This window comes from Somniosus microcephalus, chromosome 8, assembly GCF_052327205.1.
Source record: "Somniosus microcephalus isolate GS21.2 chromosome 8, FLI_Smic_1.0, whole genome shotgun sequence".
NCBI classification, from domain to species: domain Eukaryota; kingdom Metazoa; phylum Chordata; class Chondrichthyes; order Squaliformes; family Somniosidae; genus Somniosus; species Somniosus microcephalus.
This window is the reverse complement of record NC_140994.1, coordinates 143,730,803-143,802,891: the sequence shown is the minus strand read 5'-3', so window position 1 is coordinate 143,802,891 and position 72,089 is coordinate 143,730,803. Positions and strand designations below refer to the sequence as shown.

General features: G+C 44.9%; 1 protein-coding gene across 1 annotated transcript; it reads left to right on the top strand.

The window, feature by feature from the left end:
* Window positions 1–16,216: 16,216 nt before the first annotated feature.
* Window positions 16,217–69,285, top strand: LOC147113846 (cysteine-rich transmembrane module-containing protein 1). The gene is made up of 3 exons (XM_085995206.1): window positions 16,217–16,325; window positions 17,876–18,128; window positions 68,677–69,285. The coding sequence occupies exons 2-3, from the start codon at window positions 17,906–17,908 to the stop codon at window positions 68,778–68,780; spliced, it is 327 nt and encodes a 108-aa protein (XP_085851332.1). The 5' UTR covers window positions 16,217–16,325; window positions 17,876–17,905; the 3' UTR covers window positions 68,781–69,285.
* Window positions 69,286–72,089: the final 2,804 nt, after the last annotated feature.

Below are 72,089 nucleotides of genomic sequence, written 5' to 3'. Positions count from 1 at the left end.
CTGCCTTTTAACAAACAGTTAAGTGCCTATAATCCGCTTCCCGCCGCTAGGTGTCGGGTCATTGCGCAAATCGGGGACCCGACACCTGGGAAGATTGATTGGAGGTGGGTTGACAGCGGGTTTCTGACCCTCTGTTAATCTTTGTGATTTTGCCGGATGTCCCACCTCCAAACCTACCCCCTGAGCGCTGGCAAAATTCCGGCCAATGTCTGGCATGTTCTTGGGGGCACAATATGTGCGTTTTCATAGCAAAAACAAAGTTGGTCAGTGGCAGCATGTGTTGGGGGTAAAAATTCTGCAGCATGCAGCAGACAGTGATCTTGGAATGTTTGCCTGAACAATAGAGTAACACCCCACCTAGCAATCCAAGCAACAGAATTATTGCTTTAGCATCCCTATGGTGCGTTTAACAGTAATTTGGGTGGTGGCATATGCTGCATCATATTTTAATTCAGCTGCTGTCTGGGGAGGGGGAGTGGGGATTTGAATAAGGGTCATCAGCCATGGCTGCAAAGCGTCTCCCAACATTCATCCATTCATTCACTTGGGACCTTCAAATAATGTAAGCACTGTGGGCTGATCCATAACAAAAGCATCATGGCTGCTCCATGGATAATAAGCATTGGTGTACAGGTTTAAGAAAAGGTCAAAAGCAAGCTGAATAATTATGGCATGGCATCCCATCCTGTTCAGATATGCATTAGTGTTGACATGTGAAACCCTGATGGCCATATGCTTTACATCTATTACATCTAGTATTGTTGGCAGAAATGGGAGCGTGCAGAATTGGAGGTAGCCTTTTGACTTGGATTGGAAATTGGTTGGGAGATTGGAGACAGAGAGTGAGGATAAAGGGTATGTATTCAGATTGACAGGATGTGGCATATGCTGTTCCCCAGGGATCTGTTCTGGGGCCTCAACTTTTCACCATATTTATTAATGACTTGAATGAATAGAGAGTTGTATATCTAAGTTTGCAGATGACACTAAATTAAGGGGGATGGTAAATACTGCAGATAGGAGCAGGAAGTTGCAAAGGAGCATACAGATTAAATGTGCGGTTATCCACTTTGGACCTAAGAAAGATAAATTGGAGTATTTTCTAAACGATGAGAAACCAGGAACTGTAGAGGAGCAAAGAGGTTTGGGAGTCCAAGTACACAAACCACTTAAATCTAGCAGACAGGTACAAAAAGCAATCAGAAAGGCGAATGGAATGCTGGCCTTTATCTCAAGGGGGGCTGGATTACAAAGGGGAGGAAGTGATGCTTCAGGTCTATAGACCCTTGGTCAGACCCCACCTGGAGCACTGAATTCAGTTTTGGGCACCACACCTCAGGAAGGATATATTGGCCTTGGAAGGGATGCTGTGCAGATTCACCAGAATAGCATAGGGAGGGCAGAATTCCTGAGGATTAAGCCATTTTTAGTTTGGTACAAAGCAGATGTGAAAATGACAGTATCACTGTAAAAGTGACAGGATAACTCTGGTGTCACGTCCTACTCTGCCTCTGGAATGCAGCTGTTTATGATCTCCCTTGAGGACACCATCTCATACCACATGGTACATCATACCATGTAGAGTATAACTCTGGTGTATGCTTGAAAAGTGCTCAAGCAGCCCACTAGATCTCTTGGGCACCTTAAAAATATTATTCAGAAAATGTTTTGAAAAAGCAGACGCTCCTGTCCATTGCTGTCAAAACATTAAAATTTTACTGGTCAGGTACATGGCTCTGTGCACACATGTAAGCACAACACTAGTGTCATTATTTAAAGACCAGGCAGACTGTGATTCACAACTAGGCATTACAATACAGGTCTTGCAGGCTGTGCTTCATCTTCTGCAGCTGCCAGTCTTAGACCAGTAATATAATATAACCACAGCCTTATTTAGTGACAAACAGTTCTGACCAGCTAAAAACAAGTCAGCAGTATTTTGGCTACAAAAAACATTCCTTTGTCACATTTCCCCAAGAAAGTCTTATTATAAATAAATATATACCATGAAAACCTGTGTATAACATTCCCCCAATCTCATTTTTGAAAAAGAAATTGCTGACAGTGCAACAATAAGTATTTAAGCATTAATAAGAGTGAGGAGTCATAGCTATAATGCCCATTCAATGGCTTTGAGTGAAGGAGAACAGAGCTCTGCACATGCATGTTTGAAGGCATGCATGGTGCACTGTTTACCAGCCTTCTACTTTTCTAATGAATGTGAAGACATAATTTACCATCAACTCTTCAATTAAAAGAACTACACCAATATGTAAACCAGTATGTATTCTTTATCCTTCAAGAGATTTCAGAAACTATGCTTATACCTTGACTGTTAATTGTTAAATTTTGATTATTGGCTTGAAGACATTAATTTATATTTAAAAAAAATAGAACAGCAAAACATCTTCATTTCAATTTATTTAAGTTTACAGCAGTGAAGTGAAAATGATGCATGACCACATCTTGGAAACCATTCTATTTGTCCCAGTAAGCCCTTACACTGGCAGTTTAATACATGACTTCAAATTCAGTATCAAAAAGTGCATGTATAACAACGACATAAACTATTTGTCATAAATCAACTGGCTGTATATGTTCTTTGAAACATAAAAAACTAAAAGTTCATAATTTGTTTAGCTTGTCATCAATACAAAAGACAAGAACTAATTCACCCCTAATATGTCAATGTTTCTATAACACAAATACTGTTATCTATTTGCATTTATAAAATTATTTTCCCAAGGTTTTTTTTTTACATACAACTTCACTGGTATTTTTCAATGCAGAATTATATTGTTTTGTAATTGAGAACCAGAGGTTTACAGCACAGAAGGCGGCCATTTAGTCCATTATGTTTGTGTTGGCTCTATGCTAGAGCAATCCAAAACTAATCTCACTGCCCTGCTCTCTCCCCAGAGCCCTGTGTCTTCCTCTGCTACAAATACTTACCCAATTGTTCCTGGAAAGGTACAATGGTGTCTGCCTCAACCATTCCCTTGGCAAAGCATTTCAACTCTAACAATCATTTGCGTAAAGAAATGTATCCTAAGCACTCTCTTAATGACAATTTTAAATTGATGACCCTTTGTTACTGACTCCCCAACCAGAAAAAATATGTTTTCCCTATTAACTCAATCAAAACCCTTCACCATTTAAAAAACCTCTATTAAATCTCCTCTTAGCCTTTTCTGCTACAACATATCTCAAGAGTCTCATTATAACTATAGTTTCCCATCCCTGGCATAATTCTGATAAACCTACATTTTCTTTCTGTGGCTATAATGTATTTTCTATAATGGAGCACCCAAAACTGTGACTTAGCCTATGTTTTGTACAAAGTTATCATGACTTCTTTACTCTATGCCCCAATTATAAAACCTAAACTGCTGTTAATCATTTTATGGCTTCATCTGCTTTCATCCACAACCTTCAGTGTCTTTCCAGTGAATCTATACTCTCAATGTTTTTACTCCCAAATGTATTCTCACATATAAAAACAGAAAATGCTGGAAATACTCAGCATGTCAGGCAGCATCTGTGGAGAGAGAAACAGATTTAACGTTTCAGATCGATGACCTTTTGTCAGAACCCCAATTATCACATACTTAACCACGTTAAATTGCATCTCTATTTGTCCATGTCTTCCTCACTGTTTGCTAGAACTTCTAGTTTTCTGTTATCAGCAAACTTCAAGATTCTGTTCTCTATACCCAAGTCCAAATCATCTATATATACCAAGAACAAAAGTGGACCCAGCACTGACCCTTGAGGTACACCACTTCCAACTCTCCTCCAATCCAAACACCAAAGCCTAGAAATTCGGTGGTTTAACGCTGGCCGTTAAAACCTGTTTTAAAGGAAAAATGGCAGCTGCCTCGCTTCCGCCCGCTTCTGGCGGGTCCTGCGGCGGCTGCCATTTTGGGAGGTCAGCAGCTGCTGATGCCTGCACTTGCTGCAGATTAGGCAAATCGTGATGTCAGTGAGTGTGCAATGCTCACCTGATGCCCAATCTGCCATTTTTGTGTTTGTTGCTCCACCTACCAGCCTGTGTTAACCATAACCAGCTGACCAAGTGTTCACTAGCAGGAAGGAGCCTCCAGCAGTGCTATTTAAAGGGATCATCATCAACAACTTGCAGCTGACATGGGTTTCAGTTTGACTGGCTCTGTGTAACATTCTGCAACTCTTACAGCTTTCTAAACTTGTTTCAAGTTCCTAAAGTGACAGGGAGTGTTGCTGCATGTGGAGAATGCCTACATTCTCATTTAAAGACTTCTGCTCACAACACTTGCTCAGTCATGGAGCTGTACTTGTAGTTATCCTCGCGGTCGAGTATCTTTGGGAGAGGGTGCGGAGGCAGTGAAGAGGTGAAGATGCACGCAGAGAGAGGAGGAGGAGGAGGGCCAGAAGGGTTCTCAACTGGAGGCCTTACCCACCTAGGGTCTTCCAAGAGCATTTCTCTTACCTCCACTTAAACAAGGAGCAGTGTATTAAAAGGTTCCACTTCACCAAGGAAGTGGTCACAGAACTCTGCCACCTCCTGCAACCAGACCTGCAGCCTCAGAGCATGGCGAACATGGCTCTCCCAGTAGCCCTCAAGGTCACCATGGCCCTCAATTTCTTCGCCAGCGGATCCTTCCAGTCTGCAGCAGGAGACATAGCTAACATTTCCTAGTATGCTGTCCATCACTGCATCAGGGAGGTCAAAGAGGCTCTCTTCACCAGGAGAAGGGACTACGTTATCTTCTCTCTGAACAGAGAGAAGCAGGAGGAGCATGCATGTGGCTTTACCAGGATAGTGGGCTTCCCTATGGTGCAGGGTGCCATCGACTGCACCCATGTGGCTTTGCGGGCACCACATACCAATCCTGAGATGTTCTGTAACCGCAAAGGCTACCACTCACCTAATGAGCAGTTGTTGTGCTACCATGCCCAGCACATCATGATGGCCAGCAGTCATGATACCTTCATCCTGCGTCAGTCTGATGTGCCACAATCTTCCAGTCACCATGTCAAACCCGAGGCTGGCTGCTCAAAGACAAGGGCCATCTGCTCTAAATCTGACTAATGACTCCCCTCCGCAATCCCACCACTCCTGCCCAACACTCATATAATGACAGCCATGCTGTCACTAGGAACATCATCGAGCAGACCATCGGGCTGCTGAAACAATGGTTCTGCTGCCTTAACCACTCAGAAGGCCTCCAGTACTTGCCGGAGCGGGTGTCCCATTTCGTTGTGGTCGGCTGCATGCTTCACAACTTGGCCATCATGAGGGCGAAGCCCTTGCCACCAGGGATTGTGGGACCACCTCAGGAGGAGGAGGAAGAAGAAGAAGAGGACAAGGAGGAAGTGAGGAGGAAGGCAGCAGATGCCCATTCCAGGTGGGCTGTCCATGAAGGCCTCATCAGAGTCCAATTTCAATGAATGAAACCCCAGATTCCCATTGCTCACCACATCCCCATCATACCATCCCTTTGTCACGGAACATCATAGCATCCTCCTGGGCATAAAGCTGAAATGAGAGCAACCACAAAACAAACATTCTAAACAAAATTAATAAATTTATCACTATTCAATCAATGTTACAATGTGAACTAATCACCCTTGTGTAATCCCTTAATGCCTGTCGTTCGTGTGCCTTTTCCTACTCTAGTGCTCCTACAGAGTGTTCCCCCAATGGCTGCAGCATGTCTGGTGGAAGGCTGCTGAGTTTCCGTGTGGGAGACTTCAGGATGACCTCGACCAGCTGTGGATCTAGAAGGCCCGGCTGTAGACTGCACCACCTCGGCATGGGTGGTAGTAGTCTGGACTGGCTAGTTGACAGGCAGCCCGGGACTGGCTTTTCTAATGTTAAATTTCGCGCACACGTGAAACTGTGAATGGGCCACGCGGCCCCTTAAAGGGGCCGTGCACCCAAAAGTCTTCACTCACCTTGACCTGCCCTGTGAAGTCATTAAACTTCTTTCGGCACTGGATCCATGTCCTTCACACGACACTGGCGGCCGTGATGTGGGTAGCTATCTCCTGCTAGAGCCTTCTACTGGTAACCATGGATGGCTTTCTGCCACCCTGGGGAACAGTACATCCCACCTTCTTTCAACAGCCACTACCAAGGCCTCAAGTGCAGCATCCGAAAACCTTCTTGCTCTCTCTCTGGGTTGTTGTGCCATGGCTTCGTTTAGACTGACAATGACGTGCTGCTGCAACAAAGCACCTCCCCTATAAGCAGTGGAGAGAGCCTAGGCCAAACATTACTGGCCATTAGACTGCACCTGATATTGGCCCACCTGTTGAGCGCAAAGCCAATCAGCAGCGTGTTTACTGTTGAGATCAGTGCTCCAATCATTATAATGAGCAGGCAGCATGAATTTTGCATGGCAAATAGCGCTTGCAATTGACATCACTCGTTTTCGGGCCTTTTCCAATTTTTAGGCCCACGCATATTTACCCTAACTCTTTCTTTCGTGTCCATCAACCAATTATCTACCTGTGCTACTATATTTCCTCATACCATATTTCTGAATTTTTCTAATAAGCCTGTTGTGAGATACTTTATCGAGTACCTTCTGAAAATCCATATAAACAATATTTGCTGCAATCCTTTTTATCAGAACCTCTTCCCCCATTTTTTCAGACGGCAACTGTTGATGATTCTGCTATTCTCATTTACACCTCTTCAAGTCCCATCTTTTTGTTTCTTTACTTGTCCCATTACCACCCCCTTTTGCCTCACACCATCAGCCCTTTTGTCATTCAATCTCTCCTGACTTCACCCTATCATAGACCTTCCCTTTTGTTTTTTCTTCCCATCCTCCCTTTCCCTGCCTCTGTGCTTGCTTAAAACCTGTTGCATCTGTAACATTTTCCAGTTCTGATAAACGGTCATCGACCTGAAACATTAACTCTGTTTCTCTCTCCACAGATGCTGTCTGACCTACTGAGTTTTTCCAGCATTTTCTGTTTTTATTGTCCAACATCCAGTCTGGATGAGTCATAATTTCCTCCAGCTCAACACTGGAAAGACCAAAGTCAGTCTTCAACTCACTCCACAATTCTCATCACTAATTCTATCTCTTTCCCTGGCCACAGTTTGAACCATACTGTTCACAACCTTGGAATCTCGTTCAACTCTGAGCTGAGCTTCAGACCTTTCATCCCATCCGCTCCATCCTAAATACCATGGGGGAAAAATTGAGTCGAGCCCCCTTTGGGGCACTAACTTCGCCAGGGCGCTACTTTTAGCGCCCCGAAAAAATTAGCACCCCCATGGCTGAAGTTTAGCGGTAGTGCCCCAAGATGGAAGTGGGGTGCTACTGGAAGCGCCCCGCCTCCCTCTTGGGGCGCTGCGAGGAAATATCGTGGCACTATGTGCCGCAGTACTGCAGGCCTTCCTCCCCTTCTTAAAGGGGAGGAGCCTTGCGCAGCGTGATCCGGGGCCCAGCTGGGCCACCAGGGATCAGAGTGCCGGCAAAAGAGCCCAGCACTCAAGAGAAGTGCCAGGCTTACTGAACGCAGCCGGCACTCCGCGGGGGGCTGGTCAGGAGGCCGGGGACGGCAACGGGGACAGGTACTGGCAGGCGGCCAGCAACAAAAATGACCACCCGGCACCTCGCCTTTAATTAGTGCCACCCCGGCCGCAGGTAGTCCCCCCTGACCCCGTCGGACATAGCATCTAGCGGTAAGCCAGGGGGCGCTACCGAAGATCATGGCCAGGGCACAAGCAGGGCGCTGCGCATGGCGATATCATTGCTGGTGGCGCAGCGCCACGGGGCGCTAACGGTTACCGCCGCCGCTAACCTCCTGCTGAATTTCGCGGGAGGCGTAGGTGGCACCGCGCCCGGGTGCTAGTTGCTTTGCGCCCCGTTAGCACCCTCTTAGGGCGCTAACGGGAGGTGCAAATCAACCGGATTTTTAGGCCCATATTACTTTCACCTCTGTATATTGCCCACTTCTGCCTCTCCACCTCTGAACTCCTTAGACATGCTTCCAGACACAACTACTCCAATGCTTTCTTTGCTGGTTTCCTTTCATTCACCCTCTATAAACTCCAACTTGCCCAAAATTCTGCAGCATATATTCTGTCCCACACTTAATTCCATCTACCCATCACCCTCGCCCTCACTGACCTGCATTAGCTTCCCTCCCCAGTGGCTTAAATTTAAAATCCTTATCCTCATCTTTAAATTCTTCCATTTTCTCACCTCACCCTACCTCCGCAAACTCCTCTAACCCTATAATCCTTCACTCACGGACATTCCATTCCTCTGACATCTCTCACTCCCTTTGCCCTATCTTTGATGGCACATCCCTCAAGTGACTGGATCCTACCCTCTGGAATTCCCTCCCTAAACCTCTCCAATTCTTTTGCTTCCTTTAAAAACCTCCTTGTATCTCTTTGACCAAGCTTTTAGTCAACCCTCCTGTATCTCTCCTTTCATGTCTTAGTATCTGTTTTCTCTAAGCCCATCTGTGAAATGCCTTAAGACATCTTTTACATTAAAGGCGCTATCCAAATATCAATTGCTGCTGTTGACTGCTGTGAATACTAGTTCTGTACAGAAATAAAAATGCATCTCAAACAGATTTACGCACTATCGGAGCATGTGAGCTGTTATGGATTAGGATTAACTAGTGAGCTTCTACATCTAGTATTAGAGTATATTTAATAAAAAGACTTGCATTTATGTCGCGCTTTTCACGACCACCGAACGTCCCAAAGCGCTTTACAGTCAATAAAGTACTTTTTGAAGTGTAGTCACTGTTGTAATGTAGGAAACGCAGCAGCCAATCTGCGCTCGGCAAGCTCCCACAAACAGCAATGTGATAATGACCATATAACCTGTTTTAGTGATGTTGATTGAGGGATAAATATTGGCCAGGACACCGGGGATAACTCCCCTGCTCTTCTTCGAAATAGCGTCACGGGATATTTTATGTCCACCTGAGAGAGCAGAAGGGGCCTCAGTTTAACGTCTCATCTGAAAGACAGCACCTCAGATAGTGCAGCATCCCCTCAGTAGTGCACTGGAGTGTTAGCCTAGATTTTTGTGCTCAAGTCTCGGACTTGAACCCACAACCTTCTGACTCAGAGGCGTGGGTATTACCAACTGAGCCAGAGCTGACACTTTATGAAAGCAATAATGTATCAAATATAGATTTTTTTGAATCTATGTATATTTTACATTTTTTAATTTTTTAAAATTGGGAAATGAAGGTGAAGAACCAAGATACATAATACAGGGCACCATTGAGTTAATGGTTAAAGTAAAATTTGCTACGGTTTAGTCCTCACTTGTGCATAATACTTAACCCTCATATAATTTAGTGTACCAGCAATTCAGTGAAATGATGCATCCCAACCATTCCCAATCCTGTTACTGAAAGATACCAACAGAGCAGGCTGTGAGTGGAAAGGTAAAACAGAACCAGGATTTTCTGAAGAAGGATGTGAGCACTGAGATTTTTGACAATTTATTTGATGCATTTGGTGTTTAATTCTTCATTCTTCCTTGCCAATACTTTTTCATATTTGAATAAGTAATGGTTTCCTGAATTTCTTATGCAACTCCTCTTGCGACACTGATAGTTGTTCCTGTAATTTGAAAAGGGCGTGTTTAGTAGAGACCAGATTATCCAGCAACCTTTAATAATTTACAGTGCACACATTCAGTCTTAGCAAACATCAGTCAGCAATGCAGCCACAGTCTCAGGATCAGTAACTTCTTTAATTTTCTTGATCTTTTTCAAAATCTGAACTTTCCTTCCAATTCACTTGTAGCCACTGTTTCTATAATTTCAGATCTGCCCTTTAGGTTGGCTTCATCATGGAGTTTTGTAATTGAAACACTCCTTCATTCAATGAAGCACGTTTTGTCTAACTGGTTTCTAAACTTGCTTTTCTTCCTAAAGAAGTACATTCTGCCTTTTCAAATTCTGCTACTTTTCCCAGCACCTGCTTTCCAACCTGCTATTTAAGATAACTTTATCACTGACAGAACAGATGACCTAAAGTACATTAAAAGTCACAACTGACTGTGCAGCTCCCAATTTAACAATCTCCCCAGCCTACCAGCAAGTCACTAACTTGGCATTTTTGTCAGCTTTGTGACTCAGTTGTTCTCCCAGCCCCCAAACAGAGCTGTAAAAAAATCCAAAAATTTAACCAGCACACAGCTCCATTTGGACACCAATGGAACAGATGGCAGCACGGTGGCATAGTGGTTAGCACTGTTGCCTCACAGCGCCAGAGACCCGGGTTCGAATCCGGCCTCGGGTGACTGTCTGTGTGGAGTTTGCACATTCTCCCCGTGTTTGCGTGGGTTTCCTCCGGGTGCTCCGGTTTCCTCCCACAGTCCAAAGATGTGCGGGCTAGGTTGATTGGCTATGATAAATTGACCCTTAGTGTTAGGGGGATTAAATACGTTGGGTTATGGGGATCGGGTGGGATATGTGTCGGTGCAGGCTCGATGGGCTGAAATGGCCTCTATCTGCACTGTGGGGTCTGTGTGATTCTGTGTGTGAGATGAATCTCACAGCTGATCAAAATGTGGGCTGAGTGAAATTCTGGTAGGCTGGAAAAATTGCTTGTTATAAGTTAATGCAAAAGAATCAGTATAAACCATCAATTACGGCAGACAGAGCAATTTATGAAAAAACTAGTTAACCATCAAAATCTTTTTTTAAAAATCCATGCTTTGTTCAAGTTGAGCTGTTATTTATTTAAAAGAAATTTGAGCTAAGGTGTTTTGGAAAAAATTATATATTGTATAATGTAAATAGGATTTCAGAGAGAGAACAAAGTTACTTGCATCTTAGGCAAGTTTACCAAAGTGTTAGGTAAATAGTACTACAAATATTACATCTGGGAAGCCTGTATATTTCAGTATCAGTAATATGTGTAATATTTTACTCATGTCTACCATGTGATACATTGCTTCAGGAAATTTGCTGTATTAAAGTGATTGGCTGCATTAAATTGGCTGTATTAAAGTGTTGCCTTTAGGCTGCTAACAGTCAGCATTAAATATCAGAAACCATCCTCCTGATTCTGACTATCTGTGAACAAGACTACTGGAGGGGGGGAGGCATGACCAAATCACTCCCATGAGGCGGGATGTCAATTTAAATATTATAATGAGGCTGGAAGCCTCTTTTTTAACCTCCATTTTGTTTTTAACTGCATGTGGACGGGTTTTGCACAATTCGTTACAGCAAGGCGGGGACTGCTGGATCGAGGAGTTAAGTGCCTGTATACCTACGTCCTGAATCAAGGGTCCCTTTAACCCACTCCCCGCAATCAGAGACTCTTCCCCTCCCTCCTTTGTGCGGCCTGGTGCCGCAGGCCTACCAACCCACAGCCAGCCAGCCTCTCAATCTGGCTGGCTGCGGGTGGGAAGCCGAGGCCTTCCGGGTTTCCCGACCACCTTGGAGCCCCACCCTCCTCCTTAAAATAGAGCCCCTGGTTTTTGTTTTGTGATGAAAAAGAGCTCTTCACAAATCCATGCCAACTCTCTTTGATCAACTGATACTTATCCAAGTGCTCAGTCACTCTGTTTCTGAGGATAGATTGCAGTAACTGTCTCATAATTAATTTTAAACTGACATTGTTGTGTATGTAATATGTGTGCTACTTTGAACCTATGGACAGGACTGCACTACTTGTTGGGCGTAGTGATACGCAGTACCACTCCTGGCCATAGGGGTATAAATAGTACTGTGGGTACTGATCTCCCCTCAGTTCCCGCCTGTGGGCATGAAGTAAAGACCTATGTATAGTCCCTACCTCCAACCAGTAAAGACCTGTTTGAGTTATACGTTTAAGTCTTTGTGTTAATTGTTCAATACAATACACATACTTAACACTGGCGACGAGTCAGGTTCTTACCCTGCGGCAGTTGAAGAGAGGTTTCAAACATCACCACCCCACTAGAAGCGACAGGCTTTAGGACTCTGAAGCCTCCATCAGCGACTGAGCACTGGAGTGCAGCAAACATCCTGACAGCTTCCAGCGACTGACAGAAGTCTTTCTGCAGTTTCCTTGTTCAACCTAGGTGGTGGGGTAAGCCGTGCAGTGTTGGCTGCAAAGACAGGGCTGGGGAAGTTGGAGAAAATAAGGGCGATCGCAATCCCTGATAAGAGCCGCGGTGAAACGCGCGAGCGGGTGAGCCAGAGGCCGGGAGCCGCTTCAAGTGCGAGGCGCAGCGCGGGCCAGCGATCGGAACCAAAGATAAGGGCCGCACTCGGGGGCTGAAGGGAGGCGGCGTCGGGGGACGGGTGAAGACCGCCAAGCGCGGGAAAACCGCCATTTTGTGGGCGGAGGACGACGGCAAGAGCGGGAAGCCGCCATCTTTGATAACAAGTAAACAAAATATAATCTGAGAAATTGCAAATCTACAATGCCTAAACACGGGAATATTAGCACCTTTGATAGTGACCTCGAAGATTGGGCCATATATGTTGAAAGAGTAAAAAATTATTGTAAGGCCAATAAAATTCATGACCAAGATAAAGCTCTAACATTATTAAATTTAATGGATGCGAAGACATACGGGCAATTGAAACACCTGTTATCACCAGATGAACCGGCGGATAAGACGTTCGATGAGATTGTTACTGTCCTGAAAGATCATCTAAACCCCACGCCGCTGATGCTAGCGGAACGATTTAAATTTTACGACAGAAGGCAGCTACAGCATGAAAGCAATGCTGATTATTTGCTGGAATTGCGTAAATTAGCGAAATATTGCCAGTTTGGAACGGGACTGACAGAGGCACTTCGAGACAAATTTGTGTGTGGTTTATTTAAACAGGATACACAAAAGCGACTGCTCGAGGAGAATGAGCTGACGCTTGAGAAGGCGGTCACTATGGCAGCAGCACACGAAGCCGCAGCGAGAGGCACGGCAGTAATGCAGCTACGGTCACCGGAGCTCAGTGCACACAAATTGGGTGTGAGTTCTGGCAAATGTTATCGTTGTGGAAAGACAACGCATGATCAGAACCAGTGTTGGTTTAAAAACCAAGAATGTAGAACTTGTGGTAGGCTTGGACATATAGCTAGAGTATGCAGGTCAGGAAAGAAGACCAGCAACAAGAAGTCACCGCAAGGAAAATACGCAAAGGTACACAAGGTGACCGAACAGGAGTCCGATTCAGACGCTAGCAGTAATGAACTGGCTAGCTTAAGCTGTAATGAACTGGCTAGCTTAAGAGTACTCAACGCTGGTAAGGGTGCAGACCTCCAGACAATTTGGGTCACTCTTCAGATAGAAGGAGTCCAAGTAAAACTGGAATTGGACACTGGATCGGCATTGACGGTCATAAATAAGAAAGATTACGGAAAGTTATTCCAACATATTCCCCTACAGGATACGGGGATTATATTGAAAACATACACGGGGCAAAGAGTGTACCCCATCGGGAAAATAGAGGTTGCAGTGGTCCACAAGGGCGAAGACAGTCAAATAATGGACTTATATGTGATATCTGAAGGAGGTTCTCCACTACTAGGACGGGAGTGGATTAGGAAAATGAATATGGACTGGCATTTCCTACAAACAATAACGAGTGAGAACTCGGTGAAGATAGTCGGCCCAGACTCTGGAACGGATGATGGTAAGCCCAACTCAGGTGCAAAAGACAAAGTTTCAGCACAGAATTCCACTGAGCAACAACAACATAGTTTAACTGTGGATTCTGAGTCTGGCAAGTCTACTGATGTGCCCATTTCTGAGGGACATCGGGCTCGAACTCAACTCCATTTCAAACTACAACAGCAATTAGAACAAATGCTTCGCCGTTTTGAGCAAGAGTTGAATGCAACGAAAGAGTTCTTTGATATAGAGTTGGAGAATCTGGAAAGACAACAGAAGCAGCTGATGGAGAAAATGGAGCAGGAGCACACAAAACGTCTGATGTCAGAGGAGTTAACGGTCAGCCAACTCCTGCATATGCTGAAGGACAGGACTCTGAAATGGGAAAAACTTGAACACGAACTTCAATATTCAAACGAAAGGGGTTCGGAGCTCTCAAAGGTTATTGGAAGAGCTGAGGTGGCAACACAGACTGAGATGACTGCAACAGAGCAGCCCTTGGATGCCAAAAGTACGCTGACTCACGTCAACGTAGAACAACAGACCGCTGAAACAGCTGCTCCGGTAGAGGGATTGAATAGTCCGATCAATCAATCTCCAAAAGAAGTTGAAGTAGTAAAATCTCAAATGAGGTCATTAGTAAACGACTTGCTGAAAGCCCAGAAAAAGCTGGATGAAGAGGTACGCATGAAGAAGTCTCTTCAGGAAAGATGTCTGGACTTGGAACAAAAGCTGGCTAACGCCCAGCTGGGTATGGAGGAAATAGAAGACCCTCTCGCTGGCCTAGATCAGGACGACACCGAATATTACTATGTCCTGTCCTGCCCAACTTGTAACTTCGACTCCCACCATGCAGAAATCATGGAGGAGCACCGAAAGTCTACGGAACATCGGGAGAAGGTGGCTCTACTGCGGAAAAAGGAGGAAGAGAAGGAGGAACTGCGCATGCAGCTGGCAGCTGACAGTGGAGCCCAGAGAGTCTCCAAGAAGCAGAAAAGGAAAAGTCGAAACAGAAGATGACCCATCTGAACCATTATTACCTCTACCAGATCACACACGTGGTCCCTCCGAACGGAGCCAATTCAGTTCGGAAGCTCAAACTGTTAAATCCATGGAAGGACTATTGAATGAGTCACTCCAGCAACGTGAACCGACTACACCACAGAGATTGAATCTGTGAACTGTTTTCCGCAGAGACTGAATCTGTGATCTGTTTTGACATGAAGTTATCTATGTTATTCTGTTATGTAAACCTGAAGTTATATATGTATATATGTTATTACGTTATGTTAAATGGGGAGATGACTGTAAAGCTAGGGAGGAATGTTGTGTATGTAATATGTGTGCTACTTTGAACCTATGGACAGGACTGCACTACTTGTTGGGCGTAGTGATACGCAGTACCACTCCTGGCCATAGGAGTATAAATAGTACTGTGGGTACTGATCTCCCCTCAGTTCCCGCCTGTGGGCATGAAGTAAAGACCTATGTATAGTCCCTACCTCCAACCAGTAAAGACCTGTTTGAGTTATACGTTTAAGTCTTTGTGTTAATTGTTCAATACAATACACATACTTAACAGACATGTCTGTAGTTACCTGGTTTCTCAATCCCTCCCTTCTTAAATAATGGAGTAACATTTGGAATTTGCCAATTCAAGGGTATAATTTCCAAATCTAGAGCTTTCAAAAATTATGACTAATGGATCTGCAATTTCCTTATCTATTTCTTTTAATACCCTGAGCCGAGGACATACAAACTAGGAATCAGATTGAGTGCGAGTTACTTTTTGTATTAGGTACCCATCACTTTGAGAATTTACTCAAGAATTTAAGCAACAACCCTGGTTAATATTATGAGGTTGAGTTTGTCAAGAACCAAAATGTCATTGTATTACATTAGTAAATCCTACAGAAAATTATTACAGGTAAGATAACAATCAGATCTCTAATTAGTACGTGACAGACTTTGCTCCTGCTTTCCCGCAATCAGAGGTCTGAGTCATCATCACCAAGGAGGTGGCACAGTTAACCCAGATTTAAATAGGTTCTCCTGCAATGCAGCTTTTGAAAGCAAACAGGCGCCAGCTCCAAATATAACTGGCACAGTAAATTGCACCTCGCTCGTCCTCGTCTCTTCGAATAGATCTCGATCCAGCATATTCAAAAAACCCAGTGAAATGAATTATTTATTCTGTAGGGGGAGGGGGGGCGATTTACAACACCTTCCTTACGCATTTTTAACTCCAAAGGGGACCGTCCTCCTTTTAGAAGCCGCCAGGACACAGCCTCAAAATGTGCAACACGACCGAAAACAAGAGGGTAGCAGGCGAGAGAGCCGATTCCAATGGTTAGCTCGCCGTGGGTTATTCTTTTTAACTAGAGTGTTTTTAAGAGTGTCTCATGTCCCCACCACATCACCACAATAGCCAATAACTCTCTTCACACAGGTATTTACAAAATGCTGGCGGCCTGGCCTGGCCTGGCCCTTTTGATTAGCAGCTGCGTCAGCGGCGAGTGAAAACAAAACAGCGCAAATTAACGGAAACCCCCGGGAACTCCCGCCCAGTTGGCGCGGGCTGAAGCGCGTGCGCACGGCCGGCCGGTTTCCGTCATGTGATCCCGTGGGTTGGCAGGGGGCTGGCTGCATGACGTCAGCGGGCTAGCAGTGAGCGAGAGGAGTGTTGCGGGGCGGACAGGACAGGTGGAGCGGAGACAAAGCGCACAGGTAAGCTCAGGCTGGCGGTGCCAGCGACCCTAACATACTCACTGTCTTCATCCGCCCCCCCCCCCCCAAAAAAAAAAATCCCCATTGTTATTTCTGATTCAGATCTTTCCAGTTTTATTCTGCAAAGTCGAACAGTTTCTATTTATTCGTTTTATATACTGCTTTAGATGCTCAAAGCAGGCTTTTTGTTAAAAATAAAATCCTCTTGGCCCTTGTTTTTTTTAATTCTAAATTGCTGGTTAGTAATTCGCTTTTTTTACACGCCACCCGGCTAGTCTATTGACTTTGTTCTATCGATTATTCGTTCAGTTCACGCTTGAGTTTAAAAATCGCGATGGCGTAAATCCGTTTGGCTTCTGATTTTTCTCAGTTCTCTGTTAATGGGACGCATCGATGAAAGGTGGGTATTGTGTTCGTTATGGTGGGAGAACGGTTAGCAGAAGGATGTTTTGAAATTATCATTTTGAAACTAGTACGGAATTGATTGGGAGGAAGGCACAATATACGACTAACTTTTTATTTTTTTAAATCGCTTCTTAAAAAAATGGATCGAATTACTTCGGGAGTAACTGTACATTCGATTATGAGACGAGAAAAGGTCATTTTGCCATTGAAGCTAGATCTTGTCCCTTTGCCCTTTCATTATAATGTTCCTAATTATGTTTGCTTATACTGCACTGCTGGGCTGATTATTCAGTATATTTATCGCCTTTTGAATAAATCAATTATTATTGATCTATTTTAAATTTACTTTTCAGTGCTTTCTATTTCCAATCTCCCCCCCCCTCTCTCCATGGTTTACGTTTGTGTCCTTGTGGAAATTGGCCTTTTTTGGCTTTGAACCTATGTAACAATTGCAGTTCTAGATACCTGTAATGCAGTTATTTTACAGAACTACAACCAGTTGCATACTTGCAAAACCGATTAAGAATTCTTCCAGCCCTGGCCACTCCCTTTAATGCTTTTTTTTCTCTTCTTCCTCCCCCCCCCCCCCCCCCCCCCCAACAATGTGAAGTGAAATAGGTTCATAGGATGTTTACATACTGTGTTAATAATTCACATCATATCACCATATACTATACTTAAATTAAACTGATCCAGCAGTTGTATGCATTTTTTCTGCATTATGGCAAGTTTTGCCAGGCTCTCCTATATTTGTCTGGGGCCCCTGGGCATGGGCCCTGTAAGACGGTGTAGTAATCTGCCGCTGCATACCCGATGACTGGTCTAGTTCGGGGCTAACTAGAGAATGCTGAGGAAATTAGGCAGAAATTTCAAATTGAACAATGTATTTTCTGAAGGCAAAATGCTGCAGATGCTGGAAATTTGAAACAAAATCATAAAATGCTGGAAATACTCTGCAGGTCAGGCAGAATCTGTGGCGACAACAGAGGTACTAACATTTCAGGTGTGAAAACTTGGAAAATTACATTGCTGAAACAGTTTCAAATTTCAATACTTTCTTTATAAACTATAACTGCTCATTTTAAAATTCGTAATATTTTGTACAAACTCAAATTTGGTGAAATTATTTTTTGTTTGGTTTCAAGTCACAGAAGTACTTCAATTTAGCATCCTACATGAACGAGAATCCGCCACCTTATCCTGGGCCAGGGCCAGGCCCAGGCCCAGCTGGTCCATATCCAGCTTATCCACAACAGTATGGTCCAGGTCCCAATGCTGCTTACCCTGGTTATCCACCTGCTCCAGGACAGCCTGCATATCAAGGTTATCCACAGTATGGCTGGCAGAATGTACCTCCTCAACCAGGAATGGTTTACGCAGATGCTCCGAAAAACACAGGTATGATTGACTAACTGGAAAAATGTTTTTTTTATTCAATCAATAAATCTAAGGTATTAATGGGTTACTCAAAATTAAATTCCCTAGTTCTAACCTAATAATTCCAGTTGAGCTAAAGTTTTTTATAGACATGTGAAAGTCTCTAAATTGTGTTTGTAGATGAAAACTTCAATACTATGTTAAGATTCCTTTTTTATTTTAAGCATATACATTTGATTATCGTGAATCTACCCAGAAATCTGGCATCCGGCAGCAACCTCAACAAAACATGTGGCAAAACATTTAACTAAATTTGGGTCCTATTCTATTCTGAATAATTGCTTTTAAATATCTAGTTTGAATTGTTGGTTTAATTTACTGCAAATATAAAAAGGGTTAATTTTCTTGATTTGACTCAGCAGTAGTGTTCTGATGTGAAAGAAGTTTGTTCCATTGTATACTTTTTATGATTCTCATCAACTTAGGATATACACCATGCTATCATAAGTTTCCACTTTTGAATTTTAACCATGTAAAAAAAAAAATCAAGCTTGTCCTGCAATTTTCCAAATCAAAGTACAACAACAAAAACTTGCATTTATATAGCGCTTTAATGTAGTAAAACGTCCCACGGCGCTTCACAGGAGCGTTGACACCGAGCCACATGAGATATTAGGACAGGGACTTGGTCAAAGAGGTAGCTTTTAAGGAATGTCTTAAAGAAGGTCAGAGAGGTTTAGGGAGGGATTTCCAGAGCTGAGGGCCTAGACAGCTGAAGGCACAGCCGCCAATGGTGGAGTGAATAAAATCGGATGTGCAAGAGGCCAGAATTGGAGGAGCGCAGAGATTTGCAGGGTTGGAGGGACGAGGCCATGAAGGGATTTGAAAACAAGGATGTGAATTTTAAAATCGAGGCGTTGCCAGACCGGGAGCCAATGTAGATCAGCGAGCACTGGGATGATGGGTGAATGGGACTTGGCGTGAGTTAGGATACAGGCAGCAGAGTTTTGAGTGAGCTCAAGTTTATGTCGGGTGGAAGATGGGAGGCCAGCCAGAAGAGCCTTGGAATAGTCAAATCTAGAGGTAACAAAGGCATGGATGGAGGTTTCAGCTGCAGATGAGCTGAGGCAGGGGTGGAGACGGTCGATGTTATGGAGGTGGAAATAGGCGGTCTTGTTGATGTGGTCGGTAGCTCATCTCTGTGTCAAATAAAACGGCAAGTTTGCAAAAGGTCTGGTTCAGCCTCAGTGACCAGAGAGAGGGATGGTGTCGGTGGCTAGCGAATGGAGTTTGTGGCGGGGGACTGAAGACAATGGCTTCAGTCTTCCCAATATTTAGTTGGAGTAAACTAAGTGTTTGGATTGACAGCAATGCAGTTAAATGCTGGACTCTTTGACACTCGTTCAGTCTAAAGACTTTAAATGTGGACCAATACCAAAGCCTACCAACTTATAATATCACCAAGGTGGAAGATATGGACCTGTGCAATTTTTGAATTAACGGAGAAGTACAAGATACAGTCAATGAACTGACTGGCTTGGAACAACATACTGCTTTTGTATTCTTTAAGGTTTTTGAAAGTTTAAAAAAAAGTGAGATGTGTTGTCATTGTATTGAGACTCAAGTTACAGTTAGTTTCACAGGATTTGTGATAAAACTCGGTAAAATTGTATACTTAACTAGTTATGTGGAAAATGAAGTCAGTCACTTTCTTTTCTAAATTGATCAGAGGAACCAGTTTTGATGTTTTTGTACATTGGCTTGAATTCAGAAACTCTAACTTTGTAAGGCATCAGTATAAACATCCTTTCAGGTTTTAGTCCAATGTAGTGGGTAGCTGAATCTAGCTAGGAGTGGAAATAAGTTTGCATTATAGTTAACTTCCAGTTCTGTTCCATACTTTGACGTTGCTCATAATGTAAGTTATTGGGTGATGATCCAAGCTGATTATTGGGTATAATTTATGGGATGCATGTGATATTTATTGAGGACATCGCTGCAGGAGTTCCTCAGGGCAGTGTCCTAGGCCCAACCATCTTCAGCTGCTTCATCAATGACCTTCCCTCTATCATAAGGTCAAAAATGGGGGTGTTCACTGATGACTGCACAGAGTTCAGTGCCATTCACAACTCCTCAGATAATGAAGCAGTCCATGCCCGCATGCAATGACCTGGACGACATTCAGGCTTGGGCTGATAAGTGGCAGGTAACATTCGTGCCACACAAGTGCCAGGCAATGACTATCTCCAACAAGCGAGCGTCTAACCGCCGCCCCTTGACATTCAACGGCATTACCATCACCACATCCCCCACCATCAATATTCTGGGGGTCACCATTGACCAGAAACTTAACTGGACCAGCCACATAAATACGGTGGCAACAAGAGCAGGTCAGAGGCTAGGTATTCTGCGGCGAGTGTCTCACCTCCATACTCCCCTAAGCCTTTCCATCATCTACAAGTCACAAGTCAGGAATGTGATAGAATACTCTCCACTTGCCTGGATGAGTGCAGCTCAACACCATCCAGGACAAAGCAGCCTGCTTGATTGGCACCCCATCCACTTCTTTAAACGTTCACTCCCTCCACCACCGGCGCACCGTGGCTGCAGTGTGTGTACCATCTACAAGATGCACTGCAGCAACTTGCCAAGGCTCCTTCGGCAGCACCTCCCAAACCCGCGACCTCTACCACCTAGAAGGATAAGGGCAGCAGGCACATGGGAACACCACCACCTGCAAGTTCCCCTCCAAGTCACACACCATCCTGACTTGGAAGTATATCGCCATTCCTTCATTGTTGCTGGGTCAAAATGCTGGAACTCCCTCCCTAACAGCACTGGGAATACCTTCACCGCATGGACTGCAGCGGTTTAAGAGGGCGGCTCACCACTACCTTCTCGAGGGCAATTAGGGATGGGCAATAAATGCTGGCCTTGCCAGCGACGCCCAGATCCCGTAAACAAATTTTTAAAAATTGTATTGAGTGGAAAGTCCCTAGCCCAGACTATGTAATGTGTTACATGGGGTCTGGACAGGGTGGATGTGGAGAGGATGTTTCCTCTTGTGGGAGAATCTAGAACTAGGGGTCACTGTTTAAAAATAAGTGGCTGCCCATTTAAGACAGATGAGGAGAAATTTTTTCTCAGAGGGTCGTGAGTCTTTGGAACTCTTCCTCAAAGGGCGGTGGAAGCAGAGTCTTTGAATATTTTTAAGGCAGAGGTAGATAGATTCTTGGTAAGCAAGGGGGTGAAAAGTTATCGGGGGTAGGTGGGAATGTGGAGTAATCTGATCAGCCATGTGTAGCCCTTTCTCTTACTACTGTTCGGACCTCGAGAATTACGAATTAGCTTAACAATGTCAGACAAGGATGTGATCAATAAAATTGGTCTTTTAATTAGACTATAGTTCAAAATTCAAGTGTACATAGAAGCACCTTTGTCAATAAATTCAAAGAACTCCCGGCAATAAATATGCCTGCAACTTATCAATTCAAAGTATATAAAAGTGCCCCTTTAATGATTCAAATGTACATAATATACATAAAAGTATCCCTTTTAACAATATCTAAGCCCATGTCCAAATTTCATACATACTCCTTCATTTCTGGGTGATCGGTCAAGGGAAACTGTAAGTCGAAACATAAACTGGCCAGCTTTCTCATTTCAATCTTCCTCCTGCTTTGTCTTCTCTGTTCTTATCTCTGAAAACTCCCGCCACTGGGTTATAAGGCCTTGTTGATCGTAAATTACTCTCTGCCTCCCTTGGATAGGTCTGTTCCACTCCAAACCTTCCCTAATTGGAGTTCCATCTGCATGACACATTCCTGTTCCTGTGAGATGTATGTTCTCCCCTTCTTGTCCAGGTGGCGCCTCAAACAAAGAACACTTACTGACCACCATTTTGTGTCTTCACAAACAAAGAACACATGCTGACCACCATTTTGTGTCTTCACAAACAAAGAACACATACTGATTTCTTACATTTTAAATCCGTCCGTTATCATCTTCCAATTCGTTCGCAATTTCGATCAACACACGGTAGCAGCGGTTTTATTACACTTTTCAGAATCTTATACATGATATTGAATGGCGGAGCAGGCTCGAAGGGCCAAGTGGCCTACTCCTGCTCCTAATTCGTATGTTATATAGGCTTATAATAGCTGGAAGTTTTGAGGGGGTAGTAACTTTGGCTGCGTACAAGCAATGGTTATAGTAAAGTCACCAGTTTTAAAGCATTGCTGTTGGCCGCCAAAGGGAGTCGCACATATTGTGTAATGGAGGGGTGATTTTTTTATTGGTAAAGAAATCTGTTGCTGTTACCTCTGTTCAGAGGTATAGAATACATCACTTATAAATGTTCCTGATTTCTAGCTAGAATCACATTGCCCATCTTGCATTGTAGAACTAGAAAATAAGCTATTGCACTCAAGAATTTATTCAGTGGCATTTTATACTGTGATACATTCATTAATGGTACAATATGTTGCATTTAAATTATTTCTGGCAAGATTATTTGCCAGCTTTTAAACTCGAGTAAATATTGAAAGTTACTTATTACCTCTGATTTAAAATGAAATATAGTTTATCATGTACAGAATCAGTAGTCATAAGCCAGTATAGACAGTACCAGGGAAAATTGTGTAGTCCAAATATATGTACACAGCTAGGTGCACAATATTACAGAATAGCTACAAGAAAAAATAATTTGAAGGAAACATGGACCAAAAGATGCGTTTTTATCTTGTCTTCGACAAAAAGCAAAAGCATTTATTCAAATAATTCCTCTCCCAGAACTCTTAATTTACACTTACTTAAACTTGACCGGTGGCTTAATTATGAAATCAACTGTAGGCTTATTAAGAAATAATTATTGAGAAATAATTACTTCAAGCCATTGAAATGATTGCAAGAATTGAACAATTCATGCACTGTTGTAACAAACCTCTACCTATAGTTGAAACCATATATAGTGTGTACTGTAACCAATAATTGATTTTGAGGCTGTAATCTGAGGAATCTGATAGTTGTAAACTACTTGAACAATGCTCTTTTGGTTAGCCAACTATCTTGCTAAGATATTACAGGCTGGTGATGTTATCCATCCTATGTATGTAGTGCAATCTCATGGTAGCCAGCATTCCTCCAATATAACAACGACGAGTATTTATATAGTGCCTTTAACGTAGTAAAACATCGGTTATCACCCAAGTAGCCATTCTTCATGCCTGAGCTTTGACAGTGAAGGTATTTAACCACAGTGGTCATCACAGCTGTCTCTGACTCTTGCTCTCCCCAAGGTCACGCACTCGCACTTTCTAGCATGAGTCATTGGATAGTGATCAAGACTGGGAATCCTGGCTGATTATTTTCTCCTCCTTTAATGAAAAAACTTGCATTTATATAGCGCCTTCCATGATCTCAGGACATCCCAAAGCACTTTGAAGTACTTTTAAAGTGTAGTTACCATTATAGCAAACGTGGCAGCCAAATTGTGCACAGCGAGCTCTCAAACAGCAATGGGATAATGACCAATTAATCTGTTTCAGTGATGTTGGTTGAGGTGTACATCTTTTCCAGGATACCAAGGAGAACTCCCCTGCTCCTCTTCAAATTGTGCCACGAGATCTTTTACATCCACCTGAGTGGCAGCCTTTGCCTCGGTTTAATGTCTCAAGCGAAAGGCGGCACCTCGTCAGTGCTCCACTGAAGTGTCAGCCTAGATTAGACTCTCCACATCCTGCTGCTGCTGCTGTGGCCAGTTGCCTCGCCAACAGAGATCAGCTAACACTGTATAGACCAGGGATCAAACGTAGCGCCACTTTCCAACACTGATCCCTGCATGGTGACCAGGAGCCAAATGTTGTAGCACCTTTCCTGCCACACCAGTTGAGATCAGTTAACTCATCACAGACTGGAAATACAACCTGGGATTTTGGTCTCTGTGCACTTACCCACTGAGCCATCGGGGGAGTTAGAAAATCCATATTAAACACACAAAAAAAATCACCTCATTATAAGATGATTTTGTGTATAACTTTTTATATAAAAGGGTTAGATTATGAGGAGAGATTACATAAACTAGGCTTGTATTCCCTGGAATATAGAAGGTTAAGGGGTGATTTGATTGAGGTTTTTAGGATTTTGAAAGGAATTAATATAGGGTAGATAAAGAGGAACTTTTTCCGCTGGTGGAAGAGTCATATAGTCATAGCCATAACGGCACAGAAGGAGGCCATTCAGCCCATCAAGTCCGCGTCGGCTCTCTGTAGAGCAAGTCAGTCAGCCCCATTCCCCCGCTCTATCCCCGTAGCACTGCAAGCTTATTTCCCTCAAGTGCCTATCCAGTCTCCCCTTGAAAACATTGAGTGTCTCCACTTCCACCACTTCTGTCGGCAGTGAATTCCAGGTCATCACCACTTGCTGCGTAAAAAAGTTTTTCCTCACATCCCCCTTGTATCTCTTGCCCAAAACCTTAAATCTGTGTCCCCTAGTCCTTGTATCATCAAATAGTGGGAACAGCCTTTCCCCGTCTAGCCTATCCAAACCCGTCATAATCTTGTACACCTCTATCAAATCACCCCTCAACCTCCTTTGCTCTAATGAAAACACATCCAGCTTCTCCAACCTGTCCTTGTAGCTAAGATCCCCCATCCCCGGAACCATTCTGGTAAATCTCCTCTGCACCCTCTCAAGGGCCTTCACATCCATCCTAAAGTGTGGTGACCAGAACTGTACGCAATACTCCAGTTGTGGCCTGACCAGCGCTTTATAAAGGTTCAGCATAACTTCTCTACTTTTGTACTCAATACCTCTATTTATGAAGCCCAAGATCCTATATACTTTGTTAACCACTCTCTCAATATGTCCTGCCACCTTCAGGGATCTATGCACATTAACTCCCAGGTCCCTCTGTCCCTGCACATTCTTTAAAATTGTGCCATTAAGTGTATATTGTCTCTCCGTGTTCCTTCTGCCACAGTGAAGCACCTCACACTTCTCTGTATTAAATTCCATCTGCCCATTCTGCTAGCCTTTCTATGTCCTGTTGCAGCCGATTGATATCATCATCACTATTTGCCACATCCCCAAGTTTGGTGTCATCAGCAAATTTAGAAATTCTACTGTCTTCCAATATCCAAGTCATTATATCAAAAAAAAACAGTGGCCCCAGCATTGACCCTTGGGGAACACCACTGTCTACCATCCTCCAGACTGAAAAACAGCCATTTACCACAACTCTCTGTTTTCTGTCCTTAAGCCAATTCCTTATCCGAGCTGCCACTGACCCACCTATTCCATGAGCCTCAATGTTGTTAACCAGCCTTCTATGTGGTACTTTGTCAAACACCTTCCAAAGAGTCCAGGACAAGGGGACATAACCTTAAAATCAGAGCCAAGCCATTCGGGAGAGAAGTTAGGAAACACTACTTCACGCAAAAAGTGGTAGAATTGTGGAACTCGCTCCCACAAAAACAGTAAATGTTAGCTCAATTAATAATTTTAAATCTGAGAGCAATAGATTTTTGCTAGTCAAGGATATTGAGGGATATGGAGCCAAGTCAGGTGGATGGAGTTAGAATGCAGAACAGCCGTTGAATGGCAGAACAGGCTCGAGGGGCTGAATGGCTTACTCCTGTACATTCCTACATGTAACCCCTTCACGGTTCTCTAGATATATGTGAGATGTGGTCTCTGTTGTAGACAGTATTCTATAGTCCAGTAAGGAGATCACTACTACAATGGCTTAATTCTAATTATCTTACTTTATAGTTTTAACGTCAGACAGTATAAGAAGATTACGGGTCAGTGACCTAAATTAGACATTTGCATACGTTAGAATGAATCTAGACATAATAAACATACATTCTCCATTTATATGGATTCAAAGGAGAATCTGTCCCTGTGTCCAAATTCGAGTGCACTCTTTCGTTGGCGCGCTTAAGTTGGAGCTCATGGTATGTATAATGTCTGCAAGACTTACGACTCCGAACCCCTTCGTTGAATTCTCTTCACGATCACTGAATCCCACTTTGAGTTCTGGATGCAGAGCTACTAATACGAAGGGCGGCGGCCGAGTTTGGAAGCCCGGGACGGGGTGCGGCAGCCATTTGCCTCCTGAGCCCTCTTTTCAGAGCTCCTGCCCTCTTCTTCCAGTCGCTCTTTTTTTTTCCCGCTCGAAAAACCCGACTCCACCCCTTCCTCCTGGGGTTTCTGCCTGGAGACTGCGCAGCCTCACTGTCTGCAACAGTTGATACTGGTGCAGAATTATGGAAAGTCTGCTCTTAGTCACATTGTGTCCTTAAAAGTTCTTGCCGTACCTTCATATGGGCAACTTTAACCCAGGGTTTTATAACAATGATAATACAGTGTCTTAAGTTAAAGATTGATAACCATACTTAGCGTACATAACATTTCCAGTGGGTATTACATACATAAAAGGTGTGTTTCTCTATTTGGGGCAAATTGTGATTTTTCCTTAATCGACATCTGGTTGTAGGCAAGTCAACTTTTGAAACATGGGCTTCTGTTAAATTCATTGGCCCGTAATTTCCGAACCCTACGGGTGTGTGTACACCTGTAGGTACCTCGCAAGTGCCGGTTTCAGGCATGCGAAGCACATGCGCTGAAAACTGGCATTTCCGATCTGTCAAGACGCCTGCCCTGGAGAAGGGCCTCTGCGGGTGGAGAGTTCCGCCTGCTGAGATCCCTTAAAAATCTTATGCCTGGTGAAAGCAGGCATAAGGCCTGCTTTTACCAGCATAAGAGTTTTTAAAAAAGTAAAAAAAACTCACTTCTTTATATAAAGTATTTTTAAATTATAAATAAGTCCATTTTTAGCCCTGTAAAAAACTTGAATTTTTTTCAAAAAAATAATTTTTGTTTAGCTAAAATTACATTAAATTTTTAATTTTAAAAACGTGATTTAAAAAATATATTAATGTTTTGATGTCTTTTTTCAGTGATCCCCATTCATACTTTTGACATGTCTATCTGTCAAAAGTATGAAGGGAGATTCTCTTCTCCCATTGGTTCCCCATGGCCCACGTGATCCCAGGGGCGCATGCGCCCCTGGTATACCTGGGCTCTGCGTATTTTGTTGTGGAGAGGCCCAGGATCGGAAATGGTCGGACCTCTGGAGCCCTCGGGTAAGGGCGTAGATTTTTTTTCAGATCGGAGGCCTCCGCACGCAGGAAGCCTCCGATCGGGAAATACGGGCCAAAGACTATAAGCTTAAAGCAAACTAATTGCTCTTCTTTTGAAGTCTATATATGCAAAGCTACTTTAGTGTTTAGATATTGCCATGCCTTTTTACTGTTTTACAGCTATTAAGACAGTTCAGTTTATAAAAAATAAAAAAAAATTACTTGTTGAAGACCCCAAGGTTACAGGGAAGCCCGTCCTGCATAAGCAGATTTCATATAGGCTCCAATTCATCTGAGTTTTTTTCTGACTTCTAAAGTACCTCAAATCAAGAATTGTGCATATATCAGATGCCTACTTTCTCAAGGGTATGAGTTCATTAGCTTCACCTGTGGTATTTCCTCAGTCAAAGGCGAAGGGAAGCAATGCTTTGAAGAAGGAGGAAAAGATTCACTCAGCTATTGAGAGAATTTGGAAATAAGTTTGAGAGATGTACTCAGAAAATGATGAGTATTTCCCAGGGGGAGGGAATTTTTTTTTTCTTTCTGTGATAAATGTGTGTTAAATGGTTAAATGCATTGCACACCACTAAATTCAGCCATAGAGGTTGATGGAATTGGAGCCAGAAGCGCACAGGTACTGGTGAAAACCTAAGCGTGGCTTCAGCTTTGCCACCATTGAGCTGCAGGAAATTTTGACTTGTCCAGGGTTTTACGTTGATTAGTACAGCAAGACCCTCCAAGGCTCTTGCTGTACTAATTCAAGATGGCTCCTGGGCTGGCAGCTCCCTAGGGAGTTCCTTTGCTGAGCAACTCCATCCTTGACTATTCGTTGCCATCCTTTGCCTTTTTCTCTCCAATCTCCTCTCTCCCACTGTGTAAATTTCCCTGGCTCCAATAGTGGGTGCATTTTAGCCCTAACTACAAGTTTGTCTTATAATACTCCTGTGCAGTGCCTAGGAACGTTTTACTACGTTAAAGGCGCTATATAAATAATTGTTGTTTTAATGTTAACTGGGCCCACTGTCCATCCCCCGGCCTTGCCTGTCCTGTTTTCATAAGTGAGCACCAGATCTTTGCTCAGATTTGACTTCCAAATTCCTGGACTTCTTTGGAGGCCAAGACTACGCTTCTCCACTGTACGACTCAGCTGCTGTGTCTGATCTGCTATTCAGTTGCTTAATTTTAAATATCTTTGTCTAGCCTACAGCCGAACCCCCACCACTGCCGTTACCTGCTGAGCTTATGACTGTCCTACTGGTCCAACTGGTTTTTCAGCTTCAGCTACAGTGTGGTTCCTGGCCAGAAATTCAGTCTCCTGGATCTTAGTCCATTTCTGTACCGCATCTGGATCCCATGGTGACCTCCAACTTCACCACTGTTTTTCTGCCCCAGGATCGATTCTGCACACCTCCTGACTTTTCATTCTCTCAGAAATACGTCCAGCAGTGTGTCCTCCGATACTCTGCCCTTCAAAAACTTGTGGACTCACTCGCTCTCCACACCTGTCTCTGAACCTGGACATCAGTACATTGATGCTCCAAGCTGACTCCACTCTATCTACGTCAACTTTATCCCACCACAGGACCTCTGACTTTAACTCTTGTCTCCCTCCTATTGTCTCCTCTCTCTTCCCCGTTTATTACCAGGACATATCTATCATAATCTTGCTATGTAACTTGAGTTTTCCTGTGGCCATTCGCATGTGCATTTTGGCTACTGCTCCGGACTTGAGCCCATCACTTCTATTTTCCCTCTTTCTTTTCCCCTCTCTTCTCTTTACCCCTCCTAGGCCCCTCCTGTCATCATGCCTCCTTTCATTTCTCCCCTCTCAGATACTCTGCCCTCCCAAATCCCTACCCCAACACTTCAGCACTCCTCGACCTTCCTACTCTCCTGCCAGCGTCCCAGGCTTGACCCCCTCTTGGGTAAGCCTACAGCTTCCCTCTGTGCCTCTCTTGGCATCCTCTAAAGGGCCCATCGAGGCACTCATCACTGCCTCCTTACGAGCAGCAACTCCAACTGCCCCATCCGACTCTCTCGCCGTCCTTCCCACCCAGTGCACCCGCTGGGGGCTAATGTTGCCAATCTCCTTCCCCTTCCACTCACCCCTCCCAATGCTGACCTAGTGGACTCTGCCAGTTGATCGGCTATCACGGTCCCTCACTGCATTTCCCTCCAGAATGTCTGTTCACTTGTGAATACGGCCCTTGCCATCCGTGAGCTTATTGGGGATGATTGCATCAACATCTTGGCCTTGGCTGACTGGTGATGACACATTTCCCCCTTAATGAAGCCTCCCCTCCTGGCTATACCTTCCATCACTTGCCCCGCCCAAACCACCGCAGTAGTGGTGTGGCTGTTATCACCAAATCACACCTTGGTCTGTCCCCCTACTCTTGCACCTTCTCTTTCTTTGAGCATCTCGCCTTGTTCCAACCCTCTTGCCTCATTTAAAATCCTCATTCTCTACCGCCCACCCAAGTATCACGCCAAGTTTCTCCCTGAGATATCTTCAGTGCTTTCCTCCCTTAGCCTTGGCACCGAGCATCTTTTCACCTTTGGTGATTTCAACCTTGTTCACAACTCATCATGCTTTCTCTGCTCTGAGTTCACTGCCCTGCTATCCACCCTTAATCTGTCCCTCCATATGAACTCCCCATCCCATATTCACAGCCACCCCCCTCGACCTTGCCATCTCGCGTGATCTCTGTACTCCATTTTGTTTGATAACGTTCCTGTGAAGCACCTTGGGACGTTAAAGGTGATATATAAATGCAAGTTGTTGTTGTAGCAGAGGTAGAGTTGGGTTCTGCCAACGTACTTTTTTTTATTCGTTCATGGGATGTGGGCGTCACTGGCAAGGCCAGCATTTATTGCCCATCCCTAATTGCCCTTGCGAAGGTGGTGGTGAGCCGCCGCCTTGAACTGCTGCAGTCTGTGTGATGCAGGTACTCCCACAGTGCTGTTGGGTAGGGAGTTCCAGGATTTTGACCCAGCGATGATGAAGGAGCGGCGATGTATTTCCAAGTCAGGGTGGTGTGTGACTTGGAGGGGAACTTGGAGGTGGTGGTGTTCCCATGCGCCTGCTGCCTTTGTCCTTCTAGGTGGTAGAGGTCACGGGTTTGGGAGGTGCTGTCAAAGAAGCCTTGGCGAGTTGCTGCCGTGCATCTTTTAGATGGTACACACTGCAGCCACGGTATGCCGTGGTGGAGGGAGTGAATGTTTAAGGTGGTGGATGGGGTGCGAATCAAGCGGGCTGCGTTGTCCTGGATGGTGTTGAGCTTCGAGTGTTCTTGGAGCTGCACTCATCCAGGCAAGTGGAAAGTAGTCCATCACACTTCTGACTTGTGACTTGTAGACTTGTAGGCTTTGGGGAGTCAGGAGGTGAGACACTTGCCGCAGATACCTAGCCTCTGACCTGCTCTTGTTGCCACAGTATTTATGTGGCTGGTCCAGTTAATTTTCTAGTCAATGGTGACACCCAGGATGTTGATGGTGGGGGATTCGGTGATGGTAATGCCGTTGAACGTCATGGGGTGGTGGTTATACTCTCACATGTTGGAGATAATCATTGCCTGGCACTTGTGTGATGCGAATGTTACCTGCCACTTATCAGTCCAAGCCTGAACGTCGTCCAGGTCTTGTTGCATGCAGTCATGGACTGCTTCATAGCATGCATGCATGTAGTCCTGTGTTGCAGCTTCCCCAGGTTGGCACCTCATTTTTAGGTATGCCTCGTGCTGCTCCTGGCATGCTCTTCTACACTCCTTATTAAACCATGGTTGGTCCCCTGACTTGATGGTAATGGTAGAGTGAGTAATATGCTGGGCCATGGTGGACCGTGGTGGAATACAATTCTGCTGCTGCTGATGGCCCACAGCGCCTCATGGATGCCCAGTTTTGATCTGTTCGGAATCTATCCCATTTAGCATAGTGGTAGTGCCACACAAGAAGACTGGACTTCGTCTCCACAATGACTGTGCGGTGATCACTGCTACCAATACTGTCATCTGCGACAGGTAGATTGGTGAGGACGAGGTCAAGTAGGTTTTTCCTTTGTGTTGGTTCTCTCTCAACCTTTCGCAGGCCCTTCAGGACTCGGCCAGCTTGGTCAGTCGTAGTGCTACCAAGCACTCTTGGTGATGGACATTGAAGTCCCCCGCCCAGAGTATAGTCTGTGCCCTTGCTACTCTGTGCTTCTTCCAAGTGGTGTTCAACATGGAGTAGTACTGATTGATCAGCTAAGGGCGGTAGGTGGTAATCAGCAGGAGGTTTCCGTGCCCATGTTTGACCTAAACCATGAGGACTTCATGGGGTCCGGAGTCAATGTTGAGGACTCCCAGGGCCACTCCTTCCCGACTGTGCCACCACCCCTGGTGGTGGGACAGGACATACCCAGGGATGGTGATGGAGGAGTTTGGGACATTGGCTGAAAGGTATGATTCTGTGAGTATGCCTACATCAGGCTGTTGCTTGACTAGTCTGTGGGACAGCTCTCCCAATTTTGGCACATGCAAGATGTTGGTGAGGAGGACTTTGCAGGGTCGACTGGGCTGGGTGTGCTATTGCTGTAGCCGGTGACCAGGTTGATGCCGGGTGGTCTGTCCAGTTTTATTCTTCTTACTGTGTTTTGTTACAACTGAGTGGCTAGGCCATTTCAGAGGGCAGTTAAGAGTCAACCACATTGTCTGGAGACTCCTAAAAGTAAGGTAAGGACAGCAGATTTCCTTCCCTAAAGGACATTAGTGAACCAAATGGGTTTTACGAACGGTAGCGTAGCCACTGGGCTAGTAATCCAGAGACCTGGACTATTGATCCAGAGACACGAGTTCAAATCCCACCACGGGAATTTAAATTCAGTTAATTGAATAAATCTGGAATAATTACTAGTATCAGTAATGGTAACCATGAAACTGTTGGATTGTTGTAAAAACCCAACTGGTTCACTAATGTCCTTTTAGGGAAGAAAATCTGCCTGGTTTGGCCTGTATGTGACTCCAGACCCACAGCAATGTGGTTGACTCTGAATTGCCCTCTGAAGTGGCCCAACAAGACACTCAGTTGTAACAAACCGCTACAAAACATAATAAAGAAACCGGACGGCCCACCCAGCATCGACCTCAGCACCGGCTACGGACACGGCAATGGCACACCCAGCCCAGTCAACCCGGAGGAGTCCTCCTCACCAACATCTGGGGACTTGTGTCAAAATTGGGAGAGCAGTCCCACAGACTAGTCGAGCAACAGCCTGACACAGTCATACTCACAGAATCATACCTTTCAGCCAATGTCCCAATCTCCATCACTATCCCTGGATATGTCCTGTCCCACCGGCAGGACAGACCCACCAGGGGTGGTGGCAGTAGTATACAGTCAGGAAGGAGTAGCCCTGGAAGTCCTCAACATTGACTCCAGACCTCATGAAGTCTCATGGCTTCAGGTGAAGCATGGGCAAGGAAACCCCCTGCTGATTACCACCTACCGCCCTCCCTCAGCTGATGAATCAGTACTCTGCCATGTTGAACACCACTTGGAAGAAGCACTGAGAGTAGCAAGGGCACAGAATGTACTCTGGGTGGGGGACTTCAATGTCCATCACCAAGAGTGGCTCGGTAGCACCACTACTGGCCGAGTCCTGAAAGACATAGCTGCCAGTCTGGGCCTGCGACAGGTGGTGAGAGAACCAACACGAGGGAAAAACCTACCTCGTCTTCACCAATCTACCTGTCGCAGATGCATCTGTCCATGACAGTATTGGTAGCAGTGACCACCGCACCCTATCCCTCACTCTATCATTGCCACTAAGCCAGGGGACCAACCCTGGTTCAATAAGGAGTGTAGAAGAGCATGCCAGGAGCAGCACCAGGCATACCTAAAAATGAGGCACCAACCTGGGGAACATAAGAAGTAGGAGCAGGAGTAGGCCATACAGCCCCTCGGGCCTGCTCCGCCATTCAATAGGACCATGGCTGATCTGAACTTAGACTCACGTCCACTTCCCTGCCCTCTCCCCGTAACCCCTTATTCCCTTATCAGCTCGGAAACTCTCTATTTCCGTTTTAAATTTATTTAATGTCGCAGCTTCCACAACTCTGAGGTAGCAAATTCCATAGATTTACCACCCTCTGAGTGAAGAAGTTTCTCCTCCTCTCAGTTTTGAAAGGGCAGCCCCTTATTCTAAGATTATGCCCCCTAGTTCTAGTCTCACCCATCAGTGGAAACATCCTCACCGCATCCACCCGGTCAAGCCCCCTCACAATCTTATATGTTTCGACAAGATCGCCTCTCATTCTTCTGAATTCCAATGAGTAGAGGCCCAACCTACTCAACCTTTCCTCATAAGTCAACCCCCTCATCTTCGGAATCAACTGAGTGAACCGTCTCTGAACTGCCTCGAGAGCAAGTATATCTTTTCTTAAATATGGAAACCAAAACTGTACGCAGTATTCCAGGTGTGGCCTCACCAGTACCCTGTATAACTGCAGCAAGACTTCCCTGCTTTTATACTCCATCCCCCTTGCAATAAAAGCCAAGATTCCATTGGCCTTCCTGATCACCTGCTGTACCAGCATACTAACCTTCTCTGTTTCATGCACCAGGACCCCCAGATCCCTTTGTACTGTAACACTTCGCAGTTTCTCTCCATTTACATAATAACTTGCTCTTTGATTTTTTTCTGCCAAAGTGCATAACCTCACACTTTCCAACATTATATTCCATCTGCCAAATTTTTGCCCACTCACCCAGCCTGTCTATGTCCTTTTGCAGGTTTTTTATGTCCTCCTCACTCACTGCTTTCCCTCCTATCTTTGTATTGTCGGCAAACTTGGATACGTTGCACTTGGTCCCTTTCACTAAATCGTTAATATAGATTGTAAAGAGTTGGGGTCCCAGCACTGACCCCTGCGGAACACCACTAGTTACTGATTGCCAACCCGAGAATGAACCATTTATCCCAACTCTGTTTTATGTCAGATAGCGAATCTTCCACCCATGCCAGTATATTACCCCCAATCCCGTGATTTTTTATCTTGTGCAGTAATCTTTTGTGTGGCACCTTGTCAAATGCCTTTTGGAAGTCCAAATACACCACATCCACTGGTTCCCCTTTATCCACCCTGTTTGTTACATCCTCAAAGAATTCAAGCAAATTTGTCAAACATGACTTCCCCTTCGTAAAACCATGCTGACTCTGTCCGATTAAATTATGCTTATCCAAATGTCCTGTTACTGCTTCCTTAATAATGGGCTCCAACATTTTACCAACCACAGATGTTAGGCTAACTGGTCTATAGTTTCCAGCCTTTTGTCTGCCTCCCTTTTTAAATAAGGGCATTACATTAGCAGTTTTCCAATCTGCTGGGACCTTTCCTGAATCCAGGGAGTTTTGGAAAATTTCCACCAATGCATCCACAATCCCTACCGCTACTTCTCTCAAGACCCTAGGTTGTAAGCCATCAGGTCCAGGGGATTTATCCACCTTTAGTCCCATTATCTTACCGAGTACCTTAGTGATTTTAATCGTGTTTAGCTCCTCTTTTCCCCCCCCCCCCCCCCCCCATAGCTGCAACACAGGACTACATACATGCTAAAAAGCGGAAGCACCATGCGAAAGACAGGGCTAAGCGATCCCACAATCAACGGATCAAATCAAAGCTCTGCAGTCCTGCCACATCTAGTCATGAATGGTGGTGGACCATTAAACAACTAACGGGAGGAGGAGTCTCCATGAATATCCCCATCCTCAATGATGGTGGAGCCCAGCACGCGAGTGCAAAAGACATGGCTGAAGCACTTGCAACCATCTTCAGCCAGAAGTGCCGAGTGGATAATCCATATCGGCCTCCTCCTGCGGTCCCCACCATCACAGAAGCCCGTCTTCAGCCAATTCGATTCACTCCACGTGATATCCAGAAATGGCTGAGCACACTGGATACAGCAAAGGCTATGGGCCCCGACAACATTCCGGCTATCATGCTGAAGACTTGTGCTCCAGAACTAGCCGTGCCTTAAGCCAAGCTGTTCCAGTACATCTACAACACTGACATCTATCGTACAATGTAGACAAGGTGTGTCCTGTCCACAAAAAGCAGGACAAATCCAATCCGGCCAATTACCACCCCTCAGTCTTCAGCAAAGTAATGGAAGGTGTCATCGACAGTGCTATCAAGCGGCACTTACCAATAACCTGCTCACTGATGCTCAGTTTGGGTTCTGCCAAGTCCACTCTGCTGCTGACCTCATTACAGCTGTGGTCCAAATATGGACAAAGGAGCTGAATTCCAGAGGTTAGGTGAGAGTGACTGCCCTTGACATCAAGGCAGCATTTGACCAAGTGTGGCATGAAGGAGCCCTAGTAAAACTGAAGTCAATGGGAATCGGGGGGGGGGGGGGGGGGGGGGGAAACTCTCCACTGGCTGGAGTCATAACTAGCACAAAGGAAGATGGTTGTGGTGATTGAAGGTCAATCATCACAGCCCCAGGACATCGCTGCAGGAGTTCCTCAGGTCAGTGTCCTAGGCCCAACCATCTTCAGCTGCTTCATCAATGACCTTCCCTCCAACATAAGGCAGAAATGGGGATGTTCGCTGATGACCGCAGTGTGTTCGGTGCCATTCACAACTCCTCCGATAATGAAGCAGTCCATGTCCGCATGCAACAAGACCTGGACGACGTTCAGGCTTCGGCTGATAAGTGGCAGGTAACATTCGCGCCACAGAAGTACCAGGTAATGACTATCTCCAACAAACGAGAATCTAAGCACCACCCCTTGACATTCAATGGCATTACCATCACCGAATCCCCCACCAACAACATCCTGGGGGTCACCATTGACCAGAAACTTAACTGGACTAGCCACATAAATACTATGGCAACAAGAGCAGGTCAGAGGGCCCAGGCTCCCTGCAGCCAGAAACCTATATGTACATGGAGTCAAGGACTGTACTTCTGAAATATTTCGTTATTAACCAATTTATGTCAAACAAAATTCGATTAAAGTAATACAATTCCAAAAAAGAAGAGCAGGCCAGAGGCTAGGTATTCTGTGGCGAATCTCTCACCTCCTGACTCTCCAAAGCCTTTCCACCATCTACAAGGCACAAGTAAGGAGTGTGATGGAACACTCTCCACTTGCCTGGATGAGTGTAGCTCCAACAACACTCAAGAAGCTCGACACCATCCAGGACAAAGCAGCCCGTTTGATTGGCACCCCATCCACCATCTTAAACATCCACTCCCTCCACCACCGGGGTTCCGTGGCTGCAGTGTGTACCATCTACAAGATGCACTGCAGCAACTCGCCGAGGCTTCTTCGGCAGCACCTCCCAAATCCGCGACCTCTTCCACCTAGAAGGACAAGGGCAGCAGATGCATGGGAACACCACCACCTCCCAAGTTCCCCTCCAAGTCACACATCATCCTGACTTAGAAGTATATCGCTGATTCTTCATTGTTGCTGGGTCAAAATCCTGGAACTCCCTACCTAAAAGCACTGTGGGAGTACCATCACCAGACGGACTGCAGTGGTTCAAGAAGGCGGTTCACCATCACCTTCTCGAGGGCAACTAAGGATGGTCAATAAATGCTGGATTTGCCATCGACGCCCACATTTCATAAAAACAAATTTTAAAAAATGCAATAGTTTTATCGTTATATTAGCTTTTTATTCCAGATTTATTTAACTAACTGAATTAAAATTTCCCAGCTGCCATGGTGGGATTTGAACTCGCTTCTCTGAATTACTAGCCCAGTGACATTACCACTATGCTACTGTTCTCCGGCTATGCCACTATTACCATTATGCTACTCTGACCGAAAACTTATTTGCATTGGTGAATGTTGTAGTGTCCGTGTGTAGATAAAGACACTGAAGACAGGAGTTGGTTCATAGGTATTTACTAAACAAGTCTGGGGGGGGGGGTTTCTAAAGGATATACACAATACACAGGCTTATATAGCCCAAGTGGCAATTACCGGCATTACGCACACCTGGGGCTCTTAAAGGCACATACACCATAATTGCTCTTAAAGGCACATACACCACAATTCCTCCCCTTCTAGCTAACTAGTACATAATATTTTAAGTAATTATTAATTACATGTTATATGCAAAATCATATACATTGCTGTATTAATTAATTATAAGTTAGTCTCTCAGGAGGCTTCCTGACTTGGTCCGGATAACGCCTCGGGGGTGTAGTAGTTTCTGGTGGTGTAGTAGGTTCTTCTGGCAAGGCTGATTCGGCTTGAAGGCCAGTGTCGGGTTCATCGGGCTCCAGTATCACCGGATCGGAGGTAGATATGGGTATCTCTACTTCATCGTTAGATGTATAGAGTGGTGGTGTAGGTTGCCCCTTTTCGGATGACTTGATGATTTGGTCAGCATGGCGCCTTATTATGCTGTCTCCGATGTCCACGGTATACATCAGTGGTCCTAATCGTGTGCAGATAGTTCCAGGCTGCCATTTCTCGGTACGGTAGTCCCGGGCCAAAACCGGTTAGCCTATCTGGAAGACCCTAGTTGGCCTTTCATTCATGCCCTGAAACTGCCGGTTCTCCACGTCCCTTCGGATGTTGGGCTTGACCAAATCCAGCCGGCATCTTAGGTTTCTATTGTAGAACATCATGGCGGGAGTTTGGTTAGTAACCATATGCGTTGCATTCCTATATGCAAATAAGAAGTTATCCACCTTGTGCTGAAGTTTTATGTCTTCATTACCCATGACCTTGATGGCCTTCTTGAAGGTCTGGACAAACCTTTCAGCCAATCCATTGGTGGCGGGATGGTATGGGGTGGACGTGTAGTGCTTTATCCCATTGTTCTTTAAGAACTTTCTGAATTCTTCGGACACAAATTGCGGTCCATTATCAGAACATATCTGCTCCGGCAGCCCATTCCTGGCAAATATGGTCCTTAATACTGTGATGGTTTTTTCCGTGGTGGTGGAGGACATCTTTATTACCTCCGGCCACTTGGAGTGTGCATCAACTGCGATTAAGAACATTGAGTCCATAAATGGACCAGCAAAGTCGATGTGCACCCTTTGCCATGGAGATGAGGGCCACTCCCATGGATGTAGAGGGGCCTGTGGCGGAGCATTTTGGACCTTCTGACATCCTAGGCAGCTCTTGGTCATGTCTTCGATGTCTCCATCGATACCTGGCCACCATACAAACGCCCTAGCTAGGTTCTTCATTTTCACTCCACCCAGATGCCCCTCGTGAAGCTCCTTTAGCACTTTATCCTGGAGTTTGGGTGGAATCACCACTCTGGATCCACACATCAAGGTTCCTCAGCACACTGACAGCTGTTCTCTTCTTTGCGAGAATGCTGGCAACAGTGGTTCGCCATGTGCTGGCCATCCCTTCACTGTTAAATCGTAGACCCGTGAGAGAGTAGGGTCATTTCTTGTCTCCCTTTCAATGGCAGAATTTGTCACCGGTAGACATTCCACTATGGTAGAGTGGAATATCTCTACTGGGTCTACTGTAGGTGTCTCTTCTATCGTTGGCAACAGTAGGCGTGATAAACCGTCAGCATTCCCATGTTGTTTTGACCCTTTGTATTCAATGTTGTATTGGTGTGCTCCTAGAAAAAGGGACCACCTCTGTAGTCTTTGTGCCGTCATAATGGGGACACCTTTTTTAGGGTTGAATATGGAGATGAGGGGTTGATGGTCAGTCAGCAAGGTAAATTTTTGTCCGTGTAGGTAATGGTTGAATTTCTTCACTCCCCATACCAGGCTGAGTGCTCCCCTGTCTATAGTTACCTATAGGGCATAGTTACGCTCAGCTGAGTTCAATGAGCGTGACGCAAAAGCTATCGGCCGTTCCGAGCCATCAGGGAATCTATGGGACAATACCGCTCCTATGCCGTAAGGGGATGCATCGCACGCCAGTCTGATTGGTAGTGATGGGTTGTAATGAGCCAAAATTTTCTCGGATGTGATTAAGTCTTTACATTTATGGAAGGCACGTTTACAGTCTTCGTTCCATTTCCAAATCACTCCTGTCTGTAGAAGATCATTAAGAGGGTGTAGAATAGTTGATAAGTTCGGTAAAAATTCATGATAGTAATTTATTAATCCCAGGAATTACCTTAATTGTGAAACATTTTCAGGTGCTGGGGCTTTTATAACTGCTTCAATTTTTTCAGGTGACTTATGCAACCCTTCCTTATTAATTATGTGGCCACAATATGATATCTGATTTTGGAAAAATTCGCACTTGGGGCGATTTGTTCGTAGGCCCCGTTCTTTCAGCCTAGTGAGCACCTGCTCCAAATTGGCAAGGTGCTCGTTGTCGTTTTCTCCTGTTATAAGGATGTCGTCTAGGTAGCATTGAGTCCCCGGAATCCCTTGCAGGACTTGCTCCATAGCTCTTTGCCAGATAGCTGGAGCTGATGCTATTCCAAAAACCAGTCGATTGTACTGGTACAGGCCTTTGTGTGTTTATTGTGAGATACTTTTTAGAGGTCTCCTCAACCTCCATCTGTAGATATGCCTGTGCCAAGTCAATTTTTGTGAAACGTTTCCCTCCGGATAGTGAGGCGAAAATATCTTCTAGGATACTGTACCGTGTGAAGGACCGGGTTTACAGTCACCTTAAAGTCCCCACAGATGCGAATTTTTTTCTGTTCCTCAGAGTTATTTTTCAATGTTTTTTTCATGACTGGAATGATGGGTGTTGCCCATTCGCTCCAATCTATTTTGGATAATATGCCTGCCTTTTCCAAATTCTTCAGCTCTGCCTCAACTGCCGGACGTATTGCGTATGGCACCGATCTTGCCTTAAAAATTTTTGGAATTGCTGTATCTTCCACTTTTATTGAGGCGGTGATGCCTTTCAAGGTTCCTAGTTTCTCTTGAAACACTTCTTTGGCGTTGGCCAAGATGTCTTTTAATCGTTCAGGTATGATATCATCATTGTTTTTTTCCTTACTGGTCACCGTCAGTGCCTGAATGGAGTGCCAGTCTAAACGTATCTTCCTTATCCATTCACGTCCCAACAACGGTGGACCACCATCTTGTAGAATGTATAAATACAACTTTTGTATTTCTTTGCCGTTGTATACCACAGGCACCCTTATTTTTCCTTTGGGGTAGACTTTCTGCCCCGTATGTGTTTTTAAGATAATGGATGTGTCTTTTAGAGGTATATGCGAAAATAGCCTCTCGTAATCGCGTCGATTTATTACGGTTAGAGCTGATCCTGTATCTAGCTCCATTTTAACTGGGGACCCTGCTATTGTGAGGGTAACCCAAATGGTTTGGTAATCCTCTTTGGCAAGTACATTATGTAATTTGAGACAGCTTAGTCTCTTGTTTCCGGAGTCGCTATCGCTATTCTGGTCTTCGGAGCTACTGTCCGCCATCATTTGTACCTTCCTGTACTTTTCTTTATTGATTTTTTGTTTTCTGTCAGTGGATTTATTTTGTCCAGATTGGCATACCCGTGCAATGTGTCCAATCTTACCACATTGCCTGCATGTTTTGCCCTTGAACCAGCAGTCCCTCTGGTTATGGGTGGATCTGCCGCAGCGATAACATCTTCCGAACTCCTGTGTCATTTTATGGGTGCCGAAGTCCTGTGTCTCTTGTTGTATCTCTGCAGCTCCTTTTGCTGCTGCTTCTTATGATACAGCCATACTGAAAGCTTTGTCCAATGTTAAATCTTTTTCAGAAAGCAGTCTTTTTTGTGTTCCTTCACTTAAGAGACCGCAAACAAATTTGTCGTCTCGAAGATAGTCCTGCTCCGAATTGGCAGTACTTTGATAGCTTTCTTAATTCGGTTAGGTAATCAGCGTTACTTTCATTCTTGTGTTGATTTCTCTTGAAGAACTTGAATCATTCCGCTATCAGCAGCGGTGTTGGGTTTAAATGCTCCTGCAGGGTATCAACAATTTCTTTAAAAGTCTTGTCCTTTGGTTTGGCTGGAGTGATTAAATTTCGTAACAGCCCGTATGTTTTCGCGCCCATTAAGTTCAGAAGTACTGAAGCTTTTTTTTTCATCTGTTATTCCATTTGCAGTGCAATAAACCTCTACTCTTTCCACGTATGTGGTCCAATCTTCTATTTCGCCATCAAAAGCCTCAATATTACCAGATTTAGGCATTTCAGAAAAGATATGGCGCTTCCCGCGCTTTCCCGCCGCTGCTACCGATAACAACGCTGTTTTACTGTGGTTTCCGTTTATTCACTGTTGGAGACTCGTTCCCGACGGAGGCCTAAACGCTGACCTGCTTGCCGCGCCGGCTGTCTCTCGAGTGCACCCTCCCAGTCCGTTATTGCTTGCCTCCGATTTCGCTGCCTGTCTCGGCTGTAGAGCCCGCTGCTGGAGCTCCAGCCTGACGCCCAGGAAGGATTAGCGCAGTACCTGTCACCAGCTTGGCCAGCTGGTGAAACCACAGTTTCTCTTACTTCCTTGAGTCTTCTGGACGCTGGAGGAATCGATGTCCTTGAGGTGCTGCCGAATTGCAGGTAAGTCCGTTTCCACTTCGTCGCCACTGTAGTGCCCGTGTGTAGATAAAGACACTGAAGACAGGAGTTGGTTCATAGGTATTTACTAAGCAAGTCTGGGGGGGGGGGGTTTCCTAAAGGATATACACAATACACAGGCTTATATAGCCCAAGTGGCAATTACCGGCATTACGCACACCTGGGGCTCTTAAAGGCACATACACCATAATTGCTCTTAAAGGCACATACACCACAAATGTTACCATGGCATAGCATGTAGATGATTAAATAGACTAAAGATGGAGCCCTGGGTCACAAAAGAGGTAACTAGGTGGGCAATGGAGGGGAAAAAGTGCAGTTATTACATCTCAATATTAGTGGAATCATGAGGGCAGTGCCACCTGGGTGCACATGACGACATTGGTGAAGAATAAATTACTCAGCAGATTTAAAGGTGGCAGAGAGGTAATGGAGGACGAGGAGACTCCGCACATGCAGGATGTCATTGGTGGCTTTAATTATGGTTGTCTGTGGTGTGGACTGGTAAGAAACTGATTTTAGAAGGACTTGAACAAGAAGTGATGAAAAGCTTGTGTACTTTGGTATAACAAGTTCAAGGACCTTAGACGGGGAGGAATGGGGTTTGGAGTAAGATCATTAATTCGAGAGAGAGGAGAGAACATGGAAGGAATAATTGAAAACGAGATATCCATGATCAAACTTTGCCTAAGATAGAAGAATGGAATTTTGTCTGAGCCGCCATTATCATTGCTGCTTCCAGGAGGAGGATGGTATCATCGTGTTTTTCCAGAGAACTGGAAGACCGCAACGTGTGGCAAATGGCAAGTCATTTACATACTCCATTCAGGATTTAAATAAAAATAATTTTCAGGTGTGTGTGTCGCTGGCAAAGCCAGAATTTATTACTAATCCCTAGTTGCTCTTGAGTTGATGCACCTTAGTGGCTTGCTAGGCCACTTCAGAGGACAGTTGAGAGTCGGCCATTTGGTTGTGGGACTGGTTATATATAAATTCTTGTAAATTCAGGAGAGCATTATGGATTGACATGCATTTCTTTCTCCTGGTGAAGCACCTCCTCTCCATTAGATAGTACTTCAACACGAGCTGATGGTGTTTTGAAATGTGCCTGTTTTGGATTGTGGGGAGAATCTTCAATCTACTATTCTGCTCATTGGTCTCTATAATCGTGCATGTTATCTGCAAAATTTAATCCAAGCTCTTTGAAAATATAAACTATTTACTTGTAACAAATATTTCTTTTACTGTCACACACGTAGTTGCGGAAAGGATTATCTTATCCTTTCAACAGTAAAGGATGTTCAGCCAATGGACGTTTTCTAGTCGGTAATGATATTCTGAGTGACATGGGCCTATTTGTATTGTCACAAAAGTAGTTATGATATAATTCATGGAAATACAAAGTTACAACACAGAAACAGGTAATTTGGCCCAACCAGCCTGTGTCGGTGTTTACCCTCCATGTAAGAAAATAGTTCTAATTACATTTATACATCCTATTTGTATATCCCTTCATCTGTTTTTTCCTTCATCTACCTATCCAATCTAATTTTAAATGTTAGCATAGTTTCCGCCTCAACCACCAATTCTGGAAATGAATGCCACAGCCTCACAGCTCTAAGTGCAAAGATGTTTTTCTTGCTCTCTGTTCTAAAGCACTTACATTTAACTTTGTATCTGTGGCCCCTTGTTCTGGACACCTCAACTACTGGAAAGTTGGCTTTTATCTACCCTGTCGCATCCTTTTCAATTTTAAGTGCACTATCATATCTCCCTGTAATCTGTTCTAATGTTGCAAGTCTCAATTTTTCACATTTTTCTTCATATTTATATTTCCTCATGCCAGGCAGCATCCAAGTAAATCCTCTCAAACCTCAAAATCCTTCCTATAGTGTGAAGCCCAATACTGCACACAGTACTGTAACCGAAACATAGAAGATAGGAGCAGGAGTAGGCCGCCTCGAGCCTGCTCCGCCATTCAATGAGATCATGGCTGATCATCTAAATTCAGTACCCTGTCCCTGCCTTCTCTCCATATCCCTTGATCCCTTTAGCCTTAAATATATCCAACTCCTTCTTGGAATATATTTAATGAATTGGCCTCTACTGCCTTCTTTGGCAGAGAATTCCACAGGTTCACCACTCTCTGGGTGAAGAAATTCCTCCTCATCTCTGTCCTAAATGGCTTACCCCTTATCCTTAGACTGTGACCCCTGGTTCTGGACTCCCTGACCATCGGGAACATCCTTCCAGCAGCTAGTCTGTCTAGTCCTGTTAGAATTTTATAAGTTTCGATGCGATCCCCTCTCATTCTTCTAAACTCCAGCGAGTACAAGCCCAATCGACTCAATCTCTCCTCATATGTCATTCCTGCCATCCCAGGTATCAGCCTGGTGAATCTTCGCTGCACTCCTTCCATGGCAAGAACATCCTTCCTCAGATAAGGTGACCAAAACTGCACACAATACTCAAGGTGTGGCCTCACCAAGGCCCTGTACAACTGCAGCAAGACATCCTTGTTCCTGTACTCAAACCCTCTCGCTACGAAGGCCAACATACCATTTGCTTTCTTAACCGCCTGCTGCACCTGCATGCTTAATTTCAGCGACTGGTGCACAAGGACGCCCGGGTCTCGTTGCACTTCCCCTTCTCCCAATCTATTGCCATTTAGATAATCTGCCTTCCTGTTTTTGACAGCAAAGTGGATAACCTCGCATTTATCCACGTTATATTGCATCTGCCATGCTTCTGCCCAATCACCCAACCTGTCCAAATCATACTGGAGTTTCTTGGCATCCTCCTCACAGCACACATGCCCACCCAGCTTTGCGTCGTCTGCAAACTTGGAGATATTACATCTAGTTCCCTCGTCCAGATCATTAATATATATTGTGAATAGCTGGGGTCCAAGGACCGATCCCTGCGGTACCCCACTAATCACTGCCTGTCACTCGGAAAAAGAGCCGTTTATTCCAACTCTTTGCTTTCTGTCTGCCAACCAGTTCTCTATCCAAGTCAATACCTTGCCCCCAATCTCATGTGCCTTAATTTTACATGCTAATCTCTTATGCGGGACCTTATCGAAAGCCTTTTGAAAATCCAAATACACCACATCCACTGGTTCTCCCTTATCTATTTTACCAGTTACATCCTCAAAAAATTCCAGTAGATTAGTCAAGCATGATTTACCTTTTGCAAAGCCATGTTGACTTTGTCCGATCCGGTCACTTTTTTCCAAGTGCTCTGCTATTACATCCTTTATAATGGACTCTAGCATTTTCCCCACTACCGATGTCAGGCTTACCAGTCTGTAATTCCCCGTTTTCTCTCTACCACCCTTTTCGAACAGTGGGGTTGTAAGGTTTTTTAGGCTCATCATTACCTCTTGGCTTTTATATTCTAAACCTCTTGAGATAAAGCAAAGAATTCCATAGCATTTTTTTTTACAGCCTTATAACCTGAGGTGCTGCTTTTAATTCCCAGCGAACCTTCTGCTGTTCCACACCGCTGAGCCTACTTTCATTCAGTGTATAATTATGTTTTATCAAAATGCATCACATCAAAATTACTGCCATTTTTTAGCCTATTTCCCCATCTAATTAATATCCCTTGTGGCTTCATTTGGTCTTCTAAAGAATTAACTACCTCCTATTTTGGTATCATCTTCAAATTTTGGCACTACTTATGTAGGTAAGGCTTGCATCTTTACCACCTGAGCGGAGCATGGGGAGGGAAATTGAACGTAGTGGATTATATGCCCTTAACACAGCTCAATTCTCCTTGCTCATGTTTCTCCTGTTCTGCCCAGGCAGTAAGGATGAATGTTTTCTTCAGCATGCCTTTTTCAAAATTTCTGCTTTAAGACAATGAATCACTTTTAATGTAGTTGATGTAGACAAATGCATCAGCTATCATATGCCAGTAACAACCTGCAAATTGCAGGTATGAACTGCTAATCAGAGAACATAAGATAAGATCGTAAGAATTAAGAGCAGGAGTAGAGCATACGACCCCTCGAGCCTGCTCCGCCATTCAATAAAATCATGGCTGATCTTCGACCTCAACTCCACTTTCTCGCCCGATCCCCACATCCTTTGATTCCCCTAGAGTCCAAAAATCTATCGATCTCAGCCTTGAATATACTCAACGACTCAGCACCGACAGCCCTTTGGGGTAGAGAATTCCAAAGATTCACAACCATCTGAGTCAAGAAATTCTTCCTCATCTCAGTCTTAGGCCGATCCCTTATCCTCAGACTATACCCCCTAGTTCTAGATGCTCCAGCCAGGGGAAACAACCTCCTCGGCATCTACCCTGTCAATCCCCTTCAGAATCTTTTATGTTTCAATAAGATCACCTCTCATTCTTCTAAACTCGAGAGAGTATAGACCCAATCTACTCTCTTTTTTGGTGGTATTGGTTGAAGAGGAAACACCTGGAGAATTCCCTGCTCTTTAAATAGCACCATGGTATTTTTAATTTCTATGCACTGGCAAATGGGACTTTGATTTAACATCTCATTCAGACAATGGTACCTTTCAAAATGCAGCACTCCCTAAGTATTGCACTACAGTGTTAACCTTGATTAACAACTCTCATACTAGTATGTGGTTTGAACCATGTGGTATGGTATCTGGGAGAATTTTTTTCTGGAAGATTGTTTGAAATTGGCAAATTCGTGGGAAGTTTTTTAATGGAAATTAGGTTGACACAAACTCTTAATTAATTATGGTGCATTTATGCTTCAGCTACGAATTAATTTTTAGGTTTTTTTGCCAATCTGATTTGTAGATTGCAGTGATGAATTCAGGTTCTATCTTCCCTACATGCACTTGTTTTGAATGTTTTTTTGAAAATACGATAATTACTTGAAGTACACTTTCACAATTACTGAATTAAATGTGGTGTGAATAAAATAAATCCGATGTCTTGCAGGTAATCTGCATAGCTGGCAGCTTTGTGTCAGATTTTGTTATCTTTTACATGTATCGATGTAAAATAATGGCAAGTCGAGATATAAGACAGAGAGGAATAATCAATGAATCTGGAAAATGTATTTGGATAGTTGTGAATGGTCACAGATCGACATAGGACTTTGGCACTTTAAATGAGCTAGCTGCATAGCTAATTTTTGTCTTGTTTATATGTTTGCTTGGTGTCAATCCAGCAATAAAGGGTTTGTTCTGATTTGGCAGGATGTGTCAAGTGATGTCCCAGTACAGATTTCTGGGGAACATCAGCTTTTCACCATATACATTAATGATTTGGATGATGGAATAGAGAGTTGTATATCTTAAGTTTGCAGTTAAGTTAGGAGGCGCAGTATGTTGTGTGGATAGGAGTAGGAAGTTAAAAGGGACATACAGACTAAGTGAGTGGGCAAAACTATGGCAAATGGAGTTCAATGTGGGGAAGTGTGAGCTCATCCACTTTGGATCTGAGAAAGATAAAATGGAATATTTTCTTAATGGTGAGAGACCAGGAGCTGGGTGTCCCTGTATACAAATCACAAAGATGGTGCAAAAAGTAATCAAAAAGGGTAATAGAATGATGGCCTTTATGTCGAGGAAGTTGGAATTCAAAAGTGAGTTAGTGATGCTCAGTTGTACAGAGCCTTGGCCAGGCGCCACCTGGAATACTGCATTCAGTTTTGGGTACCGAACCTCAGGAAGTATATATTGGCATTGGAAGGGGTACAGCGCAGATTCCCCAGAATTATACCAGGGCTTAAAGGGTTAAATTCTGAGGACTGGTTGCATAAACTTGGCTATTCCCTTGAGTTTAGAAGGCTGAGAGGCGATCTAATCGAGTTGTTTAAAATGATAAAGGGATTTGATAGGGTAAATACAGAAAAACTATTTCCTCTGTTGGGGGAAATCCAACAAGGTACATAATCTTAAAATTAGAGCTCGGCCATTTAGGGGTGAATTCAGGAACAGGAAGAACATTTCCCGCTCGAGGTAGTAAAAATCTGAAATTTGCTCCCCAAAAAGCTGTGGATGCTGGGTAAATTTAAATTTTCAAGACAGATCGATTTAACAAAAATAAACATTTTGTTGTTGGGTAAGGGTGTCGAGGGATAGGGAAAGGTGGGTAAATGGAGTTGAGGTAGAGATCAGATATGATCTAATTGAATAGTGGAACAGGCTCAAGGGAGTGAATGGTCTACTCCTGTTCCTATGTTCCTAACTGAATCTGAAATCCAGGCATTTTCCCATTGATGACTTGATTTCCAGTCTGATTTATAGAAGTGGGGCTAATATTGTGCTACTGTAGCTTGATGCTGTGAATAAATGATTATTTGCACTCTTTCATACAGAAATTTTCTCCAGGAAGATGCATAGCTGTCCGAGTGATCAGCTTTAATTTTAAGCTGAAGAGAAGCATGACTCCAAAGATCTAATTTTACTGGGTGAAATAGTTTGACTGCTGAACCTGTTCAGAATTTCAGTTGAAAACTAAAATCATCTTTCTAATATGGTGACATCTAGCCTGTAAGTTGTAAGAAAATAAAATTAGCTGAATTTTGAGTAAATTTAAAAATGCAGTGTTTAGTATTGGTGTCATTGCATACAGTAATCAAAGTGCCATATGGACCATTTTGCAATCTAGCAATGAAACATAGGAATGGGAGAAGGTCATTCAGCCCCTCGAGCCTTTTTCCACCATACAATCAGATGATGGCTGATCTGTACCTCAACTCCATTTAAAACCCCTTGTGTAATATGGGAACGGTTGTATAGTGGTAATGTTACTGGGTTAGTAACCCAAAGGCCTGGACTAATGATCCAGAGACGTGAGTTCAAATCCCACCACAGCAGCTGGTGAATTTAAATTCAGTTAATTAAATAAATCTAAAAAAAAAAGCTAGTACCAGGAAATCTACTGTCCTTATATGTGACTTCAGACTCACAGCAGTGTGGTTGACTCTGGCAAGCCACTCAGTTGTAACAACCGCTATGAAACACAATAAGAATAAAACCGGATGGCACACCCGACATCTGGGGACTTGTGCCAAAATTGGGAGAGTTGTCCCACAGACTAGTCAAGCAACAGCCTGACATGTCCCAAACTCCTCCATCACCATACTAGGGGTGGTGGTACAGTCCTCAACATTGACTCCAGACCCCATGGCTTCATGTCAAGGAAACCTCTTGCTGATTACCACCTACCGCCCTCCATCAGGTGATGAATCGGTACTGTTGAACACCACTTGGAAGAAACACCCGAGAGTAGCAAGGGCACAGAATATACTCTGGGTGGGGGACTTCAATGTACATTACGAAGAATGGCTCGGTAGCACCACTACTGACCGAGCTGGCTGAGTCCTGAAGGGCCTGCGACAGGTGGTGAGAACCAACACTAGGGAAAAACCTACTTGACCTTGTCCTCACCAATCTACCTGTCGCAGATGCAGCTGTACAGACAGTATTGGCAGCAGTGACCACCGCACAGTCCTTGTGGAGACAAAGTCATGTCTTAACACTGAGGACACCCTCCATCGTGTTGTGTGACACAACCGCCGTGCTAAATGGGATAGATTAATAACCAATCTAGCAGCTCAAAACTGGGCACCCATGAGGCACTGAGGGCCATCAGCAACAGCAGAATTCTATTCCACCTCATGACCTGGCATATCCCTCATTCTACCATTACCATGAAGCCAGGGGACCAACCCTGGTTCAATGAGGAGTGTAGAAGAGCATGCCAGGAGCAGCACGAGGCATACCTAAAAATGAGGTGCCAACCTGGGGAAGCTGCAACACAGGACTATATGCATGCTAAAAAGCAGAAGCAGCATGCTATAGACAAGCGATCCCACAATCAACGGATCAGATAAAAGCTCTGCAGTGCTGCCACAACCAGTCGTGAATGGTGGTGGACCATTAAACAACTAACGGGAGGAGGAGGAGGAGGCTCCATGAATATCCCCATCCCCAATGATGGTAGAACCCAGCACGTGAGTGCAAAAGACAAGGCTGAAGCGTTTGCAACCATCTTCAGCCAGTAGTGCCACGTGGATGATCCATATCGGCCTCCTCCTGAGGTCCCCACCATCACAGAAACCAGTCTTCAGCAAATTCGATTCACTCCACGTGATATCAAGAAATGGCTGAGCACACTGGATACAGCAAAGGCTATCGTACTGAAGACTTGTGCTACAGAACTAGCCGCACCTCTAGCCAAGCTGTTCCAGTACAGCTACAACACTGGCATCCATCCGACAATGTGGAAAACTGCCCAGGTATGTCCTGTCCACAAAAAGCAGGACAAATCCAATCTGGCCAGTTACAGCCCCATCAGTCGACTCTCAATCATCAGCAAAGTGATAGAAGGTGTCAGCGACAGTGCTATCAAGTGGCACTGACTCACCAATAACCTGCTCACCGGTGCTCAGTTTGGGTTCCGCCAAGACCACTCTGCTCCCGACCTCATTACAGCCTTGGTCCAAACATGGACAAAGGAGCTGAATTCCAGAAGTGAGGTGAGAGTGACTGCCCTTGCCATCAAGGTAGCATTTGACCAAGTGTGGCATCAAGGAGCCCTAGTAAAACTGAAGTCAATGGGAATCGAGGGGAAAACTCCTCCACTGGCTGGAGTCATACCTAGCACAAAGGAAGATGGTTGTGGTGGTGGAAGGTCAATCATCACCACCCCAGGACATCGCTGCAGGAGTTCCTCAGGGCAGTGCCCTGGGCCCAATCATCTTCAGCTGCTTCATCAATGACCTTCCTTCCAACATAAGGCAGAAATGGGGATGTTTGATGACTGCACAGTGTTCAGTGCCATTCACAACTCCTCAGATAATGAAGCAGTCCATGTCCGCATGCAACAAGACCTGGACGACGTTCAGGCTTGGGACGATAGTGGCAGGTAACATTCGTGCCACACAAGTGCCAGGCAATGACGATCTCCAACAAGCGAGAGTCTAACCACTGCCCCTTGACATTCAAAGGCATTACCATCACCAAATCCTCCACCATCAACATCCTGGGGGTCACCATTGACCAGAAATTTAACTGGACCAGCCATATAAATACTGTGGCAACAAGGGCAGGTCAGAGGCTAGGTATTCTGCTGTGAGTACCTTACCTCCTGACTCCCCAAAGCCTTTCCACCATCTACAAGGCACAAGTCAGGAGTGTGATGGACCACTCTCCACTTGCCTGGATGAGTGCAGCTCCAACAACACTCTAGAAGCTCGACACCATCCAGGATACAGCTGCCCACTTGATTGGCACCCCATCCACCTCCTTAAACATTCACTCCCTCCACCACCGGTGTACCATCTACAAGATGCACTGCAGCAACTTGCCAAAGCTTCATTGGCAGCACCTCCCAAACCCGCGACCTCTTCCCCTGAGAAGGACAAGGGCAGCAGGCGCATGGGAACACCACCACCTCCAAGTCACACACCATCCTGACTTAGAAGTATACTGTCGATCCTTCATCGTCGCTGGGTCAAAATCCTGGAACTCCCTACCTAACAGCACTGTGGGAGTACCTTCACCACACGGACTGCAGCGGTTCAAGGCGGCTCACCACCACCTTCTCGAGGACTATTCGGGATGGGCAATAAATGCTGGCCTTGCCAGCGACACTCACATCCCATAAACAAATTAAAAACATTTATTTTAATAATCATTCTCAATTATGAAATCTTTTTTATTCAGAACATTGAGACATTTCAGTATACAAAGGCAAAGTTATTCTTCATATTGATGGGCTGTGGAATGCATACGTGAATGTGGAATTTTCCCTGGGATGTCTTGATCTTGATCTTGATTTTGATGGGGCTATCAAGTGAGCAACAGTAGGAAAAAAGATTAACTAGCAATACACACGGATAGAGCAAAAAAATGGTGGTAGTGGGTGGGGAGTGGTTGAAGCTCATTAAATGAAGGGCAGTCAACTATGTAGAAATCTAATATTGATCATAAAGCATCAACTTGGCAAAACTTGTCCCCCTAATTGTTTCACCAAATTTTTAAACCTGATGAGGCAGACTCTTCTGCCAGCCCTTAGTTATTTATTTGTGTTGAAGAAGCTGAAAACTGGATCTCGATTTTCTTCACACACAGGAGAAAAAAGAGAGGGCAGGACATTTATGAGCTCATTGCCCTAGTTTACCACGATGACTGTCTCCTTCTGACCTCATGGACCTAGTTTGAAAACTGTGATATTAATAAGGGCATAGGCAATAGTTTAATTGCCCTAACTACACTAGATTTTTCTTGTTCTCTCTATGCCTTAATCCCATAGCATGACATGTCCTAACTTCAGTTGCACCCTATGCTAGGTTGTGCATGAGACTAATTTACAATCTGGTTGTTGGCCCAGTCTTTCATTAAAGCAACATTTTCTGCTCGTGAATCTATCAATTGCTGTTGTTGATCCCACTGCACCTATTACACAACTTTAAAAAATGTGCTCTTTTAAATATGGTGAAATGAACTGAAAAACAACTTGGTTTGCATTACTTGCATGATATATATTTAAAATAATTTTTTAAGCAGGAATGTTATTTGAAACTTGTATGGATAAATTTGGCACTATGCCACCAAACAGCAAAAATGTACTGTGGACTCTTCTGCTCCCCCTACCCTGTCTCAAGATCATGTGGGACCAAGCTGCTCTGTTTCATTAAAAATAAATATCTGAGCTATTGAAATATTTCACTAAAAGGCTGTTTACTGCATTATTTGCATTCCTATAGATGATTTTTTAATATTTGTGTTTGGGAGTCCTTGCCAATATTAGCACTTGTGGAGAGCTCCTGTCTGATCTTCCAAAAGGCTATGTCAGCTGCAGCGATAGGAATAACTCACTACGTAGTAAGTTAACAAGTACAGGAAAATATAGAATACAGAATTCATGAGACAATATGCTCATAAAACAGAAATCTGACCTCAGACCCAGTTTGAAAACCTATGATATTAATAAGGACATAGGAAATAGTTTAATTGTCGAATGCAATAGCATTTGGGTAGTTTTTGCACCCTTCTAAAGTTTCTGTTTAATGTTTCTTTGACTACACATTCTGTTTGCTTTCATTACTATTAGAAATGTTGCTATTTGTCTGAAATTAATTTTTCAGGACTTCGAATCATAGCACAGGAGGCTGTCATTTGGCCCATGTGTGTGCTTGCTCTTTGAAAGATCTACCTAATTAGTTCCACTCTTCATAGCACTGCAAATGTTTTATTTTCAAGTATATATCTCTCCCTTGCACAGTCATTAGCTGTAGTGTTTGAGCAGTTGCAGTATAAATATTTTATTTCTCTGCCACTGCACTATTAATCTAACTTGGTTTCATATTTCCTCACCTGGTACTTTTCTTGTGGATATTTTTTCATTTACCTGTGGCTTAAACATCACCTTGGAAAGAAGGTGCAGATCAGTAGCTCTGGTAGTAGAGACAGGGTGGACACACCTAGCTTAGGAGGAAAATCCTGAAGCTCTGGAGAATTATTTTATAATGTACATAAGCCCACCTTCCTAATGGAACATGCCTATCCTTGACCATAAATAGCCATAAGATTCTTTATTCCAATTATCATTTTTCACACATATTTGATTGTGTAGGAATCAACGGATTCCTATCTAAATCACTGAGGTCGAGTCAGTTCAGTAAATTAACTGAATTTAATTAAACTGGTGAACAAAACAAAAACATGCAGGAGCAACAGCAAACAGGTCTATACAGTAGCTTGTTCCACGAGGTCTGAACTCAGAACCTCCCACCTCTGACGTCATCACGTTTCCCGCCACTCGGGGCACCACGTGACCAACGTGATGATGTCATCGCGTTGTTTCAGGGTTTTTACAGAAAGCTTGTTTACACTCATCAAACGGACATAGGTGCTGTAACATTGCTTTAAAGACAGTTATTCATTTGTACAGGAGTTCATTGGTGGTTTTACCACATGCGCCCCCCCAGAAGTGTCTTTAATCATCAAAGTCAATCGCAGAGGAGGTCGGACAATCCTGTCAGAGCGACTCCAATATTCCCGGAATCACCAACTGTCATTGTGGAGGCGAAACCGACCTCGGGGCTTCCCTTCCGGTCGCGCAATCAGTGTTGCTGCTTTCTCGGTGCCGGCGTCGGCCGCGAGCGCCACACCGTCCGTAGCCGTCGACTTGGCCAGGGCTGCTTGTACCTGCTCAGGGAGCTGGCTCAGGAACAGTTCATGAAATATAAAACACTGCGGCTCAGACCCAAGGAGGGTGAGCATGTGGCTCATCAACTCGGAAGGCTTAGTATCGCCTAACCCGGGGAGTGCGAGCAAGCGTTGTGCGCGCTCCGCCTTTGTGAGACCGAATGCTTGCATGAGGCGCGTCTTGAGCGTTTCGTACTTGTTCTCCACGGGCGGGGTCTCCAGCAGGCTGATAATGCGGGAAGCTGTCGAGCTGTCCAGTGCGGAGACCACATAAAGGTAACGGGTCTGATCCAGCACTATGTTTCGCAGTTGGAACTGAGCCTCCGCTTGAACGAACCAGGAGGCTGCCTGTTGTTCCCAAAATTGAGGGAGCTTCAAACTCGCTGCATTTACATCCATCTTGTTCTCGAGCTTGCCTCCGCGAAAATCGTCCGCGAAGCTTCGGGGTCACCAATGTAGGAATCAACGGATTCCTATCTAAATCACTGAGGTCGAGTCAGTTCAGTAAATTAACCGAATTTAATTAAACTGGTGAACAAAACAAAAACATGCAGGAGCAACAGCAAACAGGCCTATACAGTAGCTTGTTCCACGAGGTCTGAACTCAGAACCTCCCACCTCTGACGTCATCACGCTTCCCGCCACTCGGGGCACCACGTGACCAACGTGATGACGTCATTGCGTTGTTTCAGGGTTTTTACAGAAAGCTTGTTTACACTCAGCAAACGGACATAGGTGCTGTAACATTGCTTTAAAGACAGTTATTCATTTGTACAGGAGTTCATTGGTGGCTTTACCACAATTGTATCTTTTTTTAAACTGTAATTTAGCAAAACAAAGGTGTTGTGCAACTGATGGAAATGAACTTTGAAGCTTTTATAATTCTTAGCAGCTAAACAATTTGTATTGGTATTCCTGAATTCAATGTCATGTGATCACTTCATGGCAAAATGTCAATAACACTATAATAGCACCATTGTAACATTCCCAGTTTGTATACAGGATTACCAATTCACTGGGGAAAGGGATCAGGGTTTGGTGCTTCTTCATAAATTATTTTATTGTGATTCTCTTGGGGTATGTGTGCTGATAATCTCACTCCTGGTCAGACATCAGGCCTTGCTGCCACTTATAAACAGCTACTTCCATCCTTCAAAATAGTTTATTTAATATATACCCTCTCTGTCTAAGGAAGCTCCTTATTTGGTAATACAATCTTGCTGTCAAATTTGCTTTCTTCCTCAACCAATAATGCCTTACTAATGTTCCATTTGTGCTTTCCAATAATTGTTTCCACTTGCCTAAGTGTGTCTCTTTTCAGTCTGACCCACAGTCAATCACTGCCCATCCATCATAAAATTTGTTGTCTTTCTTTCCATTTTCTGTTTTAAACTATTTAAAATTATTTTTCTCATTACCATACACAAGATTATATGCACAGATCCACTGATCATTCTATTCTCACTTCCTCAACATCATATTAAACAAAACTTTTATCCTCGCGCTCTCTCTCCATTTATGTAATGTTCTGGCTTCACCTCCATTGCCACCGACCAATTACTTCTCCAACATCTGTGACACAAAATTAGTTAACCAACATTTGGTTGCTCCTGTGCTAATATCCTTTGTATTGAGCCCAGAAAAGGTCTGTTTCTATATTAATAACTAGAATAGGACTCTGGTTCTTAACCGGGGGTCTGCAGCCCCTTAGGGGTCTGCGAGAAGGTTTCAAGGGGTCCGCCAAAAGTAAGCAGATTCTACACAATGCCCCGCCCCTCACACACTTCAATTTGGTTGGAGGTCCTCCAGCCCATCTTCCTATTGGTCTGCAGCTCACGTCAATTACCCAGGCAGTGAGAGCTGAGAATGCGTGGCTGGCTGGTGGAGACGCAGCAGGTAAGCGGTCTGGAGAGAGCGGGTTCATAAACCACGGAGGGACCGGGTCCCGGATTCACCCCAGCCTGAAGCACTAAGCGCCAAACTCTGGAAGTAACAGCAAGTGCTGGGAACACTCTGGGAGCGTCTGTAAATGATAGATAAATGGTAACGGGTCAGGGAGCGTCTGTAAATGAAGGAGAAACAGTGACTGGTCTGGGGACGTCTGTAAATGAACAGAAGAACATAAGAATTAGGAGCAGGGGTAGGCCACATGGCCCCTCTAGCCTGCTCCGCCATTCAACAAGATCATGGCTGATCTTCAACCTCAATTCCACTTTCCTGCCCAATCCCCATATCCCTTGATTAGCCCTAGAGTCCAAAAATCAATCTATCTCGGCCTTGAATATACTCAACAACTCCGCATTCATAACCCTTTGGGGCAGAAAATTCCAAAGATTCACAACCCTCTGAGTGAAGAAATTACTTATCTCAGTCTTAAATGGATGACCCTTTATCCTGAGACTATGCCCCCTAGTTCTTGACTCTCCAGCCAGGGGAAACAACCTCTCCGTATCTACCCTGTCAACCCCCCTCAGAATATTATATGTTTCAATGAGATCCCTTCTCATTCTTCGAAACTCCGGAGAGTATAGGCCCAATCTACTCAATCTCTCCTCATAGGACAACCCTCTCATCCCAGGGATCAATCTAGTGAACCTTCGTTGTACCGCCACTAAGGCAAGTATGTCCTTCCTCAGATAAGGAGACCAAAACTGTGCACAGTACTCCAGGTGTGGTCTCGCCAAAGCCCTGTACAATTGTAGTAAGACTTCCTTACTCTTATACTCCAACACCCTTGCAATAAAAACCAACATGCTATTTACCTTCCTAATTGCTTGCTAACTTTGTGTTTCCTTTGCGAGGACACCTAAATCTCTCCGAACGCCAACATTTAATAGTTTCTCACCATTTAAAAAATATCTTTTTCTATTCATTGCATACAAGGCTATGGACCAAATGCTGGAAAATGGGATTAGACTGGACAGGGATGGATGGGTGGTGCAGACACTATGGGCCGAAGGGCCTCTTTCTGTGCTGTAAAACTCTGACTCTATGACTCTTCCTACCAAAATGAATAACTTCATTTCCCCACATTTATACTCCCATCTGCCACATTATTGCAGACACTTAACCTGTCTATATCTCTTGGCAGGATCTTTGTGTCCTCCTCACAGCTTACTTTCCCAAGGGAAGGGAAATGGTGACTGGTCAGGGCCAGCTCCCCATATATATGATTAAGGTAGAAGCTGAGTGCCTTTCATAGCCTTGGTATCACCAACCGTAAACCTAACGTCCTAATTGTGATTCCGATTCCCTAACCCTGACTCATAACCGTAAAATCCTAACCCGAAACACTAACGCAACCCTAACCCCAGCCCCTAACCATAACGCACCTAACCATAGTCCTAACATCTATCACTAATCCCTAAAGTTTATGGCCTAGAAATTCACTATAGCCTCGTTTGGGGCGCCAGGCTCGCCAGGGTGCTAAAAGTAGCGCCCCGGAAGCATTCGTGGCCACCCGCTGGAAATTCAGTTGGAGCGCCCCAGAGGGAAGCGCGGCACTACTCGAGGCGCCCCGCATCCCTTTTGGGGCGCTGCAACTGAATATCGTAGCGCGCCACGCGCTGCGGTACTGCAGGCCTTCCTCCCCTACTTAAAGGGGAGGGGCCTTGTTCTGCGCGATCTGGCCCCCCGAGGATCGCAAGTGCCGGCAAAAGAGCCCGGCACCGAGAAGTGCCGGGCTCTTGGAACGCAGCTGGCACTCCGCTGGGGGCGGGGGGGATCAGGAGGCCGGGGATGGCAGGGCGGAGAGGTGCTGGCAGGCGGCCAGCAACAAAAATGGCCGCCCCGCACCTCCTTTAATTTGCGCCTCTACCGCCGCAGGAAGGCCCCCCTGAACCGGTCGCACATAGCGTCCGGCGGTAAATCGGGGAACACTTCCTAATATCGCGGCCAGGGCGCTGCGCACACTGATTACTTCATCGGTAGCGGCGCAGCGCTAACGGCTAGCGCCACCATTAGCGTCCCGCTGAATTTAGCGGGAGGCGTGGCCAGTGGCTTCCGACCCACTTAGCGCCCTCTTAAGGTGCTAACGGGTGGCGCAGCCCACTGAATTTCTAGGCCTATATGTTTAATTGTATTACTCATTTTTTAAAGAAAAAATATGTTGTGTTACAGGGGCCTGTGAAATTTTTATAAGATGGGAGGGGGGGCCTCGGAAGCAAAAAGGTTGAGAACCCCTGGAATAGGTAACATCCCTGTCATACAAATTATTGTCCTGTTTGGATACATTCTAGCACTGACCAGCCTTCAATTTGAATGATCAGATCCTATATTAAGAATGATGTGAAGGTTATATTTTTTTTAACTGATTCTGGCAACCATCGACCAGCAAGTATTTTTTCTGCGTTGCAATTAATCAATCCAATTAACTGCATGGAATTAATGTAACTGAGTTTATCTGAAGTATAGGCTACTGAAGAAGAGGCTGAGGTGTTCTCTGAAGCAGCATTAGATGGGACCATGTGGTGTCCACATTCATAACTATTGGAAGCCGAGGCAGAGATGAAGATGTGAATGTGTGTTTGGAGAATTATTTTAGACTGTGCAATGTGCTAATTTATATTTGGAATGTGTGAAAATTGGGAGGCTTGAAAGAAGTAGGATAGGGTAGAATGAAATGGAGAGAGAACCATTATATGGATGGAATGAAGAAGTCAGTAATCGAGTAGAATTGTGCATTTTAAGGGGGACCTAACTTTACATATTTAAAACTACTGTCATTGCTCCAGTTCATCCAGTGTTCACAACCTTTCAAAGAATATTCTCCACGATCGGTTGCTATAGTGCTAGATTTCACTCCTGGGAATACGTTTGTGGGTTTTTGATTTCCATGTAGTTGATCAGTTTATGGACGAATCAAGAACACATATTTGACAAGAGTCCTCGTCAAGTTGCACTACACTCGGGATTCAGCTCTGTCTTTGTTCACCACACTTTGTTCTTTCAAACATAAATTCTGCTTTTTTCTAGGCAAGCATAAATGAAATCTCATACAGAGTAATGTATTGTGCCATGGAATTGCAGGTGTCACTTCAGAAGTCACGTCAAGTAACTTCTTGTTACTGATTCCATCAAGGAAGACGCACTGTTTAAACTGGCACTGCTGTCTTGTACCCAAGTATAGAATGTATCGCAAGTAGAAATGGATTATTGGAAAGAATTACAAAACTAATCTAATCTTTTAGGTTCAAGGGACAAACTTTGAACTTTGCCTCCCTGGTTTGTCTTTATAGCCCAGAAATTAGATTATGACATACATATCTGCCCAATCTACTAACCTATCTTTTTGTCTGAAGCCACTTGTAGTCCTCCTTAGTTAACAATACTCTCTCTTGCGATCTGCAAATTTTGACATTGTGTCCCTGTGCCAAAGTCTAGATAAGTGTATGCATGTGTGTACATTGTTAGTGTAAAATGATGTTTACTCTTCCATGGCATTGCACAAGTGAAGTCAAAACCAAATCTAGATGAAGTGGGGTTAGAGGGTGGGGGATAATTGGCTCAGGGCATACAGATGTATGTTGGTCCCTTTTTAAAAAAAAAATGTCATTCTGTCCTTATTTTTATATAATACTTGGATTTTATATTGTCAATTATTAAATAGCAATCCTAGTGCAATTTGGTAAGCAGAGAAAAAGTGTTTGAAGCATATAAGATTCTCTAGTGCAGGCTGAGGAGCTGAGAGATGCAAAACTAAAGCATTGCAATGTCACCGCTGGTGGGAGAATTATAGTCTGACGAGTCTACACATGCAGTTTCCATTGGCCTGGATTTTGCGGTGGTAATGACGGCAAAACTGTTGGCATTCGCCATCATTATCCCTCTGAAACTGACTGCAACTTCAGGATTTAGCACATGCGCAGATAAACGCAGAATTCTTGAAGTTGTGGTCAGTCATTCCCTGCTCCGCTACAGGCTGTGCTGTGGAACTTCCCATAGCCGGCAAACAGTTGAAATCACATACAAGGACGAAAACTTCCTCTTTTACGATGGAATATCGCTGTTAAAAACCCCCTAAAACTCTAAGCCTTGTTGAAAGAGGTGCAACTGGATTTTTAACTGTGTGCTAACTGCTGAACAACTGTTCTGGCCTGAAAATCTAATTTTATATTTGTGGAATGTCAAATTTTCCATTCATATGATTAAGAATTACAAGTTTTTAATACATTTTTTAAAAGTTGTTTATAATTCAGCTTTTTAAAAATTTGTTTATGGGATGTGGGCATTGCTGGCAAGGCCAGCTTTTATTGCCCATCCCTAATTGCCCTTGAGAAGGTGGTGGTGAGCCGCCACCTTGAACTGCTGCAGTGGTGAAGGTACTCCCACAGTGCTGTTAGGTAGGGAGTTCCAGGATTTTGACCCAGTGACGATAAAGGATCGGCGATATACTTCTAAGTCAGGCTAGTGTGTGACTTGGAGGTGGTGGTGTTCCCATGTGCCTGCTGCCCTTGTCCTTCCAGGTGGAAGAGGTCGCGGGTCTGGGAGGTGCTGCCAAAGAAGCCTTGGCGAGTTGCTGCAGTACATCTTGTAGACGATACACACTGCAGCCACAGTACGCTGGTGGTGGAGGGAGTGAATTGTTAAGGTGGTGGATGGGGTGCCAATCAAGCGGGCTGCTTTGTCCTGGATGGTGTTGAGCTTCTTGAGTGTTGTTGGAGCTGCACTCATCCAGGCAAGTGGAGAGTAGTCCATCACACGCCTTACTGGTGCCTTGTAGATGGTGGAAAGGCTTTGGGGAGTCAGGAGGTGAGACACTCGCCACCAAAGACCCAGCCTCTGACCTGCTCTTGCCACAGTATTTGTGGCTGATCCAGTTAAGTTTCTGGTCAATGGTGACCCTCCCCAGGAGGTTGATGGTGGAGGATTCGGCGATGGTAATGCCGTTGAATGTCAAGGGGCGGTGGTTAGATTCTCGCTTGTTGGAGATAGTCATTGCCTGGCATTTCTGTGGAGCGACTGTTACCTGCCACTTATCAGCCCAAGCCTGAATGTCGTCCAGGTCTTGTTGCATGCGGGCACGGACTGCTTCATTATCTTAGGAGTTGTGAATGACGCTCAACACCTCTACCTTAATCATATGTGTATGTCCCAATCTTTATTTCACTCCCTGTAAAATTTATAAAATGTAAATTAGAATCTGCATTTTACTTACTGGTTTGCTGTCTGTGGAATTCTTCAATGTGATTGGCTGCTTAGCCAGCTTGATGACATCACTGTTGCTGGATGCTGGAGATTCCCTTGATTTGGCGTCAGATTCAAACAAAAGTTGGGACAGCTGAAATTCACACCAGAGTGGGTAGCTTTCTTCGAGGTCAGCGGCGAGCGCCGTCACTTTGCCTCTGACTGCAAATTCCGGGACATTAGAAATGTGGACATAGGAATTTGTGTGGGGCGCGGGAGTTGACACTGACTAAAACATGACATGAAATAGGATTTGTAGACAGGAAATGCACGCAGACTTAAATATACTTTAAAAGTCTTGCATCTACACTTACTGTCTACAGAACCTTTTTTGTCACCTCTTTTGTGTCAAAGTGCTTTGTGGCATCCTTAGGTCGTGAAAGACCACTAGATAAATGCAAGTTTGTTCTTTGTGCAATTACAGGACGAGTTTACAATTTGAGCACTGGCAGATGCTGTACTTCTTTTTCCCCTCCCCCAATAAATTGCTCCATGTTTTCCAAAACGCAGATAAAAATTTTAGATTTGCCATTGTTTCTTAGTGACTGAAATTTCCAAAAAGCTTTATACAAGAGAAATGTTTTAATAATTTACATACTTCAGAATAAAGTTAAGTTTATCCATTGAATTATTTTTTGTCTTTTAATGCTTTTAAGTTTTTAATTGAAAGCCTCAGGCTCTCCCAAAAGCTTGGACTTAATTGGTTTTGCCCAGAGCTCTGATGCTGTGAGCTGAATTTGAATTGTGCAATTTAAGCATGTGCAGTGTAACTAATTCCCCAGAATACATCAGTACTGTTTAGTCAGCTGTACTGATGGAATACTTGTGTCTAGGTTCTAGTAGTTTTTGCTCATACTTTGCAAAATTATTTGAAGTCTGAGACAAATTTCAAAAGTTTTATTCAGGTGTGGGCAGGGTGGGGTGGAGGATTTTGCACTTGTAGCTTTTGCTTATGCTCTATAAACTTCAGGAACTGCTTTTGAGAGCGTATATTTCCTTGTGCTGTTGGGGTCTAATTGGAGCCTGAGTGGGCCAAGTGATATACGAGGTCGACGCGTTACCCAACTTAGACTTATGTGAATAAACTCACACAACCAAATAGTTTGAGAGAAGTAAAAATGCACAGTTTAATGTACAGAGCGCTCTGGGAGAAGAAGAACAGTAGACCCCGCGGTCTCGGCTGCCAGCTTCTCGGTTTTACAATAGTAGCCGAGCTGCTTTTATACAGTTTAAAAACAGGAAAGGTACCATATCAGTAGTTATTACATTAATTCCTTGGCCAATCTGGTACTTTAGCATCCTTCAACTTTGGCCAATCCGATACCTTAGCAACCCTTAATCACATTGTCAAAAACAAGTTAATTATTATTATACCGTTAGCTAGCTTCTTTCATGTGACATGTTGGTATTTCGCAACCCTATTCTCACAGTGATACCTATGTCCTGCCAGTTGCGTAACCCTGCCCTTAAACACCCTTTACCTCCCTTGTTCTTCCTAAACATAATTTTTCATTCTTACAGTTTTACCCCAACAGTTGACTAGCCGTTCCTGTCTTACATCTGTACAAGTGATATCACAAGTTGGTGCAAGCAGATCAAGTCAGTGTCTGCAAAATGTCAATAAATGTCAAGTATTTCAGCAGGCACTACGGTGCCATTTTAAATTTTCCTCCAACTGCGCTAATGTTTAATTTTCAAAAAAAGTTGACCTTTGAAGCCAACTAATTATCCCATTTGGTTCCATTGGAAAAGAGAAATTTGCTAATACTTGAGAGAGCAATAAAGAGGCAGATACTGTATTTCCCCATTCTAATGTGATTTTTTTCAAGGTAAATTTTAAAACTAAACAAAGCCTCTTTGCCTGGAATAGATAATGAGAAAGGGGAGGAGTGAAACCGGTTGAGAAGGCCTCTGGCCTCTCACTTCCTCCGAGATTCAGTGATGGTGGTGGGGAGGCAGGATTAAAGGCAAGGTGAACAACAGCCGAATGGGACGAGGGGAGGATACGAGGGTTGAGCATGTAGTTGAGAGGTAGGGGTCAGGATGGGAGTGACAAGTTCAAAGAATCATAGAATCTTACAACACAGGAGGCCATTCGGTTCATCGTGCCTGTGCCAGCTCTTTGAAAGAGCTATCCAATTTTATAAATTAAATGGTACAATTTTAAAGGGGGTGCAGAAATAGAGAAATGTAAGAAATCACAACACCAGGTTATAGTCCAACAGCTTTATTTGAAATCACAAGCTTTCGGAGTGCTGCTCCTTCGTCGGGTGAAGTGGAGAGATGCATAAAAACACAGCTTATATAGTCAGAGAATAATGTCAGATGTTTACAGATAGTCTTTCTAACTGCCATTTATCACACCTCAGCAGAGAGATCATCACAGCAATCAAAGGTGTAAATGGTGTCCAAACAGGTCAGTCAGGAAAACATTACATCAAAGAGCAATGAGGTGGGGTCACAAGGGGTCAAATGTTGCAGATGCTGGGGTCTGTATGAAAAACAAAAAAACAGACAAAAAACTTTTTTTTTGCTGGAAATCACAGCAGGTCCGGCCGCATCTGTGTGGAGAGAACAAGCCAACGACGACTCAAGTCTGGATGACCCTACGTCAGGTGTGGTTACATGTAGCGTGACATGAACCCAAGATCCCGGTTCAGGCCGTCCTCATGGGTGCGGAACTTGGCTATCAGTTTCTGCTCGATGATTTTGCGTCGTCGTGTGTCTCGAAGGCCGCCTTGGAGAATGCTTACCCGAAGATCGGAGGCTGAATGTCCTTGACTGCTGAAGTGCTCCCGACTGGGAGGGAACACTCCTGCCTGGCGATTGTTGCGCGGTGTCCGTTCATCCGTTGTCGCAGTGTCTGCATGGTCTCGCCGATGTACCATGCTCCGGGGCATCCTTTCCTGCAACGTATGAGGTAGACAACGTTGGCCAAGTCACATGAGCATGTACCATGTACCTGGTGGGTGGTGTCCTCACGTGTGATGGTATCTGTGCTGATGATCTGGCCTGTCTTGCAGAGGTTGCTGTGGAAGGGCTGTGTGGTGTCGTGGTCGCTGTTCTCCTGAAATCTGGGTAATTTGCTGCGAACGATGGTCTGTTTGAGGTTAGGCGGCTGTTTGAAGGCGAGTAGTGGAGGTGTGGGGATGGCCTTTAGCGAGGTGTTCGTCGTCCTCGATGACCTGTTGAAGGCTGCGAAGAACATGGCGTAGTTTCTACGCTCCGGGGAAGTACTGGACGACGAAGGGTACTCTGTTGGTTGTGTCCCGTGTTTGTCTTCTGAGGAGGTCTATGCGATTTTTTGTTGTGGCCCGTCGGAACTGTCGATCGACGAGTCGCGCGTCATATCCCGTCCTTACAAGGGCGTCTTTCAGCGTCTGTAGGTGTCCATCTCGTTCCTCCTCGTCTGAGCAGATCCTGTGTATTCGCAGGGCTTGTCCATAGGGGATGGCTTCTTTAACGTGGTTAGGGTGGAAGCTGGAGAAGTGGAGCATCGTGAGGTTGTCCGTGGGCTTGCGGTAGAGTGAAGTGCTGTGGTGTCCGTCTTTGATGGAGATTCGTGTGTCCAAGAATGAAACCGATTCTGAGGAGTAGTCCATGGTGAGTTTGATGGTGGGATGGAACTTGTTGATGTTACCGTGTAGTCTTTTCAGTGATTCTTCGCCGTGGGTCCATAGGAAGAAAATGTCGTCGATGTATCTGGTGTATAGCGTTGGTTGGCGGTCCTGTGCAGCGAAGAAGTCTTGCTCGAACTTGTGCAAGAAGATGTTGGTGTATTGGGGTGCGAATTTGGTCCCCATGGCTGTTCCGTGTGTTTGGGTAAAGAACTGGTTGTCGAAGGTGAAGACATTGTGGTCAAGGATGAAGCGGATGAGTTGTAGGATGGCGTCTGGAGATACCATCATCACACGTGAGGACACCACCCACCAGGTACATGGTACATACTCATGTGACTTGGCCAACGTTGTCTACCTCATACGTTGCAGGAAAGGATGCCCCGCAGCATGGTACATCGGCGAGACCATGCAGACACTGCGACAACGGATGAACGGACACCGCGCAACAATCGCCAGGCAGGAGTGTTCCCTCCCAGTCGGGGAACACTTCAGCAGTCAAGGACATTCAGCCTCCGATCTTCGGGTAAGCATTCTCCAAGGCGGCCTTCGAGACACACGACGACGCAAAATCATCGAGCAGAAACTGATAGCCAAGTTCCGCACCCATGAGGACGGCCTGAACCGGGATCTTGGGTTCATGTCACGCTACATGTAACCGCACCTGACGTAGGGTCATCCAGACTCGAGTCGTCGTTGGCTTGTTCTCTCCACACAGATGCGGCCGGACCTGCTGTGATTTCCAGCAAAAAAAAGTGTTTTGTCTTTTTTTTGTTTTTCATACAGACCCCAGCATCTGCAACATTTGACCCCTTGTGACCCCACCTCTGCTCTTTGATGTAATGTTTTCCTGACTGACCTGTTTGGACACCATTTACACCTTTGATTGCTGTGATGATCTCTCTGCTGAGGTGTGATAAATGGCAGTTAGAAAGACTACCTGTAAACATCTGACATTATTCTCTGACTATATAAGCTGTGTTTTTATGCATATCTCCACTTCACCTGACGAAGGAGCAGCGCTCTGAAAGCTTGTGATTTCAAATAAAGCTGTTGGACTATAACCTGGTGTTGTGTGATTTCTTACATTTGTCCACCCCAGTCCAACACTGGCATCTCCACACCAGAAATAGAGAGACCAGGGTGTGTATTTACACAAATCTTAGAAGGTGGCAGGACAAGTTGAGAAGGCTGTTTAAAAAGCATATGGGATCCTTGGCTTTATTAATAAAGGCATAGAGTACAAAAGCAAGGAAGTTATGCTTAAACCTTTTATAAAACCCCGATAGGTCCCAGCCAGGGTATTGTGTTCAATTCTGGGCACCACACTTTAGGAAGGCTGTCAAGGCCTTAGAGAGGATGCAGAGGAGATTTACTAGAATGGTACCAGGGATGAGTTATGTGGAGAGACTAGAGAAACTGGAGTTCTCTTAGAGCAGAAAAGGTTAAGGGGAGATTTGATAGAGGTGTTCAAATTCATGAAGGGTTTTGATAAAGTAAATAGAGAAATTGTTTCCAGTGGCTGTAGGGTCAGTAACCAGAGGACACAGATTTAAGGTAATTAGCAAAAGAACCAGAGGCAACATAGAGGAAAAAAATATGCAGTGAATTCTTATGATCTGGAATATACTGCCTGAAAGAATGGTGGACGATTCAATAATATCTTTCAAAAGGGAATTGGATAAATACTTGAAAAGGAAAACAATGCTTGACTATGGGGAAAGAGCAAGGGAGTGGGACTAATTGGATAGCTCTCTCAAAGAGTAGACACAATGGGCCGAATGGCCTCCTGCTGTGCTGTATCTATTCAATTCGTGGGTGAAGGAACAGGGGACGTGATGGGAACCAGATGATAGGGAGAAGTATGAGTGATAATGGAATGCAAGAGAGCCACATAGTCCCTGCAAACCCCCCAAACTCCAAATGCAGTCTGTAGCCATTGGTGGCTACTTTATCTATCCACCATCTCCCATCTAAAAGAAAGAAGAAAAAGGCAGAATATAACAGAGTAAAAAAAAAAAGGGGTGGGGGGCGGAAAGAAGAGATAAAAGCAGAGAAGCCACAACAATGCAGTAGCATGATAACAAAGACAGACAGAGATGATATTCACTGACTTACCGTGTGCAACTCCACAGGAGTTTGTATATAGTTCAGCAATGATCCCAACAATGAGCCTGGGGGACAGCACTATTTATATCCCTCCAGTCCGAAAAGAGAAAGAACTTGCATTTATATAGTGCCTTTCACATCCTTAGGGCATCCCCAAATATTTTACAGCCAGTTCATTACTTTTGAAGTATAGCCACTGTTTTGTAAGCAAATGTGGTAACCAAATGATCCAGAGAAGGATCCCACAAACAACAATGAGATAAATACAGTTAATCTGTCTTGGTGGTGGTTGAGGGATAAACATTGGCCAGAACACCAGAACTCATCTGTTCTTCTTCACCTAGTACCATGGGATTTTTTAGATCCACCTGAATAGGCACATGGTGCCTCAATTGAACTTCTAATCCAAAAGACAGCACCTCCAACAATGCAGCATTTCCACACTTATGTACTGGTGTCAGCCTAGATTATGTGCTCAAGTCCTTTTGAGCTTCATTGCATCCATTAAGCACTATTCTCTGAAAAGTTGTAATTATTGTTTTATTCTCTACCTGTTATTCACTTTGCAACATAAATCGAGTACAAAACTCCAGAAGGCTGGAAATATGACACTTAATAAATTTGTCACAGCCTTGCCTATCCCATGGTGTACATGGATTTATGCCTTTTTCATACCTTTTGTAAATCCATTAATTTCAAACTATGTAGTCATTTTGGTTTGCTATTTGGTTGCCAGAGAGGTAGTGTCTTTCATCAATTATGCATTCAGATTCTGCTGTAGTATCCTTGGGAGGCTTGCTCCAGAATTAGAAATGGTCCCCTCTTACCAAATTATTCAAATGATTATGGGTGATTAGTGGCTTAAACTGGATATTTACCTACTAAATAGTTTATACTGTAACTGCAACACTTTGTTTTTTTTTCCAACATTTAAGTAATACAAAATTGGGAAGTGAAATATAATATTTTAAATGAAGTCTGCAAATGATTTGGTTTAAAAATGGCTTTTACATAGAACTTACAGCACAGAAACCGGCTATTCGGCCCAACCATTCTATGCTGGTGTTTATGCTCCACATGAGCCTCCTCCCACTCTATTTACTTCATCTCACCCTATCAACATATTCTTCGATTACTTTCTCCCTCATGTACTTATCTAACATTCCTTAAATGGATCTATGCTATTTGCCTTAACCACTCCATATGTAGTGAGTTCCACATTCTCGCCACGCTCTGCGTAAAGCGGTTTCTCCTGAATTCCTTACTGGATTTATTAGCGAATATCTTATTTATGCCCCCTAGTTTTAGATTCCCCCACAAGTAGAAACATCTCTCAAATTATGAAGGGGTTTGAGAGGGTAGACATAAAGACCTCTATCAGGTCACCTCTCGGTCTTCTCTTTTCTAAAGAGTCCCAGCCTGTTCAGTCTTTCCTGATGGTTATAACCTTCAATTCTGGTGGTATCCTTGTAATATGGAGATGAGAACTGTGCACAGCACTGTGTGGTCTAACCAAGGTTCTATATAACTGCAAGTTGTTGCTGTATAGGTTTAACATAACTTCTCTGCTTTTGAATTCTGTTCCTCTAGAAATGAACCCCAGTGCTTCGTTTACACGTTTTATGGCTTTGTTAACCTGCAGTGCTACTTTTAATTATTTGTGTATATGTACCCTGAGATCTCTCTGCCTCTACCCCATTTAGACTCTTATTTTCCAAGGAGTAGGTGGTCTCTTTATTCCTCTTACCAAAATGCATCACCTCACACTTTTCTGTATTATTGTTATGGTATTGGATGAGAAGGTGAAAGGGTCAGTAAAGGCTTTTTTTCATTTGCGAAACTATTTCTCGTTGCAGTTTATGTTGTAGAAGATCGCAGAAGGGATGATACTGGAGATACATGCTTGACCGCATGTTGGACTGCCCTCTGCTGCTGTTGCCTTTGGGATATGCTGACCTAAAATCCCACAACTACATGGAAATCCCCCACATCCTAGACCTCCCTACTGCTGGACCTTCAAATCGAAGCTCGAATACCAACTTGCTGTTTTTTTTTCCAAAAGGCGCCTGTTAAAGATTTCTGTTTGTTGGTCACATAATGCCACTAGCTTAGTAATTAAATAACTGGATGGCAAGTTCTGTCAGTGTGGCGCAATGTCTTATGATGAATGAATAAATAAATAAAGAGCAAATGTTAATTTATGCAGATAACCTTTTTTAAATGAGCTAAAAGTTCCAAAGGATTCAATTTGATACTTATGAAAGTAGGTGCAACTAACTTCTGTTTCTGTTTATTATGTAAAATTAATCCTAATATTTCTTGTGGAACTTGAATTGCGAGAAATGGAGAAAGTAAAGTAACAAATTGCCATGTTTTAGTTTACTATACCACTGGAACTGTATATTCCACATTAAAGACTAAGCTTTTCAATCACTACTTGTTGAATAAAGTGAATTTATGCATCAGTACTGTGATTGTCCTTTGTTAGTTAAGCAAATCAAGAATAACTGTTGAGTTTAGAAGGCCAAAGGAGCATATAGTCCAGGGTCCAAGATAGAGACTTTGGGGGAAAAGTTCGGTACCTTAGCGCCTCCCGTTAGCACCCGTAGATGGGGCAAGGCGAATCCAGCACTGCACGCCAAATCCCGCCCCCCTCCCGGTGGATCGTGACGTCAGTGAGTGCAATGCTCCAGGAATGTTATTTAAAGGGAGCGTCAGTAATGAGTTGCAGCTGTAGATTAGTGGAGTTTCAGTCTCATTCTGTAGTTTCAACGTTTAGTATCTGGCGTGTTGTGGCAACTAAAATGTAGTTATGTAGGAGTCGCTGGAAATCAACAGACTGCGAGACTTTCGTAGCAGCAAAGAAAAACGCGTGTTAGCTTTATTAACTCTCCGCATGGACTGAGGGACGCGGCCTCATCGCAGGGCTATGACGTCATCACAATCGACGACTCTTAAAGGGACCCTGCCCCGATAACCCAACCAAGTTCCGTACATAACGTGGAGCGATAACAACATTGGCTAACCATAGTGAATTGTGTTACTGTCCCTATGTGGTCTCCGCCACATATGTCCCCCCAGAATTCACTAGCACTGGCAATGTCAGTCGTTGAGGGGCCCGGATCACACGGCCGAAACGGCTCCTTAAGTCCGGGGGTGGGGGTCGCCGGAGGGTCCCTGGGCACTTGGTGGTGGACTGAGGGTGCAGAAGCCGGAGGTTGGCCCCGCCGTGGGGGCTGAGCTAACCCAACGGGTCGGTCCAGATCCAGGTAGTCCGGCTTATCGCCGACATCCACCACGAAGGCCTTGTCCCCGGCTTCCAGGACACGGAATGGTCCATTGTAGGGTGGGTGAAGAGGTCCCGGGTGGGCGTCGTATCGGATGAAAACGTACTCCGCCGCACGAAGGTTGGGCGGAACGTGGGACTGAGGGAGACTGTGCTGAGACGTGGGCACCGGCGCAAAAACCTTGGCGTTTTCCAGGAGGGCGGATCGCTGACGGGCTGTGGACCAAGGGTCGGTGGCGTTGGGGACGAACTCCCCGGGAACCCGCAGCGGCTGCCCGTAGACGAGCTCGGCGGACGAGGACTGGAGGTCCGCCTTGGGGGCGGTCCCGAGTCCCAGCATAACCCACGGGAGTCTGTCAATCCAACTGTCGTCCCGGAGGCTGGCCCGGAGCGCGGCCTTCATGGAGCGATGAAACCGCACAGCCCATTAGCCTGAGGGTGATATGCGGTGCAGTCTCAACCCAAGGCCTTGGGCGACAGCGTTCCAGAGCTCCGACGTGAACTGGGGCCCCCGGTCGGAGGAGACGTCAAATAGGGCGCCGAACCGGGCGACCCAAGTGTTGATGAACGCACGAGCCACATCGGCGGACGTTGTTGACAGCGGGACAGCTTCCGGCCATCGGGTGGTTCTATCGACCATCATGAGGAGGTGGGTGAACCCGCGGGAGGGCGGCAGGGGCCCCACCACGTCCACATTAACATGGTCGAACCGCCTCTCTGGCGCCGCGAAAGTGTGGCGATGCACTTTCGAGCACTGGCATACCACGCAGGTATTGGCCCAGTCGCGAACGTCCTTCTTGAGCCCGTGCAAGACAAACTTAGCCACCACCAGCTTCTGTGACGACTTCCTGCCCGGGTGGGAAAGGCTATGGCCGGCGTCGAAAACCTGCCGTCTCCACCCGCTGGGCATAAGGGGGCGTGGCTGCCCAGCGGAGACGTCGCACAGGAGCGTGGTGCCGGCATCGTCAAACACGACGTCCGCTAACTGAAGGCCCGTGACACCTGTCCTATAGGCCTGGACGTCCGGGTCGGAGGCCTGGTTGGCCGCCATGCGGGTGTAGTCGATGTCGAGGTGTATGGCGCTGGCGACGGCCCGGGAGAGACAGTCGGCGACGGGGGTTGTCTTTCCCATCCACATGCTGGATGTCTGTCGTGAACTCTGAGACGAAGGAAAGTTGGCGCTGCCGACGGGCCGACCACGGCTCGGAAACTTTGGCCATGGCGAAGGGCCACGGCTTGTGGTCCACAAACGCCGTGAATGGGCGGGCCTCTAGCAGGAAACGGAAGTGTCAGACAGCGAGGTCGAGGCCGAGAAGCTCGCGATTGAAGGTGCTGTACTTCCGCTCGTTGGGGCGGAGCTGCCGGCTGAAGAAGGCAAGCAGCTGCCAGGCGCCGTTGACCCACTGTTCGTGCATGGCGCTGACAGCATAGTCCGAAGCATCAGTGGTGAGAGCGATTGGCGCATCGGGCAACGGATGTGCCAGCATGGTCGCGTTAGCCAGGGCCCTTTTCGTGTCCACGAAAGAATTGGCCATCTCCTCGGACCAGTCGACGGCGAGCTTGGCGGGCTTGCCTTTGAGGGCCTCGTAAAGGGGCCACATAACCTGGGCTGCCCAGGGAACAGAAGCGATGATAAAAGTTCACCATGCCCAAAAACTCCTGCAGGGCCGTCACGGTGAGGGGTCGCGGAAAATCCTTCACTGCTTCCACTTTCAACAGCAGTAGCACTGCCCCGTCCTTCGTGATGCGGTGCCCGAGAAAGTCGATCGAGGACAGCCCGAACTGGCACTTGGCCGGATTGACGATTAGGCTGTGCTGGCTGAGGTGTTCGAAGAGAGTCCGGAGGTGGGACACATGCTCTGTCCTGGAGGCGCTGGCGATGAGAATGTCGTCCAGGTAGATGAACAGGAATGGCAGGTCCCGTAACACGGTGTCCATTAGGCGTTGAAAAGCCTGAGCGGCGTTTTTGAGACCGAATGGTAA

Excerpts from the sequence above, each read along its gene's own strand:
- LOC147113846 (XM_085995206.1), top strand. The coding sequence starts at position 17,906 with ATGAACGAGAATCCGCCACCTTATCCTGGGCCAGGGCCAGGCCCAGGC. Across the intron at positions 18,129-68,676 it reads AGATGCTCCGAAAAACACAG|TTTATGTTGTAGAAGATCGC; the intron begins GTATGATTGACT and ends TTCTCGTTGCAG.